General features: G+C 46.5%; 2 protein-coding genes across 5 annotated transcripts; both read left to right on the top strand.

Moving 5' to 3' along the window:
* Window positions 1–13,551: 13,551 nt before the first annotated feature.
* Window positions 13,552–28,239, top strand: LOC102108948 (suppressor of cytokine signaling 1-like). 2 transcript variants are annotated; one of them, XM_005527684.3, is made up of 3 exons: window positions 13,552–13,665; window positions 23,556–23,680; window positions 26,749–28,239. In XM_005527684.3, the coding sequence occupies exon 3, from the start codon at window positions 26,815–26,817 to the stop codon at window positions 27,496–27,498; it is 684 nt and encodes a 227-aa protein (XP_005527741.1). In that variant the 5' UTR covers window positions 13,552–13,665; window positions 23,556–23,680; window positions 26,749–26,814; the 3' UTR covers window positions 27,499–28,239. The 2 variants fall into 2 exon arrangements, with proteins under 2 accessions (XP_005527741.1, XP_087912024.1); XM_088055898.1 differs by lacking the exon at window positions 13,552–13,665 and adding an exon at window positions 13,809–13,857.
* Window positions 28,240–37,863: 9,624 nt separating this feature from the next.
* On the top strand, window positions 37,864–57,458 carry NFAM1 (NFAT activating protein with ITAM motif 1). Of its 3 annotated transcripts, none has more exons than XM_088055897.1 (6): window positions 37,864–37,927; window positions 44,139–44,477; window positions 45,557–45,666; window positions 48,123–48,218; window positions 52,732–52,818; window positions 55,440–57,458. In XM_088055897.1, the coding sequence occupies exons 2-6, from the start codon at window positions 44,231–44,233 to the stop codon at window positions 55,497–55,499; spliced, it is 600 nt and encodes a 199-aa protein (XP_087912023.1). In that variant the 5' UTR covers window positions 37,864–37,927; window positions 44,139–44,230; the 3' UTR covers window positions 55,500–57,458. The 3 variants fall into 3 exon arrangements, with proteins under 3 accessions (XP_087912023.1, XP_087912022.1, XP_005527739.2); XM_088055896.1 differs by lacking the exon at window positions 37,864–37,927 and adding an exon at window positions 38,375–38,588; XM_005527682.3 differs by lacking the exon at window positions 37,864–37,927 and adding an exon at window positions 41,693–42,089.
* The last annotated feature ends 2,829 nt before the right edge of the window (window positions 57,459–60,287 follow it).

Genomic DNA, 60,287 nt, shown 5'->3' with positions numbered 1-60,287 from the left:
TAGCTGCGACAGACAGGTGAGATCACAGAGATGGGTGCAAGACTGTCTGTAGCACAAAGGGGGATTTTTTAATCAAGTGATTGGCATTTTGCAAATTGGAGAGAAAACCGTTTTCTAAGAAAAAAGTGAAAAAAATTAGTGAATTGGGTTTTTTCAAATTTTCCTCAAGTGTCTCCTGCAGATGTAACTTCTGTTTCCTTTTGGAACAGAGTGGGGACAAAATTGACTGAATCTGTGAATGCTGGAGATAGTTCAGCAGGGAAAGGAATCCAATTTGTTTGTTTTGATTAGACTAACCCTTATTGAAAAAGAAGAAAAAAGGTTATCCAATCCTAACCCTGATAACCCTAGTATTATACCTCAACCCTGTTACCCTAAGCTGGGGGAGTCCTCTCAGCACCCCTGTTCCAGGAGCTCTGGCCAAGCTGTTGGAAACCTTTCCCTAAAACCCATCCCAGCTCCCTCTCCTACCCCTCTTTACCCTCAATATCCCTCTCCTCTTGTTCCTGGTGGTCTTTTGGGTACACAAAATGGAGGAGACCACATGGTGAGCCTCCCCCCAAGTGTTACACAAAGGGCCCAGGAACTTCAAAATGGTGGCGAGCACATGGCCAACCCCCAGGTTGCTTCTTCTTCCCACAATCCCTTTGTTGCCCCTCCCCCCCTCAACCCTTTCCTCCCTCAAGACCTCCCCCCTCCTGGTCCTCCAGACCCTCCCTCCTCTGCCTCCGCCCCACCCCTCAGGGGTGTCTCCCTCCCAAGGCACCCCGCCCCTGCCCCCTCCCCCCCCCCCTCCACCCCCCCCTGCCCTCTCTCTGCTGCTGGCTCCCAGGTCACTCCCTCCAGCTCACACAGTGTGAAGGGAGGGGGTGAAGGGACAAACCAGGAACAGAGGCCTGCCTTCTTTGCAGCACCTGTAACTTATGGAGGGGGGGGACAATACCAGAATGGGATGCAAAGTGATTTCGATTGAAAATGGAATTATGCAAAGCAGCAAAAGAGTTTGGAAAGGAAAGCCAATTTTTTAAAAAGTCTTTTAAAGGCAACCTCTCCTCCAACCAATTGGTCCCCCATGATTTGAAGGATTTGTTTTTTCCTGCCTTCTATCCCCAGGAGAATATTTGCTCTGGGAAGGGGCTTGGAAAAGATTGTTGAAAACCCTTTTGGGAGAATTACTGAGCAGTGATTTTGAAGCTTTAGATGAAACGGGTAAAATAATTACCATGAATCATTTATGTGGTGAAGGTGATTGGAGCGAACCTATTGACCAAGCCCAAAATTTGCCAAAAGGAGTTAGAGAGAAAATAAAGAAGGCTGCAGAGAAAGCATTTTTCAATATTCCTCTTTCTGAATCTGTTGTTCCCTATGCTCAAGTTAAACAATGTTCTGATGAAAGATTTGTAGATTTTGTGAAATAGATTAAAGGTACAGATTGAAACACAAGTGCAGAATACCACCCTGCACTCTGACTTGCTGTTGGAAATGGCTCGAGTGAATGCGAATGAAGCCTGCAAAGCACTGATTCGGGTGCTGCCGAAAGATCCACCACCGACCTTGACAACTTTGATCGAGATGTGTACGGATGTAATCAGCACTTCAATGCCAAGGACTGAGGATTCCCAGAGAACCCCAGGAAGGATTGCAGCCACAACTGTACCTACTCTGCCATCACCAGCAAAGCCGAAGGGAGCGTTCACCTGTCATCGGTGTGGACAGCCAGGACATTTTGCAAAGTTTTGCCAAGTGCCATATCCTAACAAGCAAGGGCAAAGAAACTTGGAAAAGGGAGGGGGTCCTCAGAACCAAAAAAACTAGATACGCAGCGCGAGACTCTTTTCCGCGCAGAGACACAAGTAGAATAGAAGTCGCAGGGGGAGGGAAAATTGAATGTGATAACACTCTTAAATGTGACGTTTCTCACAGGTCTGACTTCTGCCACCGAAATAACACCAATGGTTGTGAGGTTTGGAAGCCAAAATTACCTCTCAAATTGTTTACTGTGAAAGATCAATTTTTTAGGTCTCGCCACTGGACGGTTGTTTCCGTTGACCCCCGCTGAGGGAAAAACTGACCCCCGACTTGAATTGTAAGTTTCTTGTTATTGGGGACACAAAAAACACACCCCCAGAGATTGAAATTTCTCCTGTCACTCTTTCAGCTGACTTGGATGCACTCATCCTTTTGGCACGGTGCATCAACCCACCATTCTACCTGGCACACAAGGGCAGGTAATTGCTCAAGCTATTCCCATTCCATCAGGGATCCCAGTAGATGATGTAGCACCTCAGAATCTACTGGGCTCAAGCAGTGGGAGAAAACAAACCCATCATCTCATGCCATTTGAAAAAAGGTAGTGAAGGCATGGGAATGACAGGCATGATAGACACAGGAGCAGATGTGACTGTCATCCCTGAAAGGAGATGGCCACCACAATGGGAACTGCAACCGATGGTTAGCCACATCCAAGGTATAGGGGGAGCCCAATTGGCCAAGATATCAAAGGAACCCATTCAGATTAGAGGACCTGATGGGCAAATAGCATCTATTCGCCCCATTGTCACTGATTTCCAGGTTCCCCTGTGGGGAAGAGATGTCATGTCCCAATGGGGAGTCCGCATTGAAAATTCCGAAAACACCTCGGGATTTTTGATTGCGGCCACGGAGAGGCGCCAGACCCAAAAACAAGAAGGGACCCCAGATCCCCAAATTGGGATCCCCCGGTGCCCGCTGAGTAAAGAAAAATTAAAGGCGCTAAACGAGTTAGTAGATGAGCAATTAGCCCAAGGCAATATTGAACCTACTTTTAGCCCTTGGAACTCCCCTGTGTTTGTCATTAAAAAGCCAGGGAAAGACAAGTGGAGATTAGTTCATGATCTGCGAGAAATTAACAAAGTCATTGTAGACATGGGACCTCTTCAACCAGGGATGCCGTCTCCTGCCATGCTTCCTCAAGATTGGGAATTGGCTGTGATTGACATCAAAGATTGCTTTTTCAAAATTCCTCTAGACCCTATCGATGCCCCCAGGTTTGCTTTTTCTGTGCCTTCCCCTCAACAGAGAAGCCCCAATGAGAAGGTTTCATTGGAAATCCCTCCCCCAAGGGATGAAAAATTCACCTGTGATTTGCCAATGGTATGTTGCTTGCTTGTTATCCCCTGTGCGAGCTGAGGTGGGGGAAGCCATTATCCTGCATTATATGGATGATGTGCTAGTGTGTGCCCCCCAGGAAAAAATTGCTCCGGTCCACACTGGACCGGGTGACCGAAGTTTTAACAACTGCAAGACTCACCCTTCAGGAAGAAAAAGTACAAAAGATGCCTCCTTGGAAATACCTAGGTCTGGAAATCACTGCAAAAACAATTGTTCCTCAAAAAATTAGCTTTTCACAGCAATCCCAAAACCTTAGCCGACTTGCACTCTCTGTGTGGAACACTGAATTGGGTTAGGCCTTGGCTAGGCATTGCCACTGATGACCTAGCCCCTCTTTTTAAATTTATTGAAAGGGGGAGATGAGCTGAGTGCTCCAAGGACTCTGACTCCAGAAGCCAGGGATGCTTTAGAGAAGGTAAGCAGCATGATGGAGAAGAGACAGGCACATAGATGCCATCCAGAGCTGCCTTTCAAAAGTATTGTAATGGGGAAATTGCCACACCTTCAGGGGTTGATTTTTTTCAGTGGGACAAGGACCAGAAAGACCATTTGATAATCATTGAGTGGGTCTTTCTCAGTCATCATCGGTCCAAAAATATTACAAGGCCACAGGAATTGATGGCCCAGCTGGTTGGAAAAGCCAGGCTGAGAATGAGAGAACTTGCTGGCTGTGATTTTTCATGTATACATTTTTCCCCTAAGCCTCTCTGAGGAAGAAACCTCCTCAGTGAAGATGACCAGGGAAATGTTTGAGCACCTCTTGAGGAATCAAGAGACCCTGCAAATTGCTCTGGAGAATTTTACTGGGCAGATTTCAGTTCATGCCCCTGCACACAAATTGTTTAATTCAAAATTTAATTTGGTACCAAAAGATAAGAGGAGTCAGAAGCCCCTTGAAGCTTTGACTGTTTTTACTGATGCTTCTGGAGCATCCCGAAGGTCAGTAATGACCTGGAAGGATCCTCAGACGCAGCAGTGGGAAACAGATGTTGATTATGTAGAAGGATCCCCTCAAATTGCTGAGTTAGCAGCAGTGGTTAGAGCATTTGAGAGGTTTTCAGAACCATTCAATTTGGTCACTGATTCAGCTTATGTAGCAGGAGTAGTTTCCAGAGGAGAAAAATGCAGTCCTCAAGGAGATCTCAAAACAGAACTTTGTTTGAATTGCTCTCAAAATTAATTTATGCAGTTTCCCATCGAGAACATCCCTATTGTTATGCATCCCGGGTTGCACATGGAATGACATGGTTTCATAGCAGAAGGGAATCAAAGATCAGATTCCCTGGCTGCTGCCCCCTGTTGGACTGGCCAGACTCCCTGACCTGTTTCAACAGGCAAAATTAAGCCATGAAATGTTTCATCAGAATGTACCAGGTTTGATTCGACAGTTTAATCTGAAACGAGATCAAGCCAAAGCCATTGTGGCCACATGTCCCTCACTGTCAGCGCACAGCTCTGCCATCCCTGGGTGCTGGAGTCAATCCAAGGGGACTGAAAAGCTGTGAAGTATGGCAGACTGATGTAACACACATCCCTGAATTTGGACAGGTAAAATATGTACATGTATCCATTGATACCTTCTCGGGAGCAATTTTTTGCCTCAGCCCATGCAGGAGGAAAAGGTGTGCATGCCACAAAGCACCTGTTGCAAGCTTTTTATGTACTAGGAATCCCTAAAGAAATTAAAACAGATAATGGACCAGCATATATTTCCAAAGTGTTTAGGAATTTTTGCAGGAATGGGGAGTGAGACACAAGACAGGAATCCCCCACTCTCCAGCAGGTCAAGCAATAGTAGAGAGAGCACACCAGTCACTCAAAAGAGTTTTGAAAAATCAATGGAAAAAACAAAGTAAAGTTAACACCACAGGAAAGATTATGCAAAGCCCTGTTTCACTCCTCAATTTTTTAAACTGTTCTATGGAAGATCAAAACCCCCCAGTGGTTAAGCATTTCTCCCCTCATGGCAAACACAAGCTCAAGGAACATCCACCAGTGCTGATGAGAGACCTGAAAGTGGAAAATTTGAAGGTCCTAACAAATTAGTGACATGGGGGAGAGGATACGCTTGTGAATCAACACCCCTGGGACAGCGGGGGGTCCCACAGAGGTGGGTAAAACCGTACATTGAAAAACATCCCACAAGACCCCCCGATATTTCAGTAGCAGAAGTTCAAAGAACAAACAGGTATTTGGGTGGAGAAGGAAATCCAGATTCTCCATTCTACCCTGACTTTCCACTGTTGAATCTGTTTATTGATGAATTTAGCTAATAGTTTTTGTTTCTTGTTTACCTGTATTTTAAGAAGAAACCATCCTCAGTATGACAGTTTTTGTAAACATTTTCTCAAGATGGGGATTTTCGGGATGGCTGTCTTCTGTTTTCCGTACTGTTTTAGGGTTTTTTGCAATTGCAATTTGTTGTTGTTTTGATTGTGTTTTTCTGTTTTGCAACGTTAGTGTGTTACCACCACCACCAAGTTAATTTTCTCCTGCAACCTCAGAATAAATGCTGTGGAATTCCCAAATCCCAATACACCCCAAACCCCTTCCCCTTGGTTTGAAGAAGTAAAACCAAGTTTCCCTTCCTTCTTTTGGAAAAAATTAGGGGGAGATGTTGTAGGGGGTTTGATAGCCTGAAAATGTATCTTTTCCCATCTTTTTGTTGTAATTCCCCCCCCCCTTCTCTTTCTCCTTTTTTCCCGGCGTCAAGGTTCCATGGGTACTGTAGGTTCTCTCCTCCGCCCCACGGCGAGAGGCCGGGATAGAGTAAAGAGAGGACCCCGCTGCGGCATTTCCAGCTTCTTGATGTTTCTTTAGCCAAGAAAAGCACGGGGTTGGGAGAAGAGAACTTCTTTTCCTACACGGAAGTTTGTAACTTTTTTCCTGTCCCAGAAGCCTGTGAGCTATGGAAGCTGAGAGGGCATGCTTTACCTTGCCTTCCCCTTTCCGATGCCTGTGTTGCCAGGAAACCAGCCCCCCCTCTCTCCCGCCCCCCTCTGTATAGAATACTCCCACACCTTTGTGGGCATTTGAAGAAGTTGGTGTCTGTTATTTTTTATCGTTGTGTAACCTTGATTTGTAGAAAGTTTGTAAAAATGTACTAACTGAGAAAATAATTGGTTCCCTCTCTGATGTTCCCTCCCTCCGAGAAACCCTGTTAAAAGAGGACCCCCCCCCAAATCCTTTGTCTCTCATCCTTTTGGATTCCCCCTTTGGATTCCCCTTCACAGAAACTGTGGAATGCAAAACCAGAGAGAGAGTCCCCCCTGATTTCTTTACTCGCTCTATAGACTTGGATTCTTGAAGAAAATCAGTGAACCCCACAAACATATGCTGGCTCGAAACTCGAGTGAAGAGAAACCTCATCACTGAGCTAGCCGGGCCACACTCGAGAAGATCGAGTCAACAGCAGTTAGTTTAAGCTCCATCTACAAATCTTTCTTGCCTTGGAGATGGTCCCACATAATCTCAAAAGTTTAAATGAGCTCCCCAGGTGGGAAGAGTTGGGGTGGGATATTATCCCATTATCTCTGTGCTCTGCTTAACAGCAACAGACTCATCCAGGTACCTTATTTGGTGCACTTTTTCTTTGGTTTTCCCTAATTACTTGTTGAATTTAATTTATGTGAATATCTGATTGAAAAAGTTGCTTACTTGTTAAGTGCAAAAAAAATTCTGTGATGGCTTAAATTGTTTTCTCCCCCTTGCTCCAGACCTGTTACGCCCCTCATTTATTGGCATCATGCTGTAACCAACTGAGCTAAACTCAGTTGTTCCAGAGCTCTCCAGCTGTGCAGAAGGTGGGAGAGACAAAGAGATGCTGGCTCTTTACCCATCGCAGTCTGAGGCCTATATGATAATTTAAATGGAAATCTTTGTTTTAAGCCAAGCAATGAGTGGTTGAAAAAGTGGAGTGCATCTACTTCAGGGATTAACCTGCAGCATAATTTGGATAGTGGGGCTGCTGGGGTGTTAAATCATTCCCACATGAACCGTCACCATTCAGCTGGAAGCAGCCCCAGGCACACACCATGCATCAGGTCCAAGTGGTGCACATTTGTATCACTTTATTTGAAACTAATGAAATAGCTAGAAACATTTATTGCATATAAATTATATATGAGCACCCATCATACAAATAAACTCTTTCCAGTCTCAGCTTTCCATTTCCTCCTCAATCAGAAAGTCTGTTATATTTGGGACAGATTCAGGAGTCTCTGCTGGTTCTCATCCCCTGGGCCTGTTTAGATTAACTTGTGAGGTGAGCTACTCTCCATATCTCTACAAAACCCATACCCACCTTTACAGCATGAACCTATTTTAATGTATGAAGTGGCAGGGGAAGAAGTTTCTCTCCAGCTCTTGTCCAGACTTAACCATCTTTCACTTGGAAAATCTGGCAGATTCCCCATAGGCTGAAATGAAACAAAATAATAGTGAAAACCATAAGTAATCTGACACTTGTAATTACAGGCCAACCAGCTCCTTGTTGACCTCAGACAGAATAAGGAAATAGCACATACCAGGATCATTTAAAAACAAGGGAAAAGTTCTAGTTAACACTAAGTCTCATGTGTTTATGGAAAAGAATCTATAAAACTGTTTGGGAACTTTTGGAGATATAAGTTATAGATTTGGGTTATGGATTTGTCTGACAAACATAAAAGCCGCTGAAGTAATAGCTCTCCAGCAAGGAAACTGATACAGTCTTACACTGTGTTTTGATTTTTAAAATACTGGAATGATACCAAATTAACGAATTTGGTAGTAATCAGACTGAGAATTGATTAGATAGCAGGTGACAAAATATTAAAGTTGATATGAGCGTGTAAGGGGGGTTTTAGAAACAGTCCAGTGGTGAGTTACTCAACCCAACCTACACTTTTGATCGGGCAGCACTGTTTGTGGAAGAAGTGACTCTGGTAGAGGACTGACTCACAGCAGAGCAGCAGTTGAGTGTGAGCTCCCAGTGCAGTCAGAAAGGCTAATTCCATTTTCTGATGTATAAGCAGGGAATGAGGAACAGGTGTAATGAGATTATATTGCAGGAGATTATATTGTGTCTGCTAATTCCATGGAGGTGATTATTGGTGTGAAAGAATTCCCAGTTTTGACAGCTATGATTCACTGAGGAAGGGAACAAGTTGGAAAGGCTTCCTGGCAGAGCTTTAAGACCTGTTAAGGAGTTGGAAGACATTTTATGAGAGAGAAGCATTTAGGACCAACATGATCAAAGCTTTAGTATACCTATGTAGCCTTGCAATTTTGTTCCTTCAATTGTCACACTGCCTAACAATGGCACCAAAAAAAACCCAAAAAACAGTCTAGAGATGATAATTTGATAATGGAGAAAGGAGTTAAATACTTCAGTGGTTTACTTAGGGTGCTGGCAGCTTTCCAGCCATTGGTAGTTTTTTAATGAAGATGGGATGTTTAACAAAACAACAATGATTAATGTGACAGAGTTCTTTGTTCTGTGATCATCTAGAAAGCAGAGTGGTCTGGAAATTAGTCTACTGCAATAGACACTGCTATCAGATGGTACCAGCCTGCAATGCTTTTGCTACAACCGCTCCCAAAATTATGGTCTGTAGCTATACTCCTTGCATTTTACATTGTTTTACTTCATTTGGAGGCTTGGTTTCCTCAGCTGAGGAAGCCCCTGTTTCTAGGTCCAACAATGACTTAGGACCTCTCTGCTACGGGATCTCTGTCTTGGATTGCTCCTGGCAAACAGCCTCTCCCAGCTGTTTTTGTCTGCTTTGGAAAAATGCCTGAAGTGAGTGAACTCGGTGCCTGTGTCCTGTGAGTGGGGTTCAGCATCACCACCCACCCACCCCAGTGTGGGGGGGACAAATCTGGGAAAGCATGGGCAGGACTGAGGCTACATGTTCCAGTTGAAGGATTCTGAGCAGGAGGATTTGGGGAAGATACACCCATTTCAGCCTCCAGTAACATGTCCTGAAAATGTGGGATAACAAGGAGAGGCAATAGACCTCAAGGATACAATTAAATCCTTAACTGAGCTTCCACCTCCATGTTTTTTGGGCAGCTATGGTGAGAGAAGTTACCTGGGGTGATCATGGATTTACGTGGCCAGAGAGCCTCAAGGAGCTCCCACCTGAGTCTAGTGATGCAGAAGGCTGGTACCTCATTTCCCCTGTCCCGGATTGTCTTGTACTGCTCCAGGGTGTTTGACTCAGATGTAAGGGAGTGGTTTGCTTTACAGTTATAAAAGACTGCAGCTGCTTAAATCTGACCTAAATACCTTCCAGATTATGCAGCCTGATGCTTTGTTCAAAAACCTAGAAGGTCGCTTTCTGCTGGGTCTTCTTCCCTCAAGTGAAGCAACGGCATGGACTGGCAATAAGTGAGAACTCGTGCTGTGCGGCAGCCGTGGAGGAAAGCCGCGGCAGCAGAGGGTGTTGCGCACTGGCATGAAGGCTCACGGCCCGCGATGCGCGGCTGGCTCTGGCTCCCCTCGCTCCATCCATCCCCCGGGACACGCAGCACCTCCGGGCACGGCAGCGCGGCCGCTCCGTGCCGGGGCTGGCAGCCCGCAAGGCGCGGCAGCCGGCTCACCGCAGCCGCGCTGGGTCACGGCGCTCTGGGCAGCCCCTGTACCTTCGCTTTCCTGGAAAGCAGTTTCTCTTCGTTACTGAGAAGAGCCCTGCTCTGGTAGAGGAAGGAGGGGCCTTGCCACTGCTCCATGCAAAGGGGCCGCTACTTGTGCTAATTTTTCTCATAAGAGTGGAACTAAAGCAAACTCTGCTCGCTCTAAACCACACTGGAGGTGTTTGTTAGTTTTTGTTTGGTTTTGGGGGCTTTTTTTTTTTTTTTTTTGTTGGTTTTTGTTCTTCCTAGAGGGAGCAGAACAGGGCTGGGGGTTTTTTGTGTCTTGGTTTAGTCCTCCTGGCTTTCTCTTTTTGTGGTGTTGGGTTTTTTATCTTCTTAATGCTTTGCTGTTAGCACCTCCTAAAAGGAGACTTTTAGCAAGTTAAGAGAGACCATCTCAAAGGGGGAGGAAAAATCTAAAGGGAAAAACTACCTAAGACTGAATGCAGTCAAACTTTGTATTATTTGCAGGTTGGACTTGCACATCAGGAGATGGTGGCAGTCATTTCCTACTCACCCCACAAGCATCCTTCCATCTGTACAAAATCTCATGCACTACCTGCATCACCTCTCATCCCAGGGTACCCAGGCCTCCCCCTGGCTTTCTTCTCTCCCTTTCCTAGCCACTTACCACCTGGCAGGAAGCCCCCAGCTTATGTCTGGGCCGCTTGGCCAGCTACACTGTCAGGGCGGTTTCATATCCTACTCACATCCCATCCAGAATGTCAGTGTCCACACCAGTGGGCACAGTGTGTTTGGGTCTGGCTGGGGGCCCAGTAAGGCACTGAGATCCTAAGTAATAGCTCACCTGTGATCTGGAATGGGTGTTCCAGCCCCAGCTGAGCTTCCACACACAGGTCTACTAAGCTGAAGGGCAAGTCAGTAGTGGGAAATCTACTGTGTTCACTTATCTTCCCTCGTCTCTGCCTTCCATGTTCTTCTCCTTTGTTTTTTTGGGGTTTTTTTGGTATCTTTTTTCCTTTCTTCTGTAGATTTTCAGTGTTTCATTATCTCCAGTTCTTTTCCCTCATCATGTTATCCTCTCCCTTCTTCTGAGGCAATGTTTACCTTTTGCTTTCCCAGAAAACTGTCTTTATTCAGTAGTTTGCAATGACCTGCCCCGAAACACCATGCCTTTTCCCTCCCAAACTGACAGGAGTAAATAGGCAGATTGTGACTCCTTCTTCCTTATGCAAGCTGTAAGGAATCTGCATGCTGAGAAGTACTGAAGCTGTTAGGGTGTTACTGGTTCTTGGGCTGCTGGATATCAACATCTTGGGATTTACCAAAGACTTGAAGGTTGCTGAAGAACAAGCAGAGAAACACCACAAAGTAGAACTATGATCCAAAGGTAGAATGAACTCAGACCCACAGCTCTCAGCAGCAGGACTTCAGACAAAACTCTCTGGAAATGGTTCATTCTGTCAGCAGCTCTATCCATTGATGTTTCACATTTAATGTGGTTTAAAATTTTAGTATCTGGGATAGTGAGGGTATATGTATCCATAGGCAGGGGAAAAAAATGAGGGGTAGGATAAAACTTGTAAATCCTAATAACAAATCCTGGCACCTTCTTGGGAGCTATTCCTTGTTATGCTGTCATCAGCATCCTGGGCATCTCAAAAACTGCCTTTAGGATGGATCCAGCTTTCTTCAGAGATGCAGCAGTGGGAGGTGTTAAAATTAGCCTGCCTATATTTTCACTGTCATTACACAAAGCCTTTCAGGTGGGTATCCTTGCACTGAAAGCAGTTGGGGGAAAAAAACTCTTCAATCCAGTGGTGAGAGCATGGGAAGTCTCTTGGTTCTAGGGAATTTGCTTGTATTCTTTTTTCCTCAAGAAAACTCACCTAAAGACAGAATTTGTTTTTCATGTTAAACATATCCAGACTTGGCTTCAGGCTCACAGGAAAGAAATGCAGCACTAGCCAAGCCTGTGCATGATGTGGTTGCCTTCTCCTCCTTCATGTCACAGGACACAAGCTATTTCAGCATCCTTGTGTTTTCCACCTATAATGAAGGTACCTCAGAGGTACCTTGATCCTGAACACATTTTGGACCCTGTGGGTCAAACCTGAGCTTTGGAAAACTGTGGTCAGTAGTGCCATTGTGACATGTCTCACTGGCTTTTATGGCTGAAGATGATTGCTGCAATACGCTTCAGCTGTAACTGCTGCCAGGTCACAGTTTCAAGTGGATGAGAGAAATATGAGCAAGACCTACAGACAATCTTGGAGTAGTGAGGCTGGATGGTAACTTTTCGCAGGCAAAGATGAAAAAGAAGCAAAGGTAGAATTAGACCAGGCCATTTAACATTAAGGCAAGGTGGCTGGAAGAGTCTATGAAGTCACCCAATAAATGTTATAAATATCCACAGAGGGAAACAGACTCCCTACTAGGCGACTGTAAAGCAAACCACAGGATATTTTTGAAGCTGCCATCCAAAAGTACAAAGAAAAGTGTGACAAGTCTACTTAAAAACCAAAAATGGAACAGATGAGCACTTCATCCCTGCTGTGATTTAGAGTTCCAGCGGCAGGTCCTCCCACTGAAGCCTCTCTGAAAAAGAATGAAGTGCTTTGCCCAGATTCTTATGAAAGTTCAGAAATTCTTCTGTGGTCAGCAACATCTTCATGCTTGGTTGAAAGAAAAAACAAGAACTGATGTCTCAACATTCAGTGGAGCTTCTGGCAAGGCTGAGGATCAGATTCGGTGGTGTGTTTCTGACTGCTTTATGGTCCCTAGCAATGCCAAGCAGCTGTAAAGCTTTTAGTCTGCTGCTCAAGCTGGAATTACGGCTGCTTTGCACTGGTACAGAGCAGCTAGAGCACGTCTGCGTTTGGGGTTTGTATAGAGCTTTTTCAACAGGGCAATCCACCTGGTATGCACACACCAGGTAATGTTCAAAGCATCTAGAGAAAGTATATAGATGAGTGAGAGCTCTGATAACATGATCAAATCACAGCTTCATTACAGGCTAGGCCTTTAAACTGTGAGGTTTGTACTGAATTCCAAAGTTTATTTTTTCTTCTAATACATCTATTCTCTCTGAGCAGTAATATGCTTACAATATGCACCATGCAGTGTGCTATTTATATTTCATATCATAACGTTTCTCTGCATTTGTAATTTTTTACATGATTTCCAGTATTTTAATTTGACCCACCAAGGTAAGAGCGTGCGTTTTGGGGTACGATCCTTAAGTGCGTATTACCCTGCCACACACGCTGTGCTTCTAGGGTGCCCGGTGTCCTTCTGAGAGCTCCTGCAGTGCCCGAGAGGTGCTGGGAGAATTCTGGCAGGGAAGGTCGGGGCAGGCTCTCTGATTTCCGCTGGTGTAAAGAGCCCCCTACGTCCCCCCCGTCTCGGCCCTGGACACTGCCCCTTCCCCGGCGCTTGCGAACCCCGATGCCCCAGCCCCGATGCAGCTGAGGGTGCCTGGGAGGAGGGGCAGAGCCCCGGACCGGCCGCCCCCTCCCCGGGCGACACGTGGCTCCGGCGGGTCCCGGGGCTGGCGGATGCTGCGGTGCCATCCCGGTGGAGTTCCCTCTGCCAGTCCGCGGCGGAGGGGCTTTCACAGTATCTTTTTTTTTTCCTTTTTTCCTCTCTCTCCCCGCTATCCGTCCAAGTTTGCTTTTTAAAAAACCCAAACTTTTTCTTCTTCTTTACTTTTTTGTTCCCCTTGCAAGAGCCACGCCGTGGAAAGACGGAATAGTGGAGGAGGGAGAAACCCCTCCCCTTCCCCTCCTCCGTGGCTCCTTCCTCGGAAAAGAAACATTTGGGGGGTTTCCTCCCCTCCTACCCTTCCCCTCCCTTCTGTGCCGCTCCGCTCCCCGGAGCCGAAGCCGCCGCTGCGGCGCCCGAGGAGGGCCCGGCGGGGCAGCCGCGCCGCCCCCGGTAAGCCGCGCACCGGCCCCTTGGTGAGCGGAGGGGCCGGGGGGGGATGCGGGGAGCGGGGCCGCCTCCGTTTGGCTTCGGGGCGGGAGAGCGGCGGGGGCCGGGCCGGGCAGCGCCGCCGTCTCTCCGGCACTGAGCGCTCGCTCGCACCGGAGGCAGCGCCGCCCGCCCGTGGCCCCGGAGGTGCCGAGAGTAAGTTGTGCTGCGTTAACTGGAAACGGCCTTTCTGGGGGGGCGGGCTGCGAGGAGTCTGTCTGTCCGTCTGCCTGTCTGCTCCGATCCCCCCTTGGCTTGCAAGTCTCCGCTGATTTGGCTCCTGGAGGGGTTGGGACCGTCGTTGGGTGGGAAGAAGGAGGGTGTTGGGGCTTGGGGGGCTTTTCCGAGGAGTCGGGGGAGATTTGGGGTGCTGGCATCTCACTGCCGGCCTTGAAGGGAGCCATGTGCTGTACTGGATTGGTGGCGAGGTGCTGGGAGTAGCCTGAGAGGCTCCATGGGGACTGTCCTGCTGTCAAGGTGTTCTTCACAGCGTCAGGGCAGGGGATGCTTCTTTTAAAGTGAAACCTGCAAATTATGTAATGTCTTAGATGGATCTGTAGGGAAGCAGCCACACAGGTCTGGGTAACTTGGTCTTCACACCACTTCTTCCCTTTCACATAAAGCCCTGGAGAAACGGTATCTAGGTGTTACACTTAGCTGGAAAAGGGAGCTGCCTGCCAGAAGTGAGGGAGTTACAGGGAAGTGGGGTAACTGAACCAGGGGTGTACATGCCCGTTTGGGGTTACCTTGAAAGGTGGAGAAACTCGCCATCCTCCAGACCTGGCACAGTCAGAACGCAGCCTCACACCTGTCGTTTCTCAGAAGATAAGTGCTGCACGCCCATGAAAAGCCTCATCGCAAAGGTTATCACTAAATCCTCCTTTATGCAATCTGAGTCATGGTGCTCACAGTCATGCAGGATCTGCTACTCACTTTTTCCCACAAATACATGTGCTGTTACTGAGAATTTTGGAATGGTTACCATGTAAAACCTCAGCTCATGCTACTCTTAGGTTTTGTTTTTTCCCTTTTTTAAAAATTTAGTTTAAATGTCTATTACTTCTTGCTTAGTAGAAGCTTGGAAATAGGATCTGGATGAATCCCAGAAGTATCTGAGAGGAACTCAAGAATGTTAAGTTAATGTCCCTGGCTTTTTTCTTCTCCTGCATGGTGAAGAAGGGGGATGTGGCTTGACCATTGTTCTGGAAAGTTGAGGGTAAAGAGTATTGTTAGCAAGCTGCTATTTAGGACTATGTGGTCCAGACAGTGCCATTTACTAGTTCTAGTCCTTGCAGCTCTCAGAGAATTTAAATTAAAAACCCAGTCACATGTTGACCACATTCAACTCTGTAAAATGGGGTGGAATCAGAAATAACTAGTTTCCTGATGTTTCATTCTCTATTTACTGTGTCCTTAAGAAGGTATACAAGCATATCTTCTTTCTCCAAACAATTGCAACTGCAATTCAGATGCTGTGTGAATGTCAAATGGCCCATTCAGTCACAGCAGGGCAATGGTCATGTGCTTTAAAATCATGTATATGCACAGAAGTTTGTGAGACTGAGGCTGTATTATCACATAATGTTGCTCAAGTTACGGCGACTAAATGTGGCCAGTCGCTGCAGATGAAGCCAAGCTTTGTTTCTGTGTTCATGAGTGATTCTGCTGGGTATGTGATTTAAAACATAGTTGTTGAAGTAAGGATTCTTGTTCCTTCCAGAGGGGAAGGCTCTTGGGCACAAGCCCGCAGGATTACTGGGATGCCAACCTCCCACACAGGTTCCCATCTTTTCCTGAGTTAAACTGGGATCTGGGCCTTTGTTATTTCTGTACTCCTTGTTAATTTTCTGTATGTTGTATGTCCTTTCATAACCTGCTTTGCTTATTAGTACTTACTTAAATGTAGTGGGGTTGAGTGGCAACACAGGGATTTTCTGTAAGATTGTGTTGGAAGGCACAGGTAAACTGTGCTAGGGTCCCCAAAAATGGACATAGAAGAGCACTGGGAGAGGCTGAGCTTCTTCAGATCTTCCCAGGTGTGTGCCTCTGTCCCCACTGTGCCTGCTCAGAGAGGGCCAAATTCAGTTTCCAGATGACAGCTTCAAACATGCAAACAGTGCCTCTTACCCTCCTCAGTCCAGCTGGGATTTCTGTGAAGTTGGTGGTCGGTTTGCGCAAGGATAGAGCTGGGGTTGGGTGGTGTAAATTCTTAATTGCTGTCACTAATACTGTGGTTGCATTGCTGAGAAACAAAGGAGAAAATGTGCCTTTAGAGCTGTATTTTTTCCCTTGTTTCTCTTTTACTCTGTCCCCACTGGAAATGTTTTGCTCTTTTCTCCTAGTGTTTCCCTGCAGCTCCTTGCCACCCGTCTGTCCCCTTGCCACCTACAGGCTTTTCTGTCCTGGTTTCTCCAGCCTTGGTTTGGTCAGCAGTAAAGAGATAGTGCCAGTACTTAAATATGACATCATTTGGGTCGGGTTGATACTGTGGTTAGATTAATAAAAGCTGTGGGGAGGTGGTGTGTTCCTGAGCTGTTATTCCAGGCCACTGCAGACCTCAGCTAGTGGTGCTTGCCAAAAGCTCACAAGAATGGAGAGGAGGGCACATGCATCTCTGTAACTTAAAATGTGGATGGTGTAAGAGCTGAGTAAGCCATACAGGGATGATATCTTTTTAGAGAGTGAAGTTGTTAAGCATGTATGTCATTAGGAGGCATATTTATTTAAAATAATGCAACTAAATGTTACATTAATTAGATCCTTGATTAAGTAGAGGCAGAAGGTAGTTATGATAGCAACCCTTTTTATCCTGTCAGTCTATTTCATTACAACCTCCTCTTCTGGGTTGCATTTGTGCATATCCTGCATCCTTCTGCCTCAGTAAGGTATTTCTTAGCTCACCATTTTGCTGAAAACAGTCTCAACCTTTAAAAAAAAAAAAGTGCAGTGCTGTTTCATGTAGCAGGATTTGGTAATTTTGTGTTAATGACTGATCAAAATGACGACTTGAATTCTTCTTCCCCCTTGCCCCTCACCAAATGCAAGGTTTCAAGTTAAGATTTAGAAGTGAGAGGTGTAGAAAATCCTACTTTTTAAACTTCTGGAAATCAACGCTTCTGTTCAATAGGTATTTAATAGTGTAAAAATGTAAATTCAGTTTTAGTAGAATGGCAAATGGTGGTTTGTGTTGTCTTTGGAGACTTCAGAGCTGCCCCTTATTTTCATCCTCTTCAGTGGAGAAATGAAAAGGCCTGTGTGCACTTCACAGGAAATGAATGTCTGATACAGGCTTGCAGGCTGCACATTTCCAAGAACCACTCTCAAGGTATTTTGATAATGCACATTCTCTCTGCCTTCTCCCTTCCTGCTCCTCCTGCACTTTGTGTGCTTCTGCTTGTTTGCAAACACATGCAAAGTTGAGGGGAAGAATCAAACGGTGCCGCTATTAAGTTTGCAGATGGGCTTCTTTGCTTACAGCTTTATACTGGAGCAGTGGCTGACAAAATTGGGTTAAACTGGCAGCATTCAGTTGCCTTTGTTGCAGAAGGCTTTTGTCCTTTCCCTCACTCCCTGCAAATGCTGAAGAAAAAATTTGACTTCGGATTGTGACTTGTGCAACAAGGGAGTTTTTTGTGTGTATGTGATTCTGCAGTTCAGAAACAGTTTGGATCTACTTTCATACTTCCTCAGTAGCAAAGTTTATTTGGAAACTTAGGCTAAAGCTAAGAAAATTTCTATGACTTTTAGCAGTTTAGGAAAATGCGAGAGATCTGCAGTCTGAACTTTGTAGCTAGGCTTCTGCACATCCTGCTGAAGATGCCTTGCTGAAGCTAAGGGGGTTCAGTGTAAGTTTGCCTCAGTTGGCACACTAGTGGTGATGAGCACAGGTTTGATTGTGCAGGAGTGGTTTGTTTATGCTTTTTGACAGACCAGCAGCGTTGTTCTTTATCCATATTTTAGTTCTTACTTGTTTTCTGGTGAGATTTTGTGGTGTGGAAGGAGGGAAGTCAGAGCTGTAGAAACATTTACTGCTTTAGAAGTAAACACTTGAAACCTGCTATTTGCACACTGCTATTCAAGTCAGCACATCCAAGGAAAAGGTGCTGTTCTTTTTAGTCATTAAAGAATGAGAAAAACATGGACAGAGCTATTTTAACTCTGCAGCAGGTCCATAGCTGATTCCTCATATTGCCTTCTTATACCCTTTTTTACTACTTCAGTTTTGCACAAAGGGCATTTATGCCTTGTGCTGGGCTTCTCTTAGTGTTATGTCAGGTTTAAATGGTTAAGAGGTGTCTTAAAAAAGTGTTGATAAAAAATCCAGCCCTTTGCTGCTGGATTCCTCTGCCTAAGGTCTGCTAAAGCATGACATGACAGAAACAAAGCGAAGACATTTGAGAGAGAAGAGAAATGAGATTCCTCAGATCAGTTCTCTCACTTTCCCCACTCTATATGATTGGAGTTTTTCCTTTTATGAGTTTTAAAATTACTTACTTTTCAATCTTGGTCACCTTTGAACTTCCTCTCATCTGGTTTTCTGAAAAAATACAAAAAGAATGTCCTCATTGTACTGTATCTTTCTCTGACATCCTCTTGTGTATATACCTGCTCTCTAAACTGAGCATGAAATTTCTCCAGTCTCTCTCTGTACAGTGATGTGTTGCTTCTTCTTACCTATCTTTAGGCCTATCCTCTTAGTCTCTGTATGTTTTTATTTCAGGTGACTAGAACGGACTGTATTCTCTCAGGTAGTGACATTAGTGGTATGTTCCCACCCATCCATTTTGCACCCTCTCACTCCCACTTGCTTCTTGGTTTTTAAATGACTGCTTTTGCATTCGGAGCTGGAGCTTTCCTTAATGAACCCTCACACTGTTACTCGGCTCATTGGTCAGCTGCACCACTTAATTTATTGCTCTTGAAAATACAGACCCAGCTGGTTTTCCTACAGGCCTGTGTGCATTTGCATGTGTCAGGACAGAGTCTTGCCTGACCTCCTGCTGCTTTCCTGCTGATGAATTTTGAATGACCTCTGACTTTTCTGTCCTGCAGAGAGTGATTTTGTCACTGTTTACCCTGGGAAGGCAATGGAGAGGGCTTGCTACGTTTTGAGTTGGCTGTCTAGATTTAAGTAACATGAGGCTGTAAGCTGCCTGCTGGGGCAGGCCTTGGGGGTTTGAGGTGTTGTGAGTAGTGAGAGCTTGAAGACAGGGAGAGGCAATTCTAGGAAGACGCCTGGGTCAACATGTGAGTTTGCACAGTGAGGGGGAGGAGCTGCTAGCATAAGACATTGGGGAGCCTTTGGGCTGCTTGTACCCACCAGCCTGTTGAGGAGGGAGGTGGGATGCTCTGCAAAGTGGGCTCAGTCGAACAAGGGGGAAGATGCAGTGGGTGGGAGGGTGGCAGAGAGGTGACTAGATGTGCAGGGGCTGAAATGCCTTGGTTTCTTCCAGCCACCCCTCTTCTACCTCCCATTCACCCTGTGGCATGACTGCTCCACATCTTCTGCCCATCTGCTGTACAGGTCCTGGCGTGCTGCTGGCTCTTTAGCTCATGTACTGTGTCTCACTTTTTGACTTGCTTTGGGAAGCACAAAATGTGTCCTGTCATCTCTTGCTTCTTCAGGTGCCATCTGCCTGGTGGGGAACTCTGCCTGGGGGTTGGCTCTCCCCCACACCAGGTAGCCTTGTGCTGCTCTTGCCCTAGCAGCATATGTCAAAAAAAGTTCCTTCCAGTATTTGCAGTCCTCTGGCAATTGCTAGTGCAGCTGATTTGATTGAGAGAACACCTCTCTTTGTATCTTGACCACTCATTTCCAATTAAAAATCTTTGGGTACAGTCCACCATACCCAGCTGGCTTTCTGCTTTAATGTCACTTTTCCCCATCTCTTCTGATTGAGCACCCTCTTTTCTCCTTTCAGGTTAATCAGCATTAAATACTGGGGAATCTCCTCAACATCCCGTGTAAGAAAAAAGTAATACCTGCTTGCTTGTGTCTCTTTTCTGCAGTGTCCCTGTCCCCACTAGCTGGTATCCCACTCAACTAAATGATTCCCCAGAGGGTTTCTGTTTCTGATAAACTGAAAATGCCATATGTTTCCTGGGTTTTGTTTCATTTATCTTGGCCACCTACTGTCCCAGTTTCATGACAGGCATCCTCATATAAATTTGTTCCCTACCGTCAATAATTTATATTCCTTTGTATTGGCTCCTCCAGGATTATTTTTTCATCTTCTGAAGGATTATTGAGGTTACAGAGAGATTTGAATAGGGGCTGTGGTTTTGTAGTGTGTGTGTTTGATGTCTGTGATCCACAGCAGAAGCCCTTGCAAGCTGTTGCACCTACAGCTGTTACCTGTGGTGTGACCTGTGTTGTCCCCCAAGCCTGTCCTCTGTGCTGTCATTTGTGGGAGGTCTGCATGCTCTGTCACTTAAGATTTCCTAAATAACCTTTCATGACTAAATTTTTTTTTTATTTTATTCTTTTTACTTTGGACTCTCAGGACTAGTTTCTTTATTTTGTGTGTTGGAAATCCCCCACTATAAAACTTGGTGTTGTGGTGCATCTGTGCTTTCTGACCCTTGCCCTTTCCTCTGAAGGCACAGTAACTGGTGCTGCGTAATGGCCCCTCACATCGTTTGAAGCTGGTCCTTCTGAAGAGTCAAGGCAGGGTGTTTCCCTTGTCCCCCTGTGCTCGTGTTGGTTAATCATCTGGGACTCCTCTAGCAGCGTAGTTCTGGTAAGGATACTGAACCAGTTTTAGCTGCAGACACTGCTCATTTCTCAGAGTTAGCTGCTTCTTTGAATTCTTTTCCTGCTCAATGTGATGGTTTTGATAAAAAGCCATGGTCCTCACAGGGACCACTGATGGCCTTTGTGTCTCAGGATTTCCTCATTTCCTCTAACAGAGTTCTGGAACAAAGTCAGTTTAGTAGAGAGAGGCAGAGGAAATGTACCTGTGCTGCTGGTCTGGGGGTGAGGGGAGCTGGTAATGCTGAGGAGCCATCATGGGTTGGAGGCAGCCCTGGGCATTTCTGCCCCCTTCCCACTGATCCCCCTCTCTGCAGAGAGGTGGAACAGAGCATTTCAGGTAGGGAGACATGAGGGACTGCTGTTATCTTGGCTTCTTTCTTCTTCCTCCTTGTGCCCTCTCCCTGTGTCCTTGTTTCTGCCCCCAAACTGGGGAGAGCTCCAGCCACCTTTCCGGAGGGGCTGCTTCCTGAGCCAGAGTGTGGTGTGGAGGATAGGCAAGGCAGCAGCACAGACTCTGTGTTCCCTGGCCAAGCACAGGGCTGAAGTTTCGTGTAGCTGTGCAGCACTGACACTCACAGGAATGGCTGCTCGCTGTGAAACTGCAAAGGTCAGGAGCAGCATGACTGGGCTTCCCTCACTTACCAAAAATGCTGTTGGCCAGAGGTGAGCAACAACTCTCTTTGCTTAAGCCATAGCAGGATAGGCTCAGCTGCAGCTTTGGAACTTAGTAGTAACTCCTCCTGATTTTATTTTTTTTTTTTTCCTTCTTGTTTCCCCAGTTACAGGAGAAGGCAGAAATAATTCAGTCTCCAGTAAATGTCTTTGGCAGAAGTTAGATGGTAGTTTTGGTAGTTTTACTTGCTATGGAATAAGTTGTAGTTGCTTGTGGCTACTGCAGAGCAGCCTCTGAGTTCAGGGAAGTGATGAGGCTTTTCTGTTATTCTGAAATGGCAGGATTACATTTTCACACTGGGCTCTTTTATTTGAAAGTATTTCTGAAAGTGCATAGTATTTCCAAGGTTTGGGGAGGGGACCCTAAAAATGTATGTCTTCCTTCTAGCTTCTTTAATTAGCCCAGTAAAGTTTTTCCTTTAAACTGCCACCTTGTTGGGTTTTTCTTAACGTGTGTCGGGGGAAAAACCAAAGTGCTTGCAGACCTCCCTGCCTTGAAGAGTATTTGGCACACATTACACTGTCTTGTTGATTTTCTTGGAGTAAAAACCTTTTTGCCCCTGTCAGCAAAGTGCCATATTAATTCAGAAAACACGCGTCATAGAAAAATATATTAAGAAGTACCAAACATTAATATCAAATTCATGCAAAGTTATTTGTGGGTTTTGAGGTATGTTCTCCAGACCCAAAATGTTGGGAGGTGTTTGATAAGACAAGTCTTCTTGCAAGGTGTCCAGCTGCTGATTCCCAGAGCCTGCATGCAGGATCTTCCTGCCCTCTGTCTCTACAGGGCGAAGTAGGAACTGCCAGTTCCAGTAGGAACACGGTGTGTGTGCTGCCTCAGCTTATTTTATTAAATATTGCATCCTTGGTTGCTGGTTGTATAGGGAAATGCAGTTCTGGTCTGGGGTATGTATGTGTGGTGTGGTTTGGGTTTTTTCCCACATATTCTCTCAAGTGTCAGACCTAATGCCAGCCTCACATCAAACTGCCATGGCATAAAAGATAGAGGGAACTGCAATGTTTCTGAGGCGTGCTTTGTGCTGGAGAAATTGGCTGTGGTCAACATTGGTCCTCTTGGCTGAGCTGGGCCACATTCCTCCTCTAACCACAGCTCCCTCTGTTCTCTTTGGCACGTCTGTCTGTGCATCTCCTTTCCATTCCCTCTCTGTGATCCCCTTCTGGATCAGCCCAAGTCACCTTGGCTGTGGCAGGGTGCTCATAGCAAGGGTCTTTGGTGTGACCACGCATCCTGGTGGTGATGGCGCGATTCAAGTCTATGCCAGTGTGTGGCAGGCGGTGACGGCCTGGGAACCAGGCTGGCCTACCATTAAAACCCAGTGCTGCATTCTTGGCTTTTACCAGGGAGGTTTCTTCCAGCCCTTTGCTCAAGCTTTCCTTTGAAACATCCTTCCCAGCCACAAATCAGTAGGCAGTGCATTTCTGTGGGATGCAGACGTGCAAACAAGAGATGTCTGCTCTGGCTCTGCTGCCTGGAGTAGGGATGCTGTGGTGAGGGCTTGCAGGATGCCTTAGGGAGAGCTTTTCCTAATTATCCCAGTCTCCATCTAACTGCTCTGGGAACTGCAGGGTTGATATCTGGGAGATGTCAAAGCCAAATGGAGTGGTAATGGGAAAGTGTAATCATGGGATTGACCGTGATTTTTTTTCTATCTGCAAGTCAGTGTAGCTTGTGGGCTGTGTGCCCAGTATAGACTGGGCTGGGAAAGATGCAGAGAAGTCATGTTACATGGGTACCAGTGAAGCTGTGCAGGGACTGCCTCTGAAAGGCCTGCAGAAAGCTGGGATTGTTTTTTCAGCTTGCTGGATGGATCCACTGACAGACATATGATTCCACATGTGGTGGTCTGCTGCTCCACCAGGTCAGTGGGTTTACTTTTCCATCTGTGAGGTGAGAAGGAAAAGTCTTGAGAGCTGGGGAAGCAGGGCAGAAGAGTGTGGGCCAGAACGTTTTGGGTCACAATTAGGATAACTCAGCAGTGAATGGATACCTCCATGGTGTCAAATAAGACACTCTAAATGTTGTGTTTTGTATTAAGCACGAGTTAGGACTTTGCTGTTCTGAAGCCTTAGGTTTATTCCTGTTGCCATTTTCTCTTAACATTTGGTTTTATGGTTCCTGATTCCGGAAGACGATGGCTTTATGGTCTTTACATTTGTCCTTGGGCCACCTGTGAGCTGCCTGGACCTAATCAGCTCATGGCTTTGTAAGTAACAATAGTAATAACAGCAATAATCTGCTGTCTGTGTTGCTGTCTGAAGTGCTGTATATGTGTTTCTACAGTAACACAGATCAAAGAGATAAAGACAAATAATCTGTCCCCAGATTTGTTGTATTTTAGATCCACATTACAGCAAAGTAATAGGCTTAGTCACCTGCTTGATGGACGTCTCTTTCTTTTCAAAGGATGGATTTTCTCTTAAGTAAAGTCATGCAAAAACTGGGAAGTGCTGCATCAGAACTTTTGAATTTGGACCACTTCCAGTCCTGACATTGAGAAACTCATCCCTATGGGTGGCAAAGACAAAGAGGTAAGCTTTTTCAAGTATCCTGGAAGAACAGAGCGAGGATGCATCATAGCTGAGTACTTGAGGCTGATGTTGAACATGCCAGATTTGTCAAGCCTCAGGGTGCAGGGTTGGCTTGGCTGACACCACACGCTGTGTACAGTCCCCTGGTTTACTAGAATTGTCTCCTTATATAAAATACGCTGCCTTGCCTCGGCTGTGAGTGTGGAGGAAAGCAGAATGCCCTGTGTCAAGAGCACTTATTTTGAAAAGCTCTTGAACTTGCACTAAATCAGAAAGTCTGAGGAAACTTATCCAGCCTTTTAATTAGCAGGATGCCAGCTTTTTAGGGTATGTTGCTTTGGCTGCAAGCATTGTTCTGACTTGCAGTAGGGAGGTAGTAACTTGTTTAGGTGTTGGGGTTTTTTGGGTTTTTTTGGAGGGGAGAAGAGGGAAGGCAAATCGTAGTGTGACAAGTCAGCAGAACTAATTATGCATGTGTGTTTTATTACACCCCTGGCTTGGTTTATTCCTAATCCTGGGTCTGCATGTCCTCCTTGATGTAGGAGGCCAAGTATGCCTAGGACCTGTTGACCCATTAAAAGTGAACCTTAAAGGTGGTATTAAGAAGCACTTCTAGGGCTAATATTACTGTAACTAATGCTGTGCTGCAGGCCAGGCACTTATCTCTTGGAAATGGGTCACTGAAGCTAAACAAATTCCCCCCATCTGAGGTTCTGACCTACATGTAGATTTCAAACCAAGTGAACAAATTGTCAAGGTGCTATTTTTGCATTTACTTTGAATTTGAAACGACAGTCTCAGTTCTTAGTCAGTCAGATTTCTAGTAGCAGTGGATTTTTCTTAAAGGACTTGGGTGAATGACTCAAGGTTGAAAACTGGGACAAACCAGTTTGGGTTTTTTTCTGTCAAATAGCATCTGCAGCCTTAAACAAATCATATATTTGTTGTTATTTTTAAAACCAGCTTGGAAATGAAAGACAGCTGTCTGCTTCTGTTTTCATGCTTGAATTAAATTTCCAACCTTGACCTGTGAAATTGGCAAAGTTTCCATTTGGACCCAAGAGAAGTTGCTGTTTAGGAAAGTTATTTATCACTCCTTTTGAAACTGTAGCCACAGCCCTGGAGGCACCTGGCATATAACCTTTGTTTTCTATAAGAGCTAATGTCAGAGGGCCTTATAGCTTCCTCACCCAGCAAAGAGGAGAGGGACAGAGATGCTGCAACTACTTGTGGTGCCTTCTGTGCTGAGTTTTTGGTGGTGATAGATGGCCCTTGTTGCTGTAGTGGTGACTGTGTTTGTTTGCATCCTGCTCATTAAATCACCCTCACCTAAGATTTATTCTGACTTGCTGAATGGTCTGAGCAGCTTTCAAGTGCTGCCCTTTTTTTTTTTTTTTTTTTTCCTTTAATGGAAAAGAGAAAAACCCAACTTGATTAACTCCTTCCTATCCCTCCCACCTTTCTCTAAGCAGGGAATTTCCCTTCTACTATGAAACTGCCTAGAGGGCAGGTTCAACAGCATTCATAACTGTACCAGGGACATTAGCGACTTGTGGACTGCAAATCACAGGGCTATAAGCTGGATAAGCTTCCCAGGCTGCTCTTGGAAAGGATGCTTATGGCTCCATATATGAAACGTGCCTGGCAGCTCCATTATTGGTATTACTGTTGTATATTGAGAGAGATGTTAGACTAGAAAATATGTCTGCATTAAGGCATTGCCAGGCGCATGCCTGCTCTCCCTTACTACTGTGCCCGTGTGAAGGAAAGTTGTTTGTCATCTCCCAGGGTGCAGAGTGTGCATGGCCACCCAGCTGGCACCAGCACCAAAAGAAATGTGAGGCTTTTGAATAGCTGGCAAAGGGTGTGAGTTAGAGGACCTTTGCAAGGAGCTAAGCTTAACATAAAGTTCTCCCTGCAGTGCAAGCCCAGCACAGGTCCCTGCGCATTCCCTGGGGGGCTGTCTGCCTGATAAAAGCCCTTATGCTCTGGCAAGTCTGTGGTGGGGGGAGACTGCTGGAGATGAAGTGTGTCTCTTCCTCTGCTGCAGGCTGTGCCATCACTCTGTTCTGCTCCAAGCATGGCTGTGCTGTGAGTGAGTATGACTGGGTTAATGGAGTATGTCAAGGGAGCGAGGGCAGCATTTGGCAGCGAGCTACTGACTTGTCAGGCCTGGGGAAGTGGTATGTTACAGATCAGCTTCTCACACAGAATGAGCCTCTGGCTTAGGGCTGTGGTTTTTTTGTTTGTGCCTATACAGACACACACATTTAGAATATGTATTTTTTTATACATATAATTGAAGTGACTTGGATGGCTGATGGCAACACTGGGTTCAGAAATTTGCATTTCTGAAAACAGCCTGGTGATAACATAAGGTGCAGGAGATGAGCAGGGTCATGACAGTACATTAGAGGATGGTGACTGGGAGAGGGCAGCATTGTCTGCAGGCAGAGGGTGTTGCCCTTCTGGAAGAAACAGAAGTTAAGAGTCTGGAAGGGCATCAGCAATGTCTGGTACCAGTGTTAAGTGAACTCATTCATGGTAGTCTTCTGCTTTTACCAAGTCCTGTTGTCAATGTTTTTGTTGAAGAAATGGTTGGAGAAGTGTGAGAAACCTTTCTACCTTTCACTTTCACAGAGTAAATTATACTTTCCTGCTTTTCCTGCTTTAGGAAATATTTCCCTTTTGATTTGTAGTGTCATTTCACCTTTCCAATCTCAAGGCCACTGTGAAGAGTCCCAAACATCCAATAGAGGGAAATCTTGAAATGCTGAGATCTGCTGGGTTCAAACTAGCCTGTTGGAGGGTGTGCAGGAGCCCCTGGCTGTGAATCACAGAAACCCAATGGATGCAGAGCTCTGTAAAGTGCCACGTTGTGCTGGTGGGGACCCAGCTGGAGCCCTTTCCACAGACATATCCTTGGTTGTCCCCACAGTTGAGGCTGGTTACATGCAGTAGCTCTTTGGTACTCTCTTTGGTACTCTGCTGGTCTTTCTCCCTTGGGAAGTGTCTTGCCCAGATTGAAGAAGGTATTGGGTTTGCCTCACTCTCCTTCTGTCCCGCAGGCTGGATGCAAAGGAGGAAGCATGGTAAAGGCAGCGTCTTTCCAGGATTCATGGGCTCTTTGAGAGATGATCAGAGGGAGGCCAGATGATCTGCACAACACACACACCACTGTTTCTCGTCTGCAAAGGCAGCATCGCAGCGTTCTCCCCAGCCCCGCGCCACCCGGCTTGCCCGATCGTTTCCGGATGTTTCGCAGCTGCGAGTGGGAAGTCCTGGAGCGATCCCTCAATATCCTCCAGGCCAGTGACTTCTACTGGGGCCCCCTGTCTGTGGGGGAGGCTCACGCCAAACTCCAGCGGGAGCCTGTAGGCACCTACTTGGTGCGGGACAGCTCGCAGGGGAACTGCTTGTTCAGCCTGAGCGTGCGGATGCCCACGGGCCCCGTCAGCCTTCGGATCTCTTTTCAGGAGGGCTATTTCCGCCTCAAGAACTGGTTTTCAGACTGTGTGGTCCGGCTGCTGGAGCTGGTGGTGGCAGGGACCCGGAACAACCCCTTGCACTTTGATGAGATGGGGGGAACTCCCCTGGTCTTCTCTGAGCCCTTGTGCCGGAGCCGCCGGACAGTGCCCACGCTGCGAGAATTGTGCTGCCGGAGCCTCCCTGCTGGTGCCGTGACGGAGGGCAGAGCAGGGCTAGGGGGCTCCCTGGGGATGTGTCTGAGGGAAGAGGTGTTCTCACCCCTGGACAGAAGGGGAGGGTCAGAGGGGAGTGTTGGCCCCAGCCCCTCTCTGTCCTGGGCTGGGAGATGATGCCATGCATATGGGAGATGAAGCGAGACGCCTCTTCTATGGCTGCGCTGGTGGGATATGTGACACACCAGTGAGGCAGGACTGGCTGCTGGGAGAGAAAGGGGGAGGGCAGAGGGACTAGAGCTTGAACCCAGTGGCTGTGACAGATGTGTCCTCATACATACACAGTGAGCGTGACTTTCCCCAGACATGCCTGGGGTAAAGCCAGACTCGAAGAGCAGGCATTTCCACTGCCACCAAGTCTTGCTCTTTGCTCCATTTATAACTTAAAAGCTTCAGAAAAAGGTGAATTGCCTGTCCTCCCAGGTCAGACCTATGTTCTCTCCAGCCCCTAAGTGCTTGAGCTCATTTCTGCCTCAAAACTACCCTTGTGGAGTGCAGCTGAGTCCAGTCCCACAGCAGTGCAGCTTGGACATCGATGGGCGTGACCCTTGTGCTGACCCACCGAGCTGTGGTGGAACAAGAGCACATTTCACTTCTTGCAGCACAAATGTGATGCCTGTTACTTCAGAGGCCGGTGTTGTGCACAAAGTGAAACCATTGCAGCCGTGTACGATACATGCAGCTTCACTGGCTTTTGCATTGCTTCATTTGATTGGATTTTTGAGTGAAGATGGGTTATGCTGTACTTAAGGGCATGGCATTCCTGCAGAGATAACCCTGATCTGGAGAGTTGTATCTGCCGTGGGAGGGTGTGAAGAGATAATATCCTGCACCCTTTCTTAAGCTCATCTGATAGTGTGCTGCTGCCATCTGTCGAGCATCAGAAGATGTTTTTGTTTTGCCTCTGAAAAGGCAAGGAATTTTTTATATAAAACTTCTAAAATTTTAATAAAATTTTTATATTGATTTTTGAAAGTCAGTGAATACGTGGCAGTAATTTCATTCCCTTGTAATGTTGGAAGCCCAGTTAGTTTAGTGCCCAGGCTTGGTAATCAAACTGAAACTGAACAAGTGAATTTCTCATAAGGAACAAAAGCAGAGCATAAATGAGTGGTTCTAGGTGGGAACGTTAAACTTAAATTCATCTTGTAGTGTAATTAATTGAAGAATTCTCTAAACAGAGAATACTTCTGAAAATCTCAGCCCTACATTTTTAGAAAGTTTTTTTTGTACCTTAAAATTTATAATGAGTGTTTGAAAAAGACTGAGTAATTCAAAATCTTAGAACAGGACACAGCATTAGTGAACTTGAACTGGTGAGTATGAGTACACATGGGAGGAACAGAGTTGGCTTAAACAGGGTCATGGTTCATTTCAGGGATAGTCTGTATGATGTCTTCAAAATAAGTGATTGAAAACAGCTACATGAAAGAAGAAATTCAGATACTCTAAAATTTGAGCCAAACCATTTTCCATGCTGCTGAACATCCATAGCTGGGCAGGCAGCCTGCTTTGCTCATGCTGACTTTCCTCTTTAGACCTGTATGGAAAAAAAAAGTCAAACAGGGGAAGAGTACACTGAATTTGCTTGATTGTGATCAGCTGTTTTATCTGAGGAACTAAAGTGTGTGGTCAGCACAGAGAGAGATACAGGCTGTGATTCATCACAGGAGCCTGACTTAGACACTCTGAATTATTCTCTGGAGGGCTCTGTTGCTCTGCTGGCAGTGAGGTGCCTGTCTGCCTGTCTCAGGGCATTGACTTATGAACAAAGGTAGTTAGGTAAGTGTCAGGGAAATGGTGATCTTGTCCTTGCTGCCTGCTCCTTCCAGCTGCAGGGAGACCAGAGGCAGCTCGGTGGCCCTGCAGCTACTGCGTCTCAGCCCAGTGCAAAAGCAGGAGCTGGGATTATTCATTTCTGCAGGGTTTGTGTACCCTGGGGTGGCTGACATGTGGGCATAGTGTTGCTTGCTGCCAGCATCTCAGGTGGCTCTGGGCACCTCTGGGACTGTTCTCAGGCTCTTGGGTGAAGGCCCTGCCTCAGCAGGGTCAGCTACACAGCTGCCCTCCCTCTCTGCCATGGAGGAGTGGGACTGGATCTGCTGGCCCAGGCATCACATCCACCCCTTGATCCTTTTCTTTCTTGAGGGTGACTGCTGAGGTGCCTTGGTTGCCTTCCTGCCTTCCTTTCAGAAAGCAGGGGGATGGAGGAGCAGTATAATTTCTTCCATGTTTAGAACCATGTTTAGAGCACAGGAATGCTTCTGTTTTCTGGCCAGGTTATACCTCACTAAGGGAAGAGCTTTCTAACGGTATTGCTCTGACCTGGCTGTGAACTGTTCTCATTTCGCCGCAAATGAGCATCTTGGGTTGTATAGCTGGGGGCTTAGAAGAGCCCTATTTGTGGCCTGGATTGCGCTTTAGGAAAATCACACCATGGGAGAAAGAAATAGTTTGGACTTTAATAAAGTCTACTTTATTTTGTTCCTTTTTATTTTTTTTTTTTAATTGCACAGCAAGCACTTGTCTCAGTCTTACAAGTAAGTAAATTCCATGCAGGGCTGCAGCGAATTGATTTGAGATCTGTGGATGAAAAGCAGTGAATTACTGCCAAGCATTGTTATATTGTGGAAGTTGAAAGCACATCATGTGTGAGTATCCTCATTATTCCCAAGGAGAGGTCACTCTGCGGATCAGGATTGGTGCAAGAAAGGAAATCAATGCAGAAAGAACAGGAAAGTGAAAAGTGCATTGGCTGAGACAAGCATTAGAGTCCTTCATTCTCTGCTTGGATGTTGGAAGAGAAACCTTTTTCTTTCAGCTCTTGAAAAAAAAGATGTACAAAGCAAAACGGTAAGAATTTACTTCCATGGGGTAACACTGTCCTGCTGCTTTCATTAGAATGGGAGATGTTCACTTTAATGACCCTGCCTCTGAACCAGTCCCTCTGTCACGTAGGAGTAGCTCCTGGTGGTCTGTATCCAAATGTTTTTTGGTGGCTCCTAAGGGGACTTAAAAAGAAATTGCAAACTTCCTCACAACCTCTTGAGCACCATTTGGGGAATATAAGAAAATTGTTTGCATTTTTATATGGTATGTTATACATTTCTCCAGCTGACTCATTTCAGTTTGTCGAGGAAACTTACACAGGCTTTGCAGATGGTTTTTTTCAAGTGTTCTTCCTAACAGCAGAAGTTGAAAAGTTTAGTGCTTACGAGAGGGGCTTCCTCTACCATGCTGTGAAGGGTCTGGATTTCAGTCCCAATATGCTGCAGGCATCCAGCAGGAAACTGTTCTTTGTCTACTCCCAACTAGCTGTCTTTTGGTAGTGCTCTGGGGCCCCAAGGGTTAATTTCCCAAAATTCTTCACTGGAACTTGCTAATAACTTCCATATGTACGCATGTGTGTGCTCAGGAGGGGCCCCACAGCCATCAGCTCTTGTAATAATACTTGATTACCTCTGACATAAAGGTCTGTATGTCATTAGGGATCAGGATTCACCAAAAGACACAAGTTTGTGCAAAAACACTTTAAAAATGTATTAACATTTGGTCATCCTCAGTGACTGGGAAATGAACTCTTCTTAGGTAGTCAAGCTTCAAAATAAAGCCTGTGTACACACAGCTGGATCTCAGTTTTGACCCTTACCCTGATGTCCCTCTGAAAATGTGCATTTGTGTCATTAGTCTTTAAGCGTGCTAAACCCCTTAATTTACAACACACCTTGGTTAGGAGAATGTGGCAGCTTTGTATGATTGAGTTCGTTTTGCCTCAGTTCCTTAGATGTTTGGCATCTGTACAGTTAAAACTGCACGCACTGGAGATCTCTGCCTGCCCTGTGCCATTCCCTGGTGCAAAGGCCAGGCTATTGAGGGCAGCCTTCAAAGAGAAAGCAGGTGTCAGAGGGAGAGGGAGATGTGGCAGAGTCGCTGTGAAACTCCCGATGCCTCCCTGCAGAGCTGCCTGGGTCTTGGCAGGCTCCTGCTGCCTTCTGATCTCAGCTGGGGCTGGCGGAGCTGAGGTTTTGATTCAGGCAAAGCAAAGTACTTCCAAACGCTTCCCGTGCGAGGGCTGGCTCAATAGTAAGACTCTTCAGCCAAAAAAGAGATGGCTGAGGTCTGTGGCAGAGATCTGTAAAGCCTAAATGCCATGGAGTAGGTGACCATGTGTTTTCTTAAAAATCCAGGGAGGCGTCTGATGAAATACTCAAGTTCAAGACTCCAAAAGAGACATTTCTTCATGTGACGTATAGTAGCTTAAGCTGTAGAAATCTCTTCCACAGGCCACCAGCAAGGCTACCCTCTGTGTGGGTACAGAAAGGGATTAATGGTGATTGATGGAGCACCTCTGGAGGAGGAAAAGCAGAGTTGGGAAATAGGGGAGAGGCAGGATCCAGGTGGAGCTCTGAGTTCCATGCCTTGTAGGGCAGACCTCTGCGATGACAGGAGTGTGGGAACAAGCCAGCCTAGGCTCAGCCTGAGGCTCAGCGGCACAGGGGCAGCCCAGGCCAGCTGAGCCAGTGGCTTGGTGAGGGACAGCTGTGCTGAGCTCCCAGAACGTGTGCTGGGCCTCCTAAGACAGAGGGGTCTGCACCTGGCAGACCTGTACCCCACCCCTGCAGTGCAGTTGCATGCCCCAGCAGTTTGATGGCAGCCCCAAAGGGAGCAGCCCTCAGGCGCTTCTTCCCAGCTTTCACAAGCAGAAAAATTGGGACACCCATCTGATGCCTGGAGGCTAGCGTCAGCACAGGCTGAGGATAAAAACATTGCCATCATTCAGAATGAGTGGAGGAGCCTGAATTGTCAGCTGAGGGCACTGGGGGAGGCTAGCATCAGCCCAAGGTGATGGCTGGTTGGGGCAGAGCTGGAGGCTCCCAGCCTGACTAACTGCATGTCAGAAAGGAGCTGCAGAGCTCTGAGAAACAAAGCACTGGCAGGCTCCTAGGTTCATCCATCCCAGAGCAAGTGACATGCATACTCTTTTAAATATTTTTGCCTCCTGGGCTACCTGCTTTCCCAAGACACCATCCTTGCCATCAGAGCTCTCAATCTTTGAGCTGGTCCCAGATACCACTGAAATCAATGACCAGATTATTGTTCCTCTCTGAAGATTTTGGATTAGGCTTCCCTGTTTTGTCAGGCTGATGCGAGTAAAATGTGGGTTTTCCGCACTAAACGTAATCAAAACAAACCCTGCTCCCACTGGCTCATGCAACAAATCATGCTGGGGGAATTGCTGGCATTAGGCATGATTAGCCCAAGTGCAGATGCCTTCCAGCTTGTAAACAATAGCCTAAAGGATTGGAGAGGATCACAAACAAAGCACTTACAGAGAAGACAGCATTTTCAAAAGGGACTTGAGAGCTTATGTCCATTGGGGGTTGGTCTTTTAAAAATAAACTAGAAGTAAACAAATTGACAGAGACGGCTCTGAAGAATCTAAGAGAATGCAAGTGAGGAGACTGGATATAATACTCCAAAAATTAAGTAGGGGAAAACTAGACAGGGCTAATGGGTCCTCTTAAACTCCTCCACAAGATGTCCCACAGCCTTAGGGATAGGCAGACATTGGAAACGTCATCTGTCCTTATGAGTAAAGCCAGGTGGGATGTATAAGGGATGCAGGAGAAAACCCTTCTTCAGTTCACAGAAGAAAAAACAATCCCTAAAATGTGGTGAGAGGAACAAAAGGATCAGGAAACTTGAGCTTGTCTTATGGTGATTCAGTTTGAAAGGGACATTCCCTCCTTGAACTGCAAACTAGTAACAAATTGCTGTGAATTTCAGACTGAAAACTGTCCAACTCATGTAAAACATAGTTTTTTTATTGTGTTTTTAATATTTTTTATTTTAAAATCTTGTTTTTATGTAAGGTTTTTAAGTATGGGCTGAGTTATTTTCAATTATGTCTCATTTCTCCTGGCCCTGGCAGAGTGAAGTAGCAAGTGCCCATCTTCACACTCACAAGCTCCTGGAAGGGGACAAGGTTTGTGACACTGATGGTCGCTCATTTAATGACATGGTGAATGGGATTTGCAGCCAGAGTTTACCAGCATTTCTGTAACTGAGATGTCATTGCAAGGAATGCTAAATCCAGAAAGACACGAGCACCCTTCATGCTTTCCCTGTGTCTGTCTGCTGGAAATACGCAGCTCATCCATTTGTTTAAAGGGTTCAGGTAGCAGCTATTCTGGTCACAGAGCATAAGGTATTTGTCAGGTCCTTGCTGCTAGACTTTCACTGCATCTTCAGTTGTTTTGGAATCCCTGGAATATCAAGCCTAGAATAACACAGGTGCAAATCCAGGTGTTCTTGGTATCCAGCCTCCATGTTCTAAGTGCTTCAGTACTACAGTTGTACATCCTGCACTACTGAGTTAGGAAGGACTGGTGGTTCCTTTTATCCTTGGTCTTCTGTAAGGAGTTCTCCATGGCATTGGGATGGGAGAATGGGGTGTTGGCAAACATGAGCTGCAGATCCTTTCCTGCTCTTCCAGACTGTGCAGGGAATCAACCAGATACAAAGGCAACTCTAATGTACATGCTGAGATACCTAAAATAAGTCATGCAAACAAATCAGTCGTATGTTATCCAGATGGGACTGTTCAAATCCAATAATAGCAGTAAAGTGCTCCCGAACTCAGCAGAGAGAGAGAGATTATAGAAGGATCAGGTATAATTATAGTGCCTTATTATTACCATTCTCATCATTCTTTCCAACAAAGCTTTTCAATAGGATGAAAAAACTTGCAGGAGATCCTAATGTGTTTGCTGGCATTTTTTCATTCTTCCTTCCAAGGCTCTTCAAGTCAGTCCCTGTAAATGGCATTACTAAATATCATAATGATCTTGGACTGTACTATCTTTCAGATGAAACCATCTTCAGCATCTCTTTATGGCCTTGACTGCAGCAAACCCTTCTCCTGAAGCACCTCACTGTTTCTATCTCTAACAGAGCACCAGCAAAAATACCCCTCTGCTGCTTTGATCCTTGCCTTGATACAAGCCCTTCCAAGCAGGGTTAATTAATACCCTTGAAATGAAATATTAGTGTCTGCAAGTGGCTTGTCTGTGTACTGCTCCATATATTCCATGTGGAATATAGGTGGAATCACTCAGCAAAGATCCTGTACTTTGGAGAAAGTCGTAGAGCTGGAGGTATGTATCTGCAAGGTGTTCTCTCCTGCCCAAGTCCCATCTCCTCTGAACAACATCAGTGCATGTGAGAAAAGCCCAGGGTTATCAGAATCAGACCACAGGTGAAATGGGTGCAGGAAACACACATCCTTGTCTGCAGGTTGGTCCTATGGGCTGGCACCACTCAAGAAAAGGAAAAAAAAATCCCTGGCATTTATTCAGCAGTATCCCTTCCCAGATCACTGCAGATCCCTGGAAATACTGTTGTAAGAGGAGCCTGACAGTGCAAGTGAGCCATCTCACCTTGGAGGCACAGCCACACAGCAGCTCTGAAACCCAGTGTGAACTTCCCAGGGAGGGGATTTTTCACAGGAGGGAAGTCCCAGGCAGCACTTCCACTTCTGCAGCTCACCCAGCTTAGGGCAAGTTGCTATGGGGAGAAGCTGTCAGTGAGCATGTGGATGGTAAAAACTCTACCAACACATCTTGTTCTTAATCTGCAGCACACTCTGCATTGCCATCCTCATGGCCCTGATTTAGTGAATCCCTTGCACCTCTCTCAGCTTGGGGATGTGCCTGTGCCTGTGTCAAGTGTTGCAGTGCAGGACAGCATGTGTCCCAGGCTCCTGCTCACCTGCAAGTCCTGGGCAAACCAGGAGGGGAGGTGATGTGGTTTGAACAGATGCAGCAGGTTTGGAGGGGGATGTGTTAAGTTTGTTTCTTGGGCTGGGGGGAAGGGGTGGTTTGCTGAAGTGGGTCTTTCTCTTCTCGTCGCCCTTGAGCACCTTGGCAGAGCCTTGCTCTGAACTCAATGAAAGTAGGGCACAGTCTAACCACATTTCAAGCTGTGTTTTTGGATTCTGGGTAACTGTGATCTTTATCTGTTCCTAGAAAAGATTCAAACAACTTATAAACCACAGCTGGGCAGAGATAATAAAGGAAGCAGTACTGGGGTGGGGAGGGATCTCCCCAGAATGTACAGAGTTAGGAGAGAGTGGTCTGCAGGGGAAGCCATGGGTCCAGCTGTGGTAGAGAGTCTAGAGAGTCTCAGTATGGCTACTTGGGCTGTAGGGGGACACAGAGTGGCTGCCTTAGGGAAACCTCAGCAGTATTAGTAGCTAGGTATAAAATGTGGGTACATGTACGTGCATGCAGAGATTATATATATATATATATATATAAAGAGCAAGTGGAGATACAGTTAGTCACAGAAGAAGGTGTCTGAGCCCTGCTGTGGTATTTATATAGTCTCAACTCCATGGACTTGCTTCCACTGAGGTTTGTGTCTCCATGCAGGTGGGATATGCTTCTTCTTATGCTCCAGGGTTTTTTGCATTTCTCATCCCTGTGGGACTCACATCTGTCATCATGCAGTTCTCCAGGGAGAGGAAACCTCCTTCCATTGAAGGGGCTGGAGTCAGTTCAGGCCCAGTGTCTATCCTCCAGGCCCTCAGGGAGGTTCACAAAACCCCTCCCAGGTCTCCCCATGGCCTACAGCAGCCTTGGATGCTCCCAGTGCGCTCAGTAGTGGTCTGTAAGGGTTTGAAAAACAAAACCCAATGATGTTTCTCTTGCATTGGGTCAAAGCTACAGATCCTTGTCCTGTAGTACTGTCAGCCAGGAATGTAGACAGCAGGTGGGAAATTCAGGGGTAGGGAGGAAAACAGAATGAAACACATTTCTGTATTGGCAAAAATCCTAGCAGAGATGTGGTTCTTCCAGCACATATTTTTGCCAGGATCCTTTATTTAGTTTTCATAGCCAGAATAGGGCCTGGTGGCAAAATTATGTTTTTCCACCCTAGGAGGGTGTGCTATTACAGCTGTATCAGCCTGCATATTCTCCACAGTCCACAATCAAAGCAAAGTTGAGGAATTAATAGAAAGAAAAAAAACCCCAGTATATTCACTTGCCAATGAGATACTTAGCTACTTAATCCTTTCCCAGATTTCCTCCTGGGAGCTGGCAGAAGCCTGGAGCGCATGAGGAAAGCTGTGCCAATCTAAAGTGGGGTGTGACTGAACTCAAGTGGCCGCTGTGGGGGTCCATGCTGGTTCCCAGGGTCACTGCAGCTGTGCTGCCTGTTCTGCTTCCAATGATCTGAGCTGAAAAGCTCCTACAGGATGAAGAATGGGTCCCCAATTAAAAAAAGGGGAAGACTTTTAAAAGGAAAAAGAAATAAAAAACAAAACCCAGAAAAAGGGAGAGAAAGAGCAGGCAAGGGAATGAGGTGGTTTGGGTGAAAGGGAGTGCAGGGACTTCTTGAACAAGCTTAGGGGACGCTTAGATTGGGAGTCAGCTGTGGGGCAGGCTTGGGTAGCTGGGGGCAGTCACAGACTGTTGCCAGGCTGCAGGGAGCTGGGGTTGGCACAGCTGGCTGGCTTGGAGCAGGGCTGAGGCCCAAGCAGTTTTCCTGCACAGACAAGACCAGAAGGGCCATCTGGCGAAGCCATTGCTGGCAGGAACCAGTCCTGCAGCTCCCTTGCAACTGCTGCCATCTTGTCCAACATGATCCTCCCTGTGTGTGCCCTCCACAGGACCCAGCACCTGCCAGACTTGCCTGCCTCCCCCCTTCACCCCCAGCAGTGGATTGCACAGCCCTTCACACAGGACAGTTTCAGAGCATGATGTGCACACCTCAAGGCATGCAGTTTGGGCTCAGGGGCTCCTGTTTCAGGAGAGCACTGCTGGCAGTGCTCCTGCCCAGCATCCTACCCCTAGCATTTTTGCTGCTCATGTGAGAAAGTTTGGGCTGGCCTGGTCGTGGCATTGAGGGGCTGGTGACACATCCTGTGACCGTGGGAGGGCTGTGTGCCTGTGACTTCTGCACTCATGCTCCTATGGGGGATGTTGAGGGGTGTGTGTGTGTGTGTGTGTGGCTGTTTGTGGCGACACTCCTTTGAGCCTGCCCCTGCTGAGGCCACCACAGCAAGCTGAACATCATTACCAGCACCTTGACTAGTGCAAGCATCACTGGTCAGTGGCATGAAATAGGTACTTGGGCTTTGCTTGTGGTGGGAAGCATCCGCGTGTGGTGCCAAGAGGCGTCTGCAAGCCGAGAATTGTCATTCATAATAAAACTGCTCCTCAGTAGCACTGGCAGGAGTTTACAGAACACCCTCGGCATAGAAGGGACGGCTTGTGAGTGTGGAGACGGTGCCAGGGCTGGAGGCAATTCTGCCGGCAGCTCCCTGTGCTTTGCCCCCCGGCTGGGGGCTGCTGCCCCCCAAAAAAGGCTCAGCAGAAGTGACTCGGCTGCCGCTGCCAGAGGGGGCTGCGAGGGGAGTGTCCGCTGGTGGGGCAGGAGGCGTGTGGAGGATGAACTGGCCTGGACGGACAGTGACCTCTGGCGCAGAGAAGGGCGACAAGGGCCGGACGCAGCGGGGATGGGTGACACCCACGGCAGACAGGTTCATTTTCCTTTTCCACACCCCATCTTCTGCTGCTCTTGCCTGACGGGCGAACCGCGACTGCAGTATCTGCAGCTTGCCGAGTAAAAGTTGTTCCTCGAGCTGTTGATTACGGTTAATTAGCATTAATTTTGCCTTAAGTGGATCCTAGTTGCGCTCGTTTTCTCCAGGGTTGCGACTCCTCCGGTGCCCTGGGCCCGTGCTGGGTGGGTGGGCGGGCGCAGGCAGGAGGGAGGGGGCGGCCGGGGCGGCGGCGCCATCTTGTGGGCGAGGGCGCGGGTCGGCGGGAGCGGCCGCCGCCCCTCCCTGCCCGGCCCGCCGGGGCACGGCCGCACCGGGGCTCGGTGTCAGCGGCTCAGCCTCCCGCAGGGGCGGGGGGGGGGCTGCCCGCGGGGAGATTTAACCCCCTGGATCAGGCGGAGTTAACATGTCCCGCTGTGGCCTGGCCTAGCCTCAGCCTCAGCCCCGGGCCCGGGCAGGTAGATATTCTTCTGGAAGGTGTCACCCTGAGTAGGCAAAGCTCTCAAGCCAGGCAAATTCCCGCTGGCCACAGCTTGCCACACAAGGAGGAACGGGTGGGAGCACCGCGAGGCTGAGGCACGGCCATAAGAGCGTGCCAGACCTGTGGTGGTAACTTAGACCCTGGGAATCTTCCCACAAGGTGGGCAGAGAAAAAGCAGTAGATGATTCCTGAGGGAGACTTTTTTTGCTGGTGAAAAGGAATTAGAGAACTGTCCCCTCCCTTCCCCACGGTGGTGTCAACACCTCTAATTTTCTGTATTCCCATCAAGTCACTGATCATTCTTTTCCCTAGAGCAGTTCAGTGGATAGAAGCATAGTGAGGGCATTGGCAGCTTTTACCTCAGCATCATCCAGCCCTGCTGAAAGGCACTCGACACACAGCAGTGGTAAAAATGCTGGCAGAGGTACGGCCCTGCTCACACTGGCTCTGCTATCACTCCTGCCGCCAGACAGGGAAACTGTACGCCTTGGAGTCTGGGGTTAGAGGAGTCAAAGAGATTGTGAATCCTCAGAGGTGCACATGTTGCCGCTGGCTGGCTTTCCAGTGATGGGGGTTTGAGCTGGTCTCTGACAAGGCAGCAAACCCAGAGCTGCCGTGCTGGGGAATGCTCTGAAAAGCTCTGTGCAATCAGGCTCGTTGAGTTGCTGCAGCTCTTCTGTGCGCCAAGTGGTGTTCCTCTTTTGGATGGTTGTGGTGTTAAACGCTTCAGCAATAAAGAGGCTTTGTTGTGGTCTCTGCAGCATTGCTTTTGCCTTGGCTAGCAGCAGCCTTTTTGTTTGAATTAATGCTTTCCCTGGAGTTGGCTGTGGGGGCATGTGTGGACTCGTGTGTGTGCATGTGTGTGCCTGGACTTGTGGGTGTACATTGGATGCAGCTGTGAACCGGCACTTCTGGTAGGTTCTGCACTTGCCCAAACTTGTTGGTAGTGCATGCCAGAACAACGTGCTTTTCCTCACAGTTGGGAATGCTGGCCACTGTGGTGGGCTTTTTAAAGTGCTTGAGTGAAATTAATAGCCACTTTTCAGCTACAGGCAGAAACTGGCTTGAATCTACCCCAATCCTCTGTTTAATTTCAGGAAGTGTCAGCATTCACTGCATCAAAGGAAGGACCAAGCCATATAGATCCTGGCCAGTCAGTGCTGTGGTGGGATTACAACTGGCCAGGCAGCTCCCCCCTCACCATGCTGCAGGGACTGGCTCACATGCACCGATGTACTGTATAATGCATGAGTGAAGGTCATACAATGACCTATTCCTTTGGAGCTTCTTAATTTATTTCCTTTGACACAGGTATCCTGGTTAGTTCCACCTAAGTTTTAGGGCGATCAGTTCAGTCCTGCTACAGGCTGGTAATAGCAACTCCCCAGCTTTTCCTCATCTTCCTCCCATTTATGTCTCCAGGGTTAAAACTCAGTTCAGAATCCCCAGACCAAATTGAATTAGAATTTAACATTCAAAGATTCAGGCTCCCTTTAGGCTCTAAGGAACAGAATGTCATCCTGTCTCGCAGTTAATAGCTGCTGGGTAGTCGTTTCAAAGCCATTTCTTTTCAGTGAGCTCTACCATAGCAAATCCCAGCAGTGAATGTATTTCTGGCCTGGCTGTGCCTTTAATCCCACAGCTGAGTCGTATGTGTGATCTCTTTTGAAATGCTAGATTTTTTTTTTTTTTTAATTCCAGACAGTGATATTTCTAGGACTTGGCATTTCGAGTGGCAACAGGGTTGTTTATAGGAAGAGAACAGAAAGGACAGAAGGACGATGTTGACCTAGCAGCCCTACAAACCTACCGCACTTAATCCACTTATCACCCTGAATTCCTGAAGCAGATAAATGCTGATAACAGTTAAAACACATCACTGGCAGGAGCAGCATGTTCTGTCCTCTAGAAATACATCAATACTGGAAATTACAAAGCTGTGTGCTACCATGGGGATGAACATGATATGAGAGCCGAGGAAGCCCTCACAATTCAGCAGAGTTTTTCCACAGGAAAGTAGTGAGCCTCTGCTTCCTTCTCCCTCCCTGCCCCAACTACCTTGAGATGCTGTTCAGGCCTGAGAAAGGCTGCAGAATACTGTTGTAACCCCAAAGCCACAGCTGCCTGATCTGTGCCTCCACATCTGAAATACCAAGTGGGCCCCAAGTGTCTTGTTACCGCTTTTGATTGTCCTTGCTGCTCAGCATTAAGACCTGTGAGGAGTGATTTCCAGCTGAGACCAGCCCTGTGCAGCTCACATCAGCATGTCTTGGGGAGAGGAGTTGGTTTTGGTTAATCTGAGCTAAACCTTCCCTGGAGGAGTGCAGCTGCTGCACCAGCCTTGCAAAGCCACACAAAGCCACTTTCTCCTATCCCCATCTGTCAGGGCTCTCAGCAAGGTACTGGGGCCATCTCTGGGCATCATGCAGCTGCTATGCCTCCCCCTGTGTCAAGACCCCTTCCTCCTGGGGACCTGTCCCAGGCTGAACAGGAGGAAAAATGCTGTAAACCAAAGGTTGTTTGGAGGAAACCTTGTTCCTACAAAGTCTGGAGGGATAAAACAACTGATAGTGCTTTTGAATACACCAAGCTTACAGGCTGATCTGCTGCCTTAGGTCTTTCCCCACACGGCCATCTCCCACCAGTCTCTGCAGCACAGCGCCCCATGTGAGTGGGCACCCTTGAAGCTGCAGCAAAGTGCTTTCTTGTGGACAATGGAATTGTCTCACAAGACATGTGAAAGGAGGAAGCTGCCTAAAGAGAAGTGAAGACCTCTCAGCCACAGGAGTTTTTATGAGTCAGATGCTGCTCAGTTGTTGCATTGCAGATGTCTTAGCTAAAAACAAGTGTTCATTGAAAATCAAAGACTCTTTGTGAGTATAGGTGGCAGGAGCCTCCCACAAAATGTGGTTTTTCTTCTTCAAAGGGTTCTCCTTAGATTTGCCTACAATAGGTTACTTAAAGCTTGCCTGCATTGCGAAGCTGATTCAGAGCCAGCACGGTGTGGATCTGAAATAGTCCAGCTGTTCAGAACGAATTTGCTGTCTGGTTGTTGTCACTCTGTGAATGTGAGCGCCTTCCTCAGAAAGGACCTAGTGAGAAGTTGGCTGTGGAGGGCCATTTTGTGGAGTCAGGGGTACAGAAGAACCATTGCTCTGTACTGACTACTCATGTGTGTACTGGTTTTCTGTGTTGGAGGCAAAACAGGTGATCCATCACTTGAGTTTTCATGTCAGTGTGGAAGGTGACAAAGTTTGTTTTAAATGCATGAGATATTTTACAGTCATCAGGGAGCAAAGATCTGCGTGTTAAACTGCTTGAGGTCTAGCGTTTGGACGCTCGCTGGTAGGTCTAACACCATCGCTGTAGTACAGAGAATGTACAAACCCTGGTGTGGGGAGGAGTCTGACCGAAAAGCAGAAGAGCTTGCATCTGCCAGGAACTGCTTGCCAAATGCAGTGTGTGTACATCCCGCCTGTCCCTTCGCAAACAGGAGGGGATCAGCCAGCTGCCCTGGCGTGAAAATACCTGACAAACCCCCATCTCCTTTGCCTTTTGGATCTTTGTGTCTGGTTGTGTTCTTACAGATTTTGACCCCCCCCGTCATGATCCCTAATCTAAAAATCATCTTCCTGTTTGTTTGGTTGCTTCAATGTGGAGGTAAACAAATATTTTGTTTTTAATTCCTTTTGTTTACTCTCATGTTTTTCATACTAGAGCATTTCCAGCTGCTATCTTTTGCTAATTTTCAGAGATCCCCTCTAGGAATTTGCACGCTGCTGCTATTTCTGTCTTTTAAGCATTTCAAAGCTGAGAGAGTGAATCCTTAAGAAAGGGGGAACATGGGAGAAGGGTTAGAGAACCTAAATAAAATGGCTTGGCTTTTTCCTTGGTATGTTCTTTTCAACCTCGTGTCTTCTGGGATAACACAAAATGGATTTCTCCTCTCTTTTGTTACAGTAGTGCTTAGCTGTGTCTTACATAGAAACTATATTCATGTGTCTTCTGCTGTGTAGAGATGAGGAGAAGGATGATGAATGATTTTGAAAAATATGGCCCAGAATAAACCACTTGGGTTATCACTCCCACAGTGTCTGCAGGATTTTGTTACCACATTTCCAATAATATTGTAACTAGCGTACACAGGACTGAGCATGTCCCTGAGGACTGTACTGTATCTCAGTTGCTTTTACAGCCAAGAACCTTTCTTTGGTGTTGTAACCTAAGCTCATCCTTACTGTCAGGCTGTTGTCCCTGGATATGTGATCTGTAGAGAATTTTCCTTAACATATGGTACTTCCTAACAGTCCTTTTCTGGGCAGTAACTGTGCCCTCTCTCCATTATTGTCCCCCACCACAAATCCTCAGTGCTCAGCATTCAGCAGTGCTAAGTCTGAGTTGCCTTTTCCAATGCCAGCTCCCACTGTGCCGATGTGATGCTGCTGCTGTGATGCAGCGTTAGCCCGTAGTGACAGAGAAGCAAGCCTGACTGTGCTCTGGGACAGCTTTAATACCTTGTTATGAGCCTGTTCATAGATGCAGAACTCCAGGAAATCCCATCTAAAGCATAAATGGAAAAGCCTGTCCATCCCCTACTTTCTCTCTTTACCCTTTTCCCCTCTTCTCTTTTCATATGTCTTTAGAAAGAATCCTTAATTTTGTGAGAAGACTTGTAAGTTTCCAGTTCCCTTTCTCAAAGAGCCTCCTCTTAAGTTGCATTATATGTGGTGTCATATCAGCTGACAAACAAACAGATCCAGAGACTGCCTGATATTGAACCCAGATTTGCCTGGGAACCAAAGGAGTCCTGTACCCCAGTCTCCTGTGGGTCACTCTTAGGTTTTTTTTCCTTTTTCTTAAACTAAACAGGGAAAACTGTGGTGTGGTTTTTTGTCCATCTTATTTGTCCTCTCTTTTAACTTCTGGCATCATTGTCTACTGAGTTACAGTGATAGATCACTTTAAACTGCCTTATATGTATTGGGACGAAGCGCATGAAGGGCATGCTCTCATCTCTGCCTAAGATACTGTCATGTATAAATAGTTAAGATCTGCAGTCATATGTAGGTAGTTCCTATGGCTAACACTGAGGCTTGTGCTTTGCTCCTGTTTTAGAGCAGCAAAGGTTTGGAGTGATTAAGCTGTGGCTTATTTCTGGTGGCCCTGGTGCTGGCCCCTTTACGGAATATGCAACTTCCTTCCTCACTTGCATTTCAGAAATATACGGTCCCACTGATAACACCTGCCTTCACTACCACAGAGCCATCACACAGCCACACATAGATTCCCAAGCGAGGTTTATAGCTTGGGAGTTTCAGGAGATGTCCAACTAGAATTTATCTTAGAAAATTGCTTTCTATTCACCTACTGTAAATGTGTTCATACACTACTGCAAAATCAGTTCACTTCCTGCTTCATTTCCTGTCTTTCTGCGTGCTGTCGTTGTATGGAGGAGCTCACAAGAGAAAAGGGGAAGCCTGTGAATGCAGCAGGCTATCATGGATCAGACAGCAATTACCCAAGAGATGTGGCAGATCACACAGAGCACGTGCTCTGAATCACTCTGCTTCTGACAAGGGCCAACACTGCATGCTACAGGCATGCTTCCTGGGGTATGGTTATTTTCAGAGTGATCCTGTCTTTGGGGCAGACATCCTCTCCTCACTGAAAGTGAGGTTAGGTGACTGCTAACAATTATTACCCTTACAGGGGGAAATGTCGATGTACAGCAGAAACCTCCAATCCAGGTTGCCCTGCTCAAAGAAGGAACATCCATCCCCTGCAAAGTCATCTTCCCTTACATGCCGAAATACACCAAATTTTCAATCTGCTATTACTGGATTAATTCACTGGATCAGAAGACATCTATCTATACTAGGTTGGAAAACGTAGCCATTCCTTCTGGAGAAGAGAATAAGACTGCTGCCTTATCTTATGACTACAGAATCATGCCACTTGAAAACACCTCTTCTACTGGCACGTACTACTGCAAGGTCAAATGGAATGATATCCAAAAAATGGGAAAGGGAGTGTTTGTCCTTGTTAGAGGTAAGTGACCAACCATAAAGGAAGGGCAGGAGGTTAAAAATCAGTTGGATCTGGCTATGAAAACCTGATCTTTGCTCTTCTTTTTGTCTATCCACATATGCTATGAAGTCAGGTATGAATAATGCTTAATGCCCAATACTAACTGCCATCAGGGTTGAATGCACTTGGCACAGGTGACCTCTGCTGCTGTTCCCAATGCAGAGATGGGGACATGAAGAGGCAGTAATTTATATCTGCCCTGCCTCAGCTTCCTGGGAGTCAAAATCTGTCCAGGGAGCCTGGGAACTAGGTCAGATGGTGCTTTTAGGTGTCAGTGTTCAGGAGACAGTGTGGTTTATCCTTCAGCAGTGTGACAGAGGCAGCTGATAAGGTCAGTCATCAGGGTGCCTGCTGTAATCACCTGTACAGGTTCAGCATGCTCAGTTTTAGGGACTCATGAACAGGTTATGGCCTCACTGACATGCCTCTCTCTTTTCCGTTTGGTACAAGGAATTGGTTGGTCTGTTAATGAGCACTCTGGAAAGCAGTGGAAAGCTTGATGCAACATAAGAGGAATGTTAAAGAAATGTGAGAAAGATGTACATGCTGCTGACTGGTTGGATATGTATTACTGATAATCAATATTATCAGTATCCAATATCAATGGGTATGAAGAACTTGTTAATGTATATGCAAAGAGCTGTGATGAAGTAGCTTTGCTATACTGGTCAGAGGATGCCTACAGTGCTCATCCTCCCAGTTCATGTGGCCTGTGTGCATTCCACCATCTGTCTTTCTGCTTCTATCACAAAAGACCTTTGCCACAAAAGCCTCTATCTACCAAATTTCTTGTCTTTCATAATTATGTCACCTCCCTCTGTGAAGTGAAGCAGCTTATACCCTGCATCTTCTGTGTGATTTCTGCAGCTGCACCCTTGCTCTCTGTTCAGTCAGAGTATGTTTTGAAGGGTGTGTGCATTTCTGCCACCATATTCTGCACTCCTGTATTTTAGTTTTCTCAAGGGTCTTTCCAGGGTTAAAGATACAGCAGGGTTATAACTTCCACTCACACTGTGAACCTTTTGCATTCTTTCTTACAGATACAGGATACATAAATACCTCTTATGGGTGGGAAATCCTCATTACCCTTACTGTTCTTCTTGCTGTATTGGGCATCACTGCAACAGCTCTGCTTCTGTGGAAAAGAAAGGCAAGTAATAACCAAATAAAAAGCAATGCCTGACCCATACTAGGAATTAATTCCATTTGTTTCTAGCTTCAATGAATTGGAAGTCCCCATGCTGAAATTTTCCATGCTGGGTGTCTGATCCAGTTTATTTTCTTAAGTTCATTTTTTTCTGAGAAGAAAAGATTACAGGAAAGACAAAATGAGTAAGTGATTTGCCCATTAAAGAAATTCTGGCAATCATTTTGACTACAGCATGCTCTGCTTTAGAGCAAGGATTTGACAAAGGGCAAGAAGTCACACTAGCAGTGTGCTGGTCCTGAGAATATCCAAGAAGATGTAGGCTTGTGGTAGGATTTTTGAAAATTGCAGTTTGTGCATACTCAGTCATGGCTTTTGTCGATTTACCAGTTCAGTTGTCTAAAACCCCTGTGAAGGGGCCAGTTAGACAAGTAATGTCCTGTACACCTGAGTAAATCTGTTGCAATCCTGATGGCAGGACTTTCCCTATTTCTAATTTTCTTTCAAGATGGAGGTAACTGTTTCAAGGAGACTGCAGCTGCATTCCTGAGCTTGGGCACCATAGAAGAAAAACTCTGCACTGTAATGGGGATGGGGACCAAAGTCTTGGGCATCTGTTTGGCAGAGGAAGCATTAGGAGACAGAGTGAGAGGGGAAGGTCAGGACAAGGATCCCCATAGGAAGCCTGTGTGAAAATTACAAATAACTGGGGGGAAAAAAATAAATGATAGAGAGACAAGGATCAGACTGTGCAATCTCCAGGGACACCTTGCATCAGCAGTGATTCTATGAGGCTGGAAGAATGAGCCTCAGGGTGGAAACTGGGACTGGAATCTGGAGTAAGGAAGCTCTAGTAGGGTCTTAAGACTGGATTGACAGAGCCCCTTGGGTGAGCAAACTAGTGTCCCAGATTGGGACCAGCTGGATAAGGAAAAGGAATCTGGGATGCTGAGAGCCAAGGGGATACCAGGAGTGGGGGAGAAAGGATTTGGAGAGTGGGAGAAGAAAAGCCAAAAGCAGAGCTGGAAGATCTGGATGAGATAGACCCTGTGGAAAAACCTCTGGATTCATGATATTGCAATCCCTGTTGTTTGGGGAAAACCTATTGCTTCTATTACTGCTGCCTCAGGTGTTCCAACAGCATAATTTGCATTCTGCCAGAGATCTCAAGGCTGGCTTAAAAATACCCTTACCTCTTTCAGAATGGAATTTGGCATTGTTGTTTTCTAAGCAGAGTACACCCCATAACTCCTTGAAGCTGCTCTCTGCTACCACAACAGCAGACTCTCTGCATGCTTTTTTATGTGGAGGCTGTGCTGCTTGTACAGTCCTTCAACTCCAAGGAGCATCAGGCTTCAGCACACACAGTCAGAGATCATGAGGTTGAAAACAGAATGTCAGCAGTTGGCAGCCCAGCTAATCTTGTGAGACTTACCTTGCAGGCAGTCTGACGTGGGGGAAGGAGTGTAAGAAGTAAAGGGAGTCGGCTGGAGACAGGCCCCCATCTCTGTGTGCCTAGACACTGTCTCTGTGGGGATGAGGAGGGGAGGCACTGTCACAACTCACCAATTTGGCATCTCTGGGTTTTGAGGTGGGCCAGCCAGCAAATCTCAGACTTATGGCCTCTCCTTGGGGTCTGAAGAGATTGTGCAGTCATTACATTTGCCCTCCTGCAGAACACAACCCATATTTCTCACCACAGCTTGCTCAGACCTGCTGGTTTAAAAATGTTTATCTTTAAGAGAAGCTATTTAGCATCCTCCTTAGTTACTAATGGACTGGAAAGCAGTTTGTCGTTTTCATGTGATGTGAATATAATCATCCCACTTCTTTCTGAATTAGAACAGAGATACTTAGCAAAGCCTTCTGCCTTTTCTGCCTCTTCTCTTGCTGAGCAGGGCTAACCCTTTCTCTGTGTGTCAATGGAATGTGTTCAAGGAGAGCTCATCTGATGCAAGAAACATTTTAGATGAAGGGTCTTCTTCCTTCAACTCCATGCTGGACTTGTGCATTATATGTCACCATTAATGATTGCCTGGTGCTCTTCTGTAGACTCTGTGTATTAGGAAAAGCTTCCCTGCCAAATCCTGATAAAATTGCATTTTGCCTCTCTGAAATTCCTCTCTGCACTATGACCAGTGCCCTGCTTTACTCCCTGCTCTATAGCATTGTTTTGTGCTGCTCAGTACTTACACCCTTCAGCCAGCAAGGTTTCAGTGGTGAAAGTGCTTTATATGTACACACAGAGCCCAGTTCTCCTTTCCACTGCTCCAGTGTAAGTCACTGGATTCTACACTTAACCATGCAGTGATGAAAGTAACCAGCACATGTTGTGCAGACTCTTTCTTGTGGAAGCATTCAGGAGGTGTGCAAACAGCTGGTTTTGATATGACACTGGTGTTCATTTTAGCTTTGAGGACATTCTCCAAATGTGTCATTTGGTGTCTTGTCCTGAGCAGGTGTTGTGCCCTAGAAGGAGCCAGCCAAATATCCTGAAGGTGGAAACACAGCTCCCTTCAGCCAGCCCACCACCACCACCACCTCCTGTCTATGACGTGAGTACCAGAATCACCCTTCATCTCTTCTGTCCACATCATGGTACAACCCTTCCTTTCCCTACCATGGTACAGACAATGCCAGTATCATGATGTGAACATAAGCAATACCTTCATACCAGCCAAGGTCTTAGTGACCTTGCCCTGCTTAGCTTCTCTCAGGACTGGGTATGTCTCCATCTCATCCCGGTCCCAGTCATGGCCTCCCCGGTGCCCAAGCCTTGACCCATGCCCTGCTGAGCAGCACACCTTTGCCTCTGCCAGCAGCACAGAGCAGCAAGTGTGGGGCTAAGGAGGGTTCCTGGTGGAAGAGGTAGAAGGGTCTCCAAAAGTTGGGAAGGAAGAGGGACTCTCAGCCCCACTTTGTACTGCAGTGTCACAAGGACATCCCTTCCCAGCTGGAGAATGACGGCTCAGGAAAGGGGCAAAGACATGATCCCCTGAACAACCCCCAGCTATTTTGAGTTTCTGCTATGGCACCTTCACTGGTGCCAGAGTCACAGACTGCAGCAGTCCTGAGCAGGCACACTAGCTAGCAGGGGGAAATGGGCAAGGAGAAAGTAAAAGGAGTTTCTTTTTTAAGCATTTCCTTTTCCATTGTATAGGATCTCCTTTTCCATTTCCCAAACTTAGGAATGTTAACTGCTCCCACCCCTTGAGCCCAATAGCCACAGTGTCATAGGTAGTAGGATTGAAGTGGCTCCCCTGAAATGTCAGGCCTAGACCTCAGATACCTCAAGTAACTATGGCTCCTAATCCCATTTACAACCTGTCCAGCTCCATTTTAAATGGATTCCTTTTTCTCCTTTTACTCCCATGGGATGGCTGCTCCACTAAGAAGGGAAGGGTTTGTTTTTGTTTTTTTCTTGTGATCTGTGGGACCAACAAGGAGGAATAAAATGAAAGTGACTAGAGAAGGATGTTGCCTGAATATTAGGAAACCTTTCTTTCTGTGAGGTCTATAAGGGCTGGAAAAGTCTCTGAGGAAACCCTGTGAGCTCTGCTGCATTAATCATTTAAACTAAACAAAGCAAAGCTCTGGAGAATGTACTACAGAGAGGAGCAAAGCTGTGCCAGGGAGGCAGGAGACCTGATCGGGGGCAGATACCTACAAGAGGATGGGTCTTCTCATTCTCACTCTGTGGGTGGGTGTGGGGCAGCATTTTGTGGCCCTTTAATTTTTGGAGTAGCAGTTTAAAAGAGAGCATTATGCATTATATGTATATGATATGTTTATTCTGGGAAAAAGGCAATGCTTTGGGTAAAGGAGGTTGCAGGTTATAAACATTTTTATTTGTATCAAGTAATTTCTTTTTAATTCAGGCTTATAAAAATCCAAACGGGTAGTTTCCTGCTGAAGTGGATGATTTCTGCAAGGAGACAAAAAAAAATCAAATCCATTTCTCGCTCAGTCGGCCTCGTCATGCATCCTTAGCTCCATCTTAATTACATGTTTCATCATGTTATTCTGTTCAGGCTCCACTAAGGCTAATATAGCAAGCCAGCAGAGCCCGCCTTAGGCATAGGCAATCCCAGGAGCTGGCTGGGCCCCTGTGCTTGCACGAGCCCTATGGACCTGGCCCAAGCAGCCTTTCTGCGCCGCCTGTTAACCACACACCAGCTGTGCAGGGCTCCTGGCCAGCCTGGTGTGCAGGGCAGGTGGCTTGGCCCTCTTTGGCAGGGCTGCAAGCAGCCTGGGACCATCTCCTGCATGCTGGGGGTACGAGTCTGCCCACGGGAGTTTCTTCTGTTGTGGAGCAACTGCTGCAGTGGGGGCTCAAAGCAGCAACTCCTGCTCCAGACACAGGCTGAGAGCAGCGCTGTGATGTGGAGAGCAGTGAGCACAGCCCTGCAAAGCACAATAGGCAGGGGAGGAGAGAGGGTGAGAGCCCTGGGATGGAAACTTGCATTGGATGGGCTCTCAGGAGAGATAAAGGGAATAGAAAGTTGACAAACCTGATTTCCTTTGAATGGTAACTATGGTGCCCCACAGCTAAATTTTGTTGGGGCTCTGCATGGTGTAAACTCAGCCCTGCAAACTGTGTTTGAAACTAGGTGAGTTGTGAAATTCTATTAGTGGGTGTTGAACTCAGTGCTTAATTCATGGAGAGGGAAAAAAATCTGTGATCAGCATTGGGGTAATCTAAGGCCAGGAAAAAAAGGAAAGACAAGTGAGAAGTAACTCCCAGTGATGAGGTAAAGAAGGAGGTCAGAGTTCAGGGACAGGACAAGAGGCCAGCACATGCCAGCTATGCTATCTGTGTGGGAAGCAAGATGTTGGAGTCTGGAAGAAAGTGAGGCCAGGAAAGCACAGTGTCCTTGCAGGTCTGAAGCTGGGAGCAGAAGCAAGAGGAGGCAGCACTGGATATCAAAGTAACAGATGCTGTTACTGGCTGGTAACATTAAATGCTCTGTTTTATCCTATGTGGTGTCAAGGCTCATCCCTGGTGTGGGAAGGGTCCTAACACACCTTCTGCAAAACTGTCCTGCTGAACATTCCTGGGAGCAAATACCTTCCCCAGTGGCTCTTCCAGGTGCCATTATTTACTTTGTTGTCCCTAAGGGCGTTTGTATGCAGTGAAAAGCATACAACATAGCAAAAAGCCTGGTAATAAGGGGGCAGCTGGGAATCCACTTTGTTCTCTCTGTACTGCCTTCCTTGACCTTTCTGTCCTCCTGCAGCCATAGAGTAGCTCTACCTCACTGCCCTGCCTGGAACCAAACCTGTATACCCTCTGACTTCCAGCTTAGCTGCTTAGTTAATGAGCAGCTTGGAAATAACAATCTGAGGGACTTGCTTCATCTGCTTTACACTTCAAACAAGGTTTTTTTGAGCAGCAAACAGAACTCCTGCTGTGCAGGTGCAGTCAGGTTCCAGAGCACGGGAGCCTTTCCCTGTGTGAGGAAGACAGGAGGCTGCTCAGGGATAGGAAGGCATCTGTCAGCAGGGAGGAGAGTGGCCTGTGTGCCTCCACTGTGACAGTAGCAGGTGATCAGTGACTAAGTAAAAGTAATTAACTTGCAAATGGTGGTTGGAGACACCAGCTCTCCAACTGACTGGAAAAGAACCAGCATTGTTAACAGCCTCCGTGGGAAGAAGGCATGTGGAGGGAAGGGAATCTTTTCTGGAGGATAAACACCTTACTCACAAGTGGCTTCAGACTGGAGTGGGAAAGAGGCTGCCAAGGGGACATGGAGCCAGGCTTCTGGAAGCTCAACACACAAGTTGGGGTCTCACAAAGAGAATTGAAAATAAGTGTGGAGAAATAGAATTTGTGTGCACATGTGAGTGGTGGGGATGTTTGAGTAGACAAAACCAGGTTTTGGGAGCAGGAAGCAGACATGTGAAATAATTTGGCTGTTTCCAGAGTAGCAGTGGGAATGTGAGAGCCATGTGGTGCCCCATTCACTGTGGCAAATTCATATCTAAGTGCCTGTTTATTCCAAGGCCCACTCCCCAGTGCTGCTTCTCTATCCTCTGGTCCTGTTCAAAGCACTGTCCTGCTGGCCATGATCCTTAGAGGTGCTGGGTGTTTGCAACTTCACATGAAATTATGAAGGTTCAATGATTGGCAGCCCCCAATGAAGCCTCCATGTTTTGCTCATCCTTCTCACTGCATTACAGGGCGCCTTGCTCTCTCCACTAATACCATCTGCCCCTCTTGCAGCCAGAGCTCCTCCCATCTTCCTGTTGCCAGAGAAACAGCCACCTTGGCAACCTGCTGTCATTCTTGAAACACACATGGAAAAGTCCTCATGATTGTTATGTTTGATCCTTCAGGCAGATCTGGAATATCACTCAAACTGACATGCATCTCCTGTGACACGATTACCTGGGGGACAACGGGTGCATATGCATGCAGGGCGTGTGTGTGTTTCTCTGTGTAGCTGTGTGGGACCATGGTAATGTTTGAGGGCCTGGGAGCATATGAATTTTTTTATTATTCTTTGCTCACTCAAAGAAGAAAGGAGAGTTCTGGCTTGGGAAAAAAACAAACCAAACAAACAATAAACAGAAATAGTGTTCATTTTCAACAGCCTCTGTGCTTCAGGACCCCCAGCGTCTCCCTTTTTCTCACCTTTGTGTCCCCAGAATAATCATGAACGAGAGCTTGTGGTTGTCAGGCACCCAAACAGTCTTGGGTGATGCAGAGTAAGAGCCTCTTACCTGTGCTCCCCCCTGGTGCACCACTTTGTATTCTGGGACAATTTTGGAGCAAAGGGAGGCAGGGGTATTGGCATTCTTCTCCACTGCCTTACACAGGGTAGGTAACATCAAAGCCTGTCTCTGTAAGCCTGAAAAAAAGAAGATGATGCATCTGCACTGTGGGGATTTCAGGGGAAAAGGATTTTCTGTTTGCCAAGTTAAGGTCAGGAACTTCAAAATTTTGAAGATGGCAGGGGTTCCTAAAAAATGTCAGGCATGAGATGGGGAACAACCCAGTGGGTAATTAGTTATCTTAAACCTAAGTATTTTATTTGACCCCTACTTTCTTCTCTCTTCTTTGTGCAGAGCCTGGATGTGCAGCAAGTTGATGTCTATTCTAGCCTCGAGAACAAGACAAACAACCCATCACACAGAAAGAATCCTCCAGGGAAGGTAAGGGCCAGGGCCGTGTTCTTGGAAAGTTCCCATATGCCCTGGGCATCTGTGGAAAGAAACCCCACACAATCTCATGATCTAGCAGGCAGTAAATGTGTCTCCAGTCCCACCAAAGGGGGAAAACGGGATGTGGCATGCACTCACCAGCTGGACTGCACATGTAGCCTGTCTTCTCTCTTCAGCAGAACCCTGGCTCCTGCAGCTCTGCCAGTTCTGGCACTCACGGTTGTGTGCAGATGCTTTGCTGTATGATGTATGCTGAAAGGCACTGAGGGGTTTGGCATCACCCCTCCTTCTGAACAAGATAGGCATTCATGAAGAGTTGGGCAGGTGCTGGTCCTGTTATTGCCCTTTCCAGATTATTTAGGCAGCTGAGACATCCTCTGGGCTAAAGAAATCTCTGCACCAGCAGCAGACCCTGAACAGAACTTTCCCCTCACCAGCATTAAGCACCTGAGAATCATTTCATGGTAGCAGAAGCTAAGATGGTTTGAGCAGAGTCTGGGCTTATGCAATGTCTGCTATCAGCTCTGGAGCCCAGCAAAAGGCAGTGTGGGTATGTTTTGGACTTGGATCTTCTTGTTGGGCTGAGAATTATGAGTGAGAGACAAGGAACTAAATACACTCATAGTGAAAATAGAGGCAACTAGGAATATGCAGGTATAAATTAATTGTGGAGGACACATGAAGCAGATCAGAGGCCCACACAGCCTTCTACCCTGCCTTTGGCAGGCACCAGCTGTTTCATATGGACAAAACTTGCATCAGGCACCCCAGGGAACATTTCCTTCCTGTCCTCAGAACCCAGTTTTTCTTTTCTTCTCTAGACCTCTTATCTGCTTAAAAAATATATCCTCTTCCAGTGCTAGAAAATGTTCCTTGAAAACATCTGCTGCTTTCTCCCATTAATGCTCTGTTGCGGAGAGTTTCCCTGGTTGCACCAGCCCTTTCTTTCATAAGGGACAGTATTTTCCAATGTCTGAGACATTTTCACAACTCCCACCTTCTAGGAAAAGGTGGCCTAAAATCAAGCAGCCCCCTTTGTGTCAGAGCTACTTGTCATGTGGTCTGGGCCCATGGCCTCTGGTCTCCTGCAGTTACTGCTGTGACACCACCACGGAGTTGTTAGTAAAAGCAGTGGCAGGTTCCTGGTTATTGAGGGGAAGGATGGGTTGTTCTATATAGGCTTGTCTTATATGATGTCACCCCAGGACACACTGGAAAAGACAGCATCCCTGCATTTGTGTTTTACTGCATTTTGAATTACTTGGACAAGGTCCCTCTTTCTGATTCTGTTTATTCTCTGTATACCTTTACCAGCTGTCCCCTTTGAAACGATTCTGTCTGGATGGTAAGATGAAGTATGTGTGGGGTTTTTCTCTACCAGGGAGCTGTCTGGGCTGTGCTGAGTTGCTTGTGTGTGGCCCACACCATTCAACTGCTGTTTGGATGGTCAAAGAGTCTGTAAAACAGGGCAGCAACAAAGCAACAGCAGAGGAGCATCTGTGTGTAAGTGGGTCTGGTGCTGGCAGTCTCAACCAGGGTAGGGTAAAGGTCAAAGCAGAGTTGGGAGAAAGAAAGGAGAAGAAAGCAGAGAGGGGATGAACTCTCACACTGAGAGCAGACAGCTCCAAGTGTCCTCAGTTCTTGTGCTGGTCTGGAGGAAGGAAAGTGTGAGTGGCAGGGTCCCATGAGCTCAGCACTGGAGAGTTTGCACTATTCGCTATGGTTGCAAGCACGTTGATCAGCTTCTCTCAGTCATCCTGGGCTGTGACCACTTGAGACACTTGTCCTCCAGCTGTCTTTTCCGGAGTATAAGAGAATGTTCTCCCTAAGAGTGAGACTTGTGGTTCAGTGGGTTTAGCCTGTGAGTGGGAGCTGAGATTGCTGAACAGTGGCTGACTGCTTCAGAGGGTCCCGCTCAACCCTTGCTGTGGGGTGCTGCACAATTGAGGGAGAGCTGTAAAGGGAAGCAGGCTAGAAAGCCTCTGAAAAGAGCATTTGCAAGCTGTCACTATGGACCGTCGGCCAGTTTGGATAGCAAGGGGTTAATCCTGCACACTTTGGAGGTGCCTCCACTCAGCACTTTTGTAGTGTTTCCCTTTGCTGGTGGCAGCAGAGAAAATGCTAGTGTAGGTAGGGCTTAGTTCAGCCGGTGGCATTTTAGCTACTTGCTGTGTAACCTTGCTTACAGCAGGCCTGTGCCACACAGCACTTAAAATATCAGTCTGTCAGCGCCTTGTCTACACAAGGAACGGTCGTGAGGAATAGACTCAACTGTTGAAGAAACAGGATTGAGGAGGTCAGGGAATTCCTCCTTCACAGAATCCAAAGTGATTTATTTTTTTACCAAGTCCAATTTTCCCTCCCCTCCCTGTCTGACAGTTTTTTTGGGGAAGAGTGACTAGTAAAGGAGGCATCTTTATCCCTTGGGCTGGATTAGTCACGTTCGTCTCTGGTGGAGCAGCATTTCTCACTGTAGTGGCTTCTGCTTCAGCAGATCACTTACAGCCATTTCTAACAGAACAAACGTCAGTGTCTGCTTATAAAGAATTAATTCATCATCTTTTGAATAATTTTCCTCCATTTCTTTTTTCTCCTTTTCCATCATTCTGCAGACACCTAAGAAGCAAGAAACTCTAGAAGAATCCTCTGATACATTGTATGAGAATATCTAACAGGGAAGATACCTGACCCGATGTGGACCAGACATCTTTCTGTATGGCAGAGCTACTCTCTTACATCCCAGATGAGATGCAGGTACATGCAGAGATCCACAGTGACTTCAGAGCACAACCACGAGGGAACTGTGAACCCCTGGCCCCTTCTAAACTGCCCTTCATTAACAACAGAATGTGTCTGTAAAAATCCCTCGAGGCTCAGTCTGCATTGATGCAGCAAAGCTATTTTGCAGCAAAACTGTTTGATGCAAAAGAAAAGCTGCTTTTGTCAAGCACTTATCTTGGGAATGGGCAATCTGTGAAGGTTTCTCTCACCTACCCCGTCTGAAATCCTCTGCAAGTGGTAGGACAATCCAGAGACTTCCCTGCTTGCTGGCTTGATGTTCCGATCCTGATCTGCAGCGTCAGTCTGATCCTGTGCTTGTGGCTTTGCCGAAATGGCCATCAGGACTTCATGCATAGTTTAACCAGATCCAAGCATCCACCTGCCCATTTTCCCTTTCTCAGGAACCCCACAGCAAACACGATTTCTCGTAATCTGCTAATCCCATCAAGTAGTCACAGATGCCTGCTGCGACCTTACTGAGGCGACTCAAATCAGTGCCTCCAAGAAAATGCTTCCCCTTCAGCAATATCAGCAGTACACAGTGAGGACTGGATGCACTGACGGAGATAAAGGCGGAGAAAATGAACACAGAGAAAATACCCCTTCCTAACAACACGTGTCAGTGACAGTGCCCATTCTGCAAGAGAGAGGAACAAGGAGGTGGGAATGTGAGGAAACTCCTTTGCTGGAGCTGCATAAGCCATGCGGGTCTGGGGCCAGGTTCCAGCCTGCAGAAATCCAAGGGGAGCTCCCCAGTTTCCTTTTCATCTTGGCAATGGGCATTGTTATCACTGGGGATTTTGAGCCTCTGTGGGAGCAGGCATGGTACCTTTGCCCACCAAGACCAATAGGTTTGCCTTTGTTTCAGCTGGCTGCTGTAAAGAGTGTAAAGCTCCTTTACTCCCCCATTATGTGTTATTGGCCAGGGACAGCAGTTCTGAAACTTAGAATGAATGGAGGAAGGAGGACTTAGAAGTGAATTTGCTATCCAAATTCTTTCTCCCCTGTCATCTGGAACTTGCCTACCATTTGTGCTGATGCATATTCTGGTTCTGATAGGGAAGAAGTTACATTAAATATCCGTATAACATGATCAAACCAGCAGATCAAAAAGCTGTGGCTGTTTTATCTCATATTAAAAACAACAATGAAATAACAACCAAACAAAACCAACCCAAAATAAGAATATGCAGCATAACTTGAGAGGAATTGTAGAAACCTCTTTAAAGAAGAAGATCAAATTAAAATTGAGCTCCAGGGTCATAGGACCCTCTCTAGCTGAAGATAATGTTGCTATGTATCAGAGATAGAGGCTATGGAAAATGTCTCCGGGGCCTCCAACCTTCCTATACTATGTTTAAAGAGATAATCCGCTTATTGCTTTGCTCTTTTTATTAGAAAAGATTTCAAACATGCAATTTGGACTTTCTTTAACCACAGAAAAATGCTTTTTCTCTTCCCAGTGCTGAGGAATTCATTTCAGAAAAGGCAATGAATGAACAGCATGGCTTATTAGACCCATTTATAATTTGTTAAGTGATCACAACAATTATAAATATTTTTGAAGTAAAAAGTTTTATATTTTACTAATATGACCAGGAAATATTTGCGTTCACAGAAGAATTTTCAGAGGATTGTACAGGTATAACAATTCCTTTCCTTAACAAATTTGAAGAAATGATGAGATGAATTATAAATATGTTGCAGTATGGCAATAAAATATTCAACAGATGCCAGTGGATTTGATGAAAAGTAAAAACTTTCAAAATAACTATGGTTAGGTTTTGTGTTTTGTTTTTTAAATTTTATAAATGCTAAAAATACTGGATGCTACTGGAAATTTCCTGGCAAGGATATCTCTTTGCAATGAGTTGATTTGTCTTGTGTTTCTGTTGTCTTTTTAAGTAGCATGTTTCTTACATTTATGCCTGAACAATTCTATATATTAAAAAGCTGAAGCTGTTTAAAATATAACATGAAAGAAAGAAGAGTATTTGGAACAGAAAATGCTATTCTAGAACAGTCAGTGCTAAAGTACTGGAAGAATCACACCAGGTTCTGATCAATTAAGTGAAAAAGTAAAAATATTGTAAGAAACACTAGCAAATGTGGGGATTTGGGCTGTGTGCCAAACTGTCAAAATCAGGATGGGGGTCACTGTGTTGATTTCAATGGCTTTTGAGTTGGCCCTGTGAGGAAGGCTAAAAGGCTGCTGCATGAGAAAAAGGAAGTTTAAAACTATGAAGCCACAATCTAAAATCACTTCTTTAGCATCATGCACCATGGGCAGCCGTGGCAGCAACAGCGTGTGTGTGAGAGAGAAAAGCATAAAGCAGAAGGCTGTGAGAGCAGGGATGTTTTTAAATGGTATGGAGTTTTCCAGGGTGCTATGAGGAAATGCCTGAAGGCACAGGTAGGAAAGACTACGGAATATAATTTATATAATATTGGTATAGCTACTTTGTAACAGAGATTTGTTCAGGGAAAAGGCAGTCATTTGATCTTCTTGTTGTCATTTGGTCTTTCTGTCTTACCTGGCTCTGTGGCCCATGAGAATAGGTGCAAAAAATGAGTGTTGCTAGCAAGAGGAAATGTATTCATTTCTAAGTGTTAGGCAATTGGGAAAACAAAAAAAAAAAAAAGAAATTATGGATCAGTTTCACCATCTCCACAAATATGAGAAGTGGTGACTGGTTTATTGTGTTCACCCTATACATTTTGCTTTAAACTGAATGGTGAGAATGGGTTCCTCTTAAAAACTGTGTCTCTAAGGACCTCAGCTCCACTTGTTTCCCCCAGCATGGTGCTGTTATGCACAGAGAAGGCTCCCTGGTTATAGTGGTATAACCTTTGGTTCCCAAGTGTTGAATTATCCTTTTCTATTGCCAGGATTTCAGGGAAGTGGAGAGCTGTTATCAAAGTAAGCAATGGCATGAGGTGGAAATGTACTGCCTGCCTTCCTCTAAAGGAGGTGCTGTGTTAGGACTAGGATCCTTTGCTCTCTTGACCAGACATGAGCCTTTGGTCCTGAGAGTGCATTGCTACAAAGGGCGTTGGTGACACTGAGGTCATCTATTCCCTTTAAATGGACTCCTTCATAAATCCTTTACAGCAAATCCTCATTTGATAAGGCAAAAACCAGGGTGCACTTGAGAGGTTTGTTGATTTGATCTTTTTCTGCAGAGGACAAGCTCTTGCATGGGTACAGTTTTGTCACACAAAACAGGGCAAACTGTATTTTGCCTTTATCTGCAGACAAGACCTTACAGTAGTGGATAATGCCAGTGAAACATATGTCCAAAGTGTTCTCCTTCATCACTTCTGTCTTCTCTTCCTTAGCCTTCTCAGGGGTGTCTCTACTGCGAATTATCTCTAAATACCCAGCTGGGGCTGGTTTTTTATCAAGGGAAGTGCTTGACTGAACGGCACCCAAGAAAAATGGTTACTATGGCTCTAGTTTGCACTGCTGTCCTACCCAGCAGTGCCCTACAGATGTGCGAGTCTGGGCCAAGGGCAGGGGTCTCTTGTTTCGGCTGGGCTGTCTCTTGGTAAGACTTGGTGTTCTTTCAGCCCTTGGCTATGCTATATTATGACCCCGTGAGACAAGGATTTAGGGAAGGCAGTGAATGAAGCCACCAGATGGTGCCCTAGGTCCTCTCTGCTCTCTCTCCTGTCCCCTGCGTGCCCACATGCCCCCGCCAACTTCTTTGGTGACCCCCAGACCACAGACTCCCTAGAGGTGGGCAGCTACAGCCATGCAGAGCATCCCTGGCTGTGACTGTCTTCTGCCCCTGGGGCTGGTGACTCTGACACGTCTCAAAGGTCTGCACCATGGCCCAGGTGCCACCAGCACCTGTGAAGAGATGGGGACAGGACAGGCTCCCCTCGTTTGCATCCATGACGTCTGGAGCAATTGCTTCATCAGATATCAATGTCTTGGCCCATGTGAGGGACAAGAGAGTGGCTGCTGACACCTTCACTGGGTCAGAGTGGCATCTGAAATGCAAAATTAGCCAGCCGTTTGGGGCTGCTTGAAATTGCCACCACTTTCTTTCACCATTTGGAAATGGCATCTTATCTTGGGTTTGGGAAAATTTACTGTGTGTCTGTGGTGAAAAAAAAACCTTTGCACCATATGCTGCTTCTCTTCTTTGTCAGGAAATTGATGAAGGCTCAGATATTGCTCTTCCTGTGGTTTGGGATTCTGTGGTGGTCAAGATTTGCAATGCACAGTGAATTACTGTTGAGAGTTTGTACAGGAAAAAGGAGCAGCTCAGACAGCACCAGTGATCTCCAAGAGAAGAGAAGAAAGTGAACCTTCAGTGCCTTCTCTTGCTTGATTCTCGGGCAAGCCAGGCTCTACTTACTGTGAGGGATGAAATGTTTTTCTTTCTTAATGATAAAGCAGAAATGAAGATTACTATTAGTAACTAGTATGTCACTAGGTCCTTCACTATTAATAACTAGGCCTGTAAACTGCTGGAATGTGTTGCGAGCTGTGAATCTTCAATGTTCACAGCATCTGTGCATCACAGAGCTGCCACTACGCAGCTGCCTGGGGACAAAGTGTGATGGTGCCCTGACAATAGCAGGCAGGTTCCTGTGGGAAGTGACATGGAGGAGAAGCTGCTTCTGAGGGAAGGACTGTTTCAGCAGGAGGGGAGGGCTCTGGTTCCAGG

The sequence above is a fragment of the Pseudopodoces humilis genome, chromosome 5, assembly GCF_049639895.1.
Source record: "Pseudopodoces humilis isolate 2021_Gansu_Grassland_sample_001 chromosome 5, ASM4963989v1, whole genome shotgun sequence".
Lineage (NCBI taxonomy): Eukaryota > Metazoa > Chordata > Aves > Passeriformes > Paridae > Pseudopodoces > Pseudopodoces humilis.
This window is presented reverse-complemented; position numbering and strand designations above follow the sequence as displayed.

What these genes read in the sequence shown, in the direction of transcription:
- LOC102108948 (XM_005527684.3), top strand. Translation starts at nt 26,815, where the DNA reads ATGATCAGAGGGAGGCCAGATGATCTGCACAACACACACACCACTGTT.
- NFAM1 (XM_005527682.3), top strand. Translation starts at nt 41,693, where the DNA reads ATGCATGAGATATTTTACAGTCATCAGGGAGCAAAGATCTGCGTGTTA. An exon ending in AGTGTTTGTCCTTGTTAGAG is followed by an intron (nt 44,478 to 45,556) that starts GTAAGTGACCAA and finishes TCTTTCTTACAG; the next exon opens with ATACAGGATACATAAATACC. An exon ending in GAAAGAATCCTCCAGGGAAG is followed by an intron (nt 52,819 to 55,439) that starts GTAAGGGCCAGG and finishes ATCATTCTGCAG; the next exon opens with ACACCTAAGAAGCAAGAAAC.